This window comes from Micrasema longulum, unplaced genomic scaffold (assembly GCF_059751315.1).
Source record: "Micrasema longulum isolate JH-2025_06_02 unplaced genomic scaffold, ASM5975131v1 h1tg000982l, whole genome shotgun sequence".
NCBI classification, from domain to species: domain Eukaryota; kingdom Metazoa; phylum Arthropoda; class Insecta; order Trichoptera; family Brachycentridae; genus Micrasema; species Micrasema longulum.
In genome coordinates this window covers 1-54,374 of record NW_028278172.1, presented here as the reverse complement: position 1 = coordinate 54,374, position 54,374 = coordinate 1, and the positions used below count along the sequence as shown (strand labels likewise).

Genomic DNA, 54,374 nt, shown 5'->3' with positions numbered 1-54,374 from the left:
ATAATATTGTCCCCATTCAGGCTTAAGTCGGTAACTCTAAAAATGACAGTTTTGAGTTGAATATGCCATTCGAAGCGTAAACGGCTGGTGTTACCGACTCGAGGATCGTAGGTCGGACGTGCGAACCCCACTCTGCCCCAATTTGATTCCCATTTTCTCACAACTTGTTGAAAATGGTTGCAAAATTAAAAAAAACTCTGGTAAATCATAAATAAGGGCGTAAAATCTATATTTCCTAAAATTAAAAATTAGACTCGGGTTTTAATAGACGACAGTTTATGGATAATCGTTCCGTTTTGACACATTCGACAAATAAAAAAAAAACAGTTTTCATCGTCCCGCAAAAATAAAAACGACGTACGCGGTGTTACTTAAAGGACGCGATACTTATGCCTCTACAAACGACTTTAAAATAAAATAAAACAGCAGTTCGCTTTGTCGCATAGTAGACGTACACGTATAATAAATACAATTTAACACGGACATTTCGAGCTCGTCCAAATTTTTAAACTGCGATATGTAAACGGTACCAATGATCACCTTAACTTCACGTAACGGACGATCGAAATACGCCCCGTTCGGTTCGCAAAAGCAGTACCCTTTGCACCACTGGGTGTGGAAACTCAAACCTGTCGATGAGCTAGACTAAATATATCGCCTTTTAAAAAATATATTCTTTTGAATTCGTCAAAGTATCTTAAATAGTAAAATACATACATAAAATCATATCAAATATTATTTTTGATTAACGTAAAGAATATTATATATTTTATATATTCATATATATATATATATAAAGTTCTTTAATTTTTTTTTAAGGTCCATCTGTATGACGATGCGTGTGGTACTTTCAATTTGCGCTTTTTTTCCTTACAAAAAAAGCTAAGACGGGGTGGAGTTGTGTGGAATCTGAAAAAAAAAAATTTAATATTAATATTTCAATTTTATCTATTCTTACATAGTAAAACCCTCAGAGTAATAATGCGTAACCTAGAGAGACGCCCTATCACTATGTTTCATAGAACGCAAGCAATGTTGGTTTGTTGGCTAGCAACCAATTGGTGGCCATTTTGTTTTATTTGACAACATAAACATAACGATTCGATCGGATGCTTTTGTCGCTGTGCTTGGCTTTGCTTGTAAAATAACTTGGATATTTACGTTATAATAAATAAAAATCCACTATGGTGAATTGCAGTATGTTTGCTTGCAGCAGTTGGAGCGTCAAAGCTGTTAAAGGAGTCAGTTTTCACAAGTAATTGATTCCCAATATTTTCCCATGATTTACATTGATTTTTGGCATTTATTGTCCCGACACGTGTATTACGTTGCTTAAAAACTTTCCTTATATCAACATATTTACTTCATATACTACTTTTTCTAAATTTAGGAGATAAATTTGTGTTTAAATTTATTTCAATAGAGGGAAAACGTTTTTGAGAAGGGAATATGGAAGTCTAGGCATTTACAGGGCTTATGACCTGAGTGAATAGCAATAGGAATTAATTTTTTTTTATTAAAGGAATAACAATAACCGTTTTGTGGCAACAATTCGCGGACAGTGTATACTTGTAATGCCGTATTAAATAGACTTCGTGAACTCGGCAATAGTTATTCCCACATATCTGATATATTTAGTGTAGGGTATTGAAAGTGGTCATGTGAAAAGTCGGAATAATCGACGTGCGTGCATGAGAAGATGTATGAATGTGAAGGAAGCAAAGGAAGTGTGCCAGGACAGAGTGGTGTGGCGTTCTATCCTCTCTGCCTACCCCTCTGGGGAAATGGCGTGATGGTTAGTTAGTAGTTAGTTAGTTAGTTAGGGTATTGTTCCTATAGAACAAACCTTCTGAACTTTTTCAAAGATGGTGAATGGTAATTATATTTATTTATTCATGCATTTCATAATATGGACAGTTTTTTGTTCACTTTGCCCGGCTGTATGAAACAGTACTTATGATTTTCTTGTTGTATTACTGTAGAATGTTTTATTATTTAAAAAATATATATTTATAGATGACAACCATGAAGTTTCGCATACATAAATTGTCTATGTTTTTATGAATGTATGTATGTGTATGCGCATGGGTGTATGTACGTGTGTGTGTATGTACATGTGTATATATGTGTATATGAATCAAAATGTGTATCCGAATAAGTTTATATTTTGTTTGTCTGTGCTCTATATTAATTTGTTAACTATTATAATATATTAAAATGTAATTGCCTAGCTTGGAACGGGGTATGTACCCTTGTTAGCTGGGCAAAGTGAATATGGAATTGTATTTTGATAAAGAGTGTGAATAAATAAATAAATAAATATGCTGTATAATTTTTAGGTTTAATTTTTTTTTATAAATCTTGGGTATAAGGAAATGTATGTTTTTAAAAAAAAAAATATTGAGCCAAATTTTTTAGTATTATAAATTTTTGTAAAAGGCAGATTTGCCGTTTATGTTAATAAAATAAAATAAAAATAAAATAACCCGCTAAGCCTTTATCTAGAGGCTCGTCAGCAGGTGGGATGGATGGATTATGGAAGGAGGTAGTGAAAAGTACACCACGACACCCAGGCCCGCGGAGAAAGAAATCTTTCTCCGATATTTTTTCTTGCAACTGCGGGAGTCGAACCCGCGACGCCGGCTTCACAGTTGGCCGTCTTACCGACTGCGCCACGGCGAGGATCGAAACCCAATCTACCGCGACCTGATACCTTTTTTTTATTAATGAGTTATTTACATCTCATTAAAAATGACCCCTGGATTTGAAATATTTCTCTTGACAAAAAAAAAACAAGGAGGTAAAAGAGGAGAGGAAGAGAGGACTGTTATTATTATCTGCTTACCTCTACGCGGACTCGGGAACCGAAGACCTCTTCTTGTCCTTCTTCTTCTTCAAAAAGGACGGAGTCCTCAGCCCCTTCTTTTTCTTCTTGTCTTTCTTGGGGGACTCTTCGAGAGACATGTCCTTAGAGGGGGAGCCCTGCAACACGGGACACGACGATCCGTTAGAACGCTCTGACCGCGTCGGAATAGAAAAAGCGTTATGTGAAATAACTCGGGACTCGAGCGCGGTGGGCGAACGCGCCAACCGCTACACTACGAGGCAACTGATTTTCATTACGCCGATTGGCCATCGGGTAAGAAACACTCGTCCAAGATTCCGATGGTTTATGATGAATTCAATGTGGAAATTTTTGCCTTAGGTTTAATTTTCTCAAGTTGTATTTTATTTCAATCGTACGTGTACAATTATTAAGAAATGTAATAACATAAATAAATCAATTCTCCCGAGTGATTACGAAGATACACCACCGACCCTCTACCTTCAAGTTTTGGGTGGGTACATCGATATGCACCAAGGAGATACGTGCGCCACGGTACACATTTATTTATACTTTTACAATGTTTGTATTCTTTTTTTATACAGAATAATGTTGTAAATTAGCTATTTAACAAAGTTAACATAATAATAACAATAAAAAAACGTAATTAACATAATAAGATACAGATTACCTATAATGACAGTTTTAGTGACATCGACATATTACATTGTAAATACCATATTACAACAGAGATGAAGAACATTTAAGAGAAGGTAATATAGAAGTCTAGGCATCTACAGGGCTTATGACCTGTCAATGGCTGGTTTATAATGGCTGGTTGATAAATTACCTGGTCTGAATGAAGGTGAAATAATTCAATTAGATGAATCTCACCCGCATAAATAAAGGTTTCAGCTCTTTAACTTCACAAACATCAACAGATGGAAGAATTGAAGGAATACAGATGTTCAAATATAGGCAGAATGGTGAATGTTACACAGTGTGTAAAGTGGCCACTTAAACCAGCAATTGACAGGTCATAAGCCCTGTAGATGCCTAGACTTCTGTATTACCTTCTCTTAAATGTTCTTCATCTCTGTTGTAACATTGAATCAGTTCAACGTTGAGTTTGAAGAAAGATAGGCTGGAGATTGGGCTTATCCGGAGAGACAAATATACATACACTGAGTTAGAAACTAGCTTAAATATATCTGCTCTTCAAGATTGTCGAAATAAATTCCACCTTCTAGTCCTGTTTAAAATTCTCAACTCGCTCTTCGATGCGCCCGAACTACTGAGCTCGATAAAATGAAATATCCCAACTGAAAACCTCAGACAAAACTGACTCTTTCATACCGATGACCATAGAACTAACTGTGGTTTCCATTCCCCGGTGCCCAGAATTCTCAGGTCTGCCAACAAACATATATGTTCGGCATACTAAATGGTATACTCTGTTGATATATGTTAATATAAACAGCTCCCCAGGGAGTTGAATCCAGTCCTTGTCTACAAAAATTTGGACAAACTCAAAATATTGTTGACGTTTCAAATTTTAATCCTGCTTGACTTTAAACTTTGAATTTGATTTTTAATTTTATCTTTGAATTTTAACTTTTTAATATTAATTCTTAATTTTAACTTTTAATTTAGACTTTTTAATATGAATTCTTAATTTTAACTTTTAATTTAAACTTTTAACTTAATTTTAAATTAAACTTTTCATTTTAATTTTAACTTTTGATTTTAATTTTAACTTTTGATTTCAACTCTTAATTTATACTTATTCATATATACATCTAATTAATTATTGTTGGTTGTGAATTTTTACTAAGAAATATAAATGTTCACGGAAGCAGAGAGAGAGGGAGGGAAGTAGACTTGGAGCCATACAATGTCTTCTCCCTTTTATGTACTTTTTATTTAATATTTATATTTTTACTTTTTTAGAATTAAATTATTTTCCCCCTCTCCTCCTGCATTCATAATAAATTAGTGTGAAATCTGTAATTGGTCTTACCTTTTTAATTGTTATTTTGTACCTTGTTTTATATAAAGACTGTATGATTTCATTAATAAATAAATATAAACTAAAATAATCATAAAAAACATAACCAATTTATATAGACGAATAGACCAAATTTTATAAACAGTACACACATTTTACCTAATTGGCTTGATCCACTCATCGATGCGTGCGCAACCCACCTCCACTATCCATTTCTTAATAGCAATTTTATATTGCGAGAACTTACTAATTGTCCTTACGGATAATGGAAGTAGATTGTACACTTTAACCGAGTAGTGGGCCAATCCTCTTTGACCGAAAATTGTATTAATTTTTAATTGTTTTTGCAGTATCACTGTAGTCATTATGACATCATATCAGTGGCGAATGGTGATTTTATTTACAGGTAAGCTATAAAAAAAATTCATATATTTGTACCTACATAGGAGGTGCATAATATTTTATATATATAATATTTTTCTGCGGTTCTGTGTGATACAACAACTCTCATCCATAAAATCAACTCAAAAGATGTAACTTCGTGATATATTATTTTATATAGATATATTATCCATTATTTTAATGTATAATTCATTAAAAAATAAATAAAAAAATACCACTATGAATTCAGTCGATATTAGGAATCCAATTGAAATGTCAACTGGCCGCATTGTTCTAGTAATTAATAGTGCTAAAAACGGCCGCGTCGAGCGCCATATGTCCTGCAATATGACGCGTGAAAGTAATTATGGTCTTATGTCAAAAGTACCATCTCAAAGAAAAATAGTCCTTAAGAAACAATGTTTGAAATACTGTTTTCCAAATCAAGAATCTTCAAATAATTTGTGTAATCTGCAAGTTTAATCTTGGAGCCCGCACTGGGGTTAATACATTAAAAATATAGTATACTTATTTGTATGAAAAAATAAGCTGGAATAATCGGCTAGTTTCTTAGCTCACCGCAGGCGCTGGGCGCGCTTTATTAATATTAATATTTATATTAGGATTAAAATACAAACGATGGAAATGATTTTAAATAAATGTTAATTTTTTTTTTTTCTGTAAATAAAGTTACACCAAAACATTATTATAGTTGGTCAAATATAATGGTAAGCTGCGCATAATCGCTTCTATACACGTTTCGCCCCTGCGTCATAGTCACAACTTTGAAAAGCGCCCTTGAGGTATTATATTACAAAAATGGCGCTATATAAGTTATCCATAATAATAATAATCACCTCTTTACTGCTGTGAGAGAAAGTGCTGGCGTGGGCGTCGGAGTGGTCGCCATTGTGAGTATTTTCCCCTAAAAACATTTTAAATCAAATTAATTGTATTTCACAAAAAAAGGCAATATTTCTTCATACCGTCAAACTAAATAATGATCGTAACCAAACAGACTGTTCAAAGAAATAATTCAGTAGAAACGAGACGGACAATAGATGGACATGTTATTCCTACGCTAGCTACAACTTAGATCACCATTTCAAATCATCATTTTAGATGAATGTTCCACGTCGAACCTGCCAGGAATTGAACCCGTATCAGGCACATTTAAACCGACCATCTTTCCTTTTTTGGACAAACTCAAAATATTGATAAAAACAATTACAACAACAACAAACCATCACGCCGTTTCTCAGGGTAGGCAGAGGCGATAGAACGCCATATCACATATTGCATACAGACCTCGCTTCCGCTACATTCATGCACGCACATCGATTGTTCCAACTTTTGACATGTCTTTCTCGGTCTTCCCCGTTTTCTGCATCCATCAACATTCGCATAGTAGATCCTTTTAGCCGTTCTTTCGCTCTACACGTCCAAACCGACGCAGCACCCCTTTCTTGATTCTGTCGATAATGCACGTCTCAGGCTTGCACAGTTCACGGATCTCGACATTTGCGCACCTATCGTGCATTGTTTGACCACACATTCGCCTGAGCGATCGCATTTCGACAGCATTTAACTTACTTCCATCATCATTTTTCCAATCGCTCCGATACATTAGAGTCGGCACTAGAACTCCATTGTGATCTGCTAGTTTAGCCCCTTGTGATAAACAATTGAACGTAGTTATAGAGACAGCAGCCAGCCATAGAAAGGTGAAACTGAGATAATAGCCATTTTGTGAAAAGAGTGTATTATAAAATCTACACAATAGTTTGAATGTTTTTGACTTTAACAAACGATAAACAATGAATATATAAGTTTTTTTATATATTACAAACAAGAATCTTATTGTGTATTTAACCAGTTTAAAAGATTTTTAAAGTACCATAAGATTTTTCTAGTTTTCTGCAAATTGAGAAATGCCGTTTTTGTGATCGACACCTGGCTGTTTTTGGCAGAACACAGAATCGTCCTTACTGCACGCGATAACATCAATGTCTCATTTTTCCGAAATTGTGGACTGGCTGCTTTCTGCATAACTACGTTCAATTGTTTGCCAAAGTGGATGTCAGTGCACCGTCCTTTCCACCCCTAGTAAACATACTTCCCAGATACACAGATTCTCCTACCCGATTCAGAATATCTGCGTTTAAACTGATCTCGCATTTAGTTATATTTTCATCCCTTTCAAAAACAAACAATTACTGTTGACAATAACCAGGCAACGTCAAAACACAACTTCTGTATTAGTTTTTTAAATGGTTTTTCCACACCGGTTGAAATATCAATATCGTTGAAGGGCCCAGGGCCTTCGATCCCTCGCTAGTCTACAAAGATTTGGACATAAATTAGGGTTAGTAATGTGTTAGCGTACCTCTGTGCCGTGTAGTTAGTACCGCGTGCCGAGACGTGTTCCATCGCACGGCTGTCCCGCGCCAGAATTACAAACAACACGTGACAAGAAAGCCATGCAGCGAGCGTGTTTGAAGCACGTGCACATATATACAATCATCCATTGCTACAGTCTGTCATCCATGTTTTAGTCATGGTCAATAGAGTGGGACGATGATGTATGAAGTTTTTTATTTTTTTAGACACCAAAGTGAAAGGGGTCTAAAAAGTTGCATTTTGAACACATTGAACGTAAAAATTATTTTAAAAAATACTTCATACTTCTTTTGGCCCCCAACCGAGGTTTGAAGTTTATAACTGTCTGAACATTTTTTAATTATCTATATTGATAAAATTATTTTTTTGTTCTAATCGATTGATACAGTTCTGTGTGTGAAACAGAACCAGAGGTGGCGTAAAAGTCCCGAATAAGGAAATCGAGCGGAGATCAGTCCGCCTCGTTGCCAAGCGGTTGGCTCGTTCGCCTACTATTCTCGAGGTCCCGGGTTCGATTTCTGGCAGGATAGAATATTTCAGGGATGACATCTCATATATTATATATTATATACGAGATAAGTTGGTACCTAGGTACTTGTTTGTGATTAAATTCCAAAAATAAAAATAGCTAATATTCAAATATTGAATTTAAGTAGGTACTTGTTTATGGTTGAATTCCAAAACATAAAATAAATATGGCATTCTTTTTGCAAATGTCAAACTCTGGTTTACTCACAAACAGAGGGGTGTACTTATGTAAGATACGATTTAAAAAAACTATTGAATTTAATATTATTAGTGTTACCAAAAATCCAGTTAAAATAAATAAATGGGTAGAAATTATAAGGAATTTAAGGAAAGAATCTGATTGAGATCCACAAAAAACAAATGCTGCTTGTAAACATTCAAAAACAAACTTTTTTTATACACAAAAACAACATCTTTAAATTTTTTTGTAAATGCATTCTCCTCGAATGCAACCCTGGTAGATTGACGAATAACACATTTATGCTCTCTACTTCTTTTTTACACATTAGATTTAAGATTTTAATATCTACGAACACGCACAGTGTAAAGATCTATATTTCTCTGAAAACCGCATGTAAATCGATTAAGCCGTTTAGGTGGAGTTCGGTGACATCACACGTACAGAGGAATTATATATATAAAGATGATGAAGAAGATTGAATCGGGTTGTGGTCCTGTGGCTAGTGTCTCGGACTCACGGATCGGCGCAGAATGGTGAATGTTACACAGGGTGCAAAGTGCTCATTAAAGTAAATGTAAACATAATTACTCTTTTCCAAAACAAAAAAAATCTATCCCCGTTATTGTTATTGTTAACAGTATTTTTATGTAATTTGTAAGTTTGTGTAGAGTCGACGCCGAGCGATTCAACGGTTGGAGCGATGCTTCATCATCATGACTCATTAGTCAAATTTAAGACAGTCGGAGCAATAGTCAAGCGAAGCAGTATATTATGCGAGATATTTATGAGACAATCGGAGCAATTTGACAAAGACAAATGGTGACATAAATGCGACAATATTATCGGGCAAATCGAGGCTGAAGAGTGATTTTATAAGACAAGGAAAGCAATTGTCACGAGCATATTCGGCAGGACGATGGAGGAATCGGTCCGGGACAATTGCAACGAATGTATTCGACAGGGTAAGCAATCGGAATGGGATATATTCGACTGTGAAATCGATCAAACCGAGTATTTACGGAGACAATTGCCACGAGCATATTTGGGAGGGGAAGTGATAGGACCGAGATATTGGACGGTGGAAGCAATCAGACTGAGACGATTGACACGAGAATATCGGGAGGGGAAGCGATAGGATTGAGATATTTGACAAAGGAAAGACTCAGACTGAGACAATAATTGACAAGAGCATATTTGACAGAGGACAGAATGGGACTATTGGACAGAAATTGGATCGGAGACAAATGACAAGCATATGATTAAAACCGATTTCCCTATGAAGGGGAAGCTATCAGACCGGTATTTGACAGTGGAAGCGATCGGGCAAAGATAATTGCCTCAAGCATATTTGACAGTGAAAGCAATGGGCAGAGACAATAAACGGGAGTAATTGAAAATATTGAAATATTTGACGGGGAAGCGATTGGACAATGGTCAGTGTGGCGATTTGCCACGAGAAATTAAACTCGGCACCTTTGACGCACACGTGCTGCTGCTGCGGCACGGTGTACTGGCGCACGACGAGCGTCGAGTCGGCGTACACTCCCCGCGCCGGAACCGACAGCTCGGACAGCGCGACGCCCTGCACGCGGCTGTCGAACACCTCGTCGTCGGTAAACGGCGCGTCCGAATCCGTCACGTACTGGTTCACAACTGGCGCAAGAAATCGACAATAGCTAGCGATCTACCACACAACTTGATTCCCATTTTCCAGCCCGGTAAGTTGAAAATCATTATACTCATTCTCCTCGGAATTGGCGAACCGAATGTGGCGTATTTTGATCACCGGGAACAATGAAACGTAGCAGTGCAAACAACCTCAAAAATCGGCAGTTCACATCCTGCTGAGGATGCTCGAGGCCCTGGTTCGATTCTTGGGAAAGGTCGTTCTTCACTGGAATATTTCATGTTCCTGGCTGGCGGCTGAAGCGTAAGGCTGATCACTTTACCTCCGTGAGACGTATAATTAATATTCGCCGCATTTGTGTGTCAGACGTGGACAGGAGTAGGACGATAATATGCGGCCGGTCAGCGCTTCCGCCTACCACGCGTCTCAGGTTCGATTCCCGACACGGCCGATCTGTCGGGTCGCGGTCCAGTGGCTGGCGCCGCGGACTCGAGGATCAGAGGCCCGAGGTTCGAACCCCACTCCACCCCAACTTGAGTTATTAACAGCTCGTTGAAAGAAAATGGCCTCCAAAATTGAAATACTCGGATAAATTGTAAGAAAGAAAATATTTGTTTTTTAATTTTAATTTTTTTAAATTATATGGTATAGTCCTTAAAATAAGGCTTTATTAGAATGACAGTTGTCAGCAAAAGTGACAACATAACTTTGTAGTAACGTCTAAGAAGTGATTTATATTGACACACGAAAAATCATTAGTATCTGGCGTGTTCATTTATTTTTTTAATACAATGCTCGACATATAAATCAAAGTAAATGTATAAAATCAGCTTTAAAACTAAAATAAACCCAATTATTAACGACGTTCTTACGAGGTTACATCATTTTGCAAAAACGTTAGAGATGGACAAATTGATCAATGTAAATTGATGGAATAAAAAAATAATTCATTCGATAAGTATAAATGTCTTATTTTTTGGTGAATAATTGTCTTAAGCGCACTATAAAAGGCTTGTTTTTGCGTTTTTATATCAATTTTCGGAAACAGAGTTTCATGTTTGCATGAAAAAACGGATAAAATCGATTTGATCAGTGATCATTAATTTCCCATAAGTGACGTTAGTTTGACAGCTATCACTTTAATAAAGCTATATTATTTCAAGGACTATAGTGAAAAAGGACCACTAGAAGCCTTTTTTAGTAAAGCTTCGTAAACACTTATTAAAACATTAATTTATGCTTTGATACCACTCTCTGCAGTTAAAATCTGGAGTGCATAAAGTACTGTGGCAGTGTCAATATCAAAAGTGTGAACCCAACCAAAAACACTTGTGCGAGAAGGCGTAATCAACACACCGTGGACCGGGCAGTGCAGCGCCCATACCAAAAGTAAAATACCATGCAATTGTTAGTAAACTACACAATAATAAATCTACGGGAAACGGGGAACATTTTGAAACGTTTAATACAAGATGACGCCGGATAATTTTTTGTAATAAAATTCTATTGAATATTTTTTCAAATATCTGTACCTCAAAGCTGAAAGGCTGGGAGTCACATTTTTTGCAAAATTGAGTAATGAATTTATTTCAACAGAGAGGGAAAAAAAATTAAGAAGGGGATATGGAAGTCTAGGCATTAATAGGGCCTAAGACCTGTCATTGGCTGGTTTAAGTGGCCGCCTTACACACTGTGTAACATTCACCATTCTGACCATGTTCCGACATCCACATTTCGTCGACTCTTCCATCTGTCGACTTCTTGTGAAGTAAAAGAGCTGAAACCTTTATCACGCGGATGAGATTCGTCCGGCTGAACCAAATCACCTACTGGGCAACGCCTGAAAACAATTTTCCAATTTTTATGCTTCTTCTTTTACCAGGTAGTTAATTCAACAACACAATTCAGGAAAGGTTGAGGAAATGTGGATGTTGAAACATGGGCAGAATGGTGAATGTTACACAGTGTGTAAATTGGCCACATAAACCGCCCAATGACAGGTCATAGGCCCTGTAAATGCCTAGACTTCCATATCCCCTTTTCAAAAATGTTTTACCTCTCTGTTGAAATAAATTTATATGTGAACTCCCTAGGGAGGAAATCCAGCCCGTCCGCAAGCATTTGGACATACTCAAACATTGTTGAAATATGAATGTCATTTTGTTCGTATATTCAGTAGCTCAATCACAAATAACTATCGACGTGCTTAAAAACATGCTAAGCGTTTGAGCGATCACAATGAACAATAATGAACATGCTTAAGTTATCGCGGTCACAAGTAAACGCGTGTGTAATCTCTAAGTCAACACTCGTGTCTGTTTGTTTTATGTTTTCCTCGTAAATAAATACAGTTCACTGGCGAAAAATCGGTGTTTACTATAAAAAATAATACAATATATTGCATTTGCAAAATAGTAAGGAGTATCTAATACAAAAAAGTGAAAAATATATTACAAACAATTACTATGGCGACTGCTTTTCTTGACATTTGGCTCGCCAACCGCCGACTAAATGCAATAAATAGCGTGATAAATAATAAATAAATAAATAAAAATAGCAGTTTTGGAATATTTTCCATATTTACACCGGTGACATTCAAATATGTGATTGCGCAGCAGGATTATACGTCGCGAAACGTAAATATGTTGACATTGAATATTAGGTGTTCACGGATGTTGCATTGTGATCGCGAATACGATACACAACCATGGTGAGAAATGGTTATCGCGACGCTTATTAGCATGTCTGTGTCGGACATCGCCGCTCGTATGGCAAAAAAGGCAGAATACGGCGGCAGGTGCCGATCATTTAAAACATCGTCAAACATAGCGGCCCCCGTGTGCGCCCCATCATAGACGGGGGCGGTTTCTGCACGAGGAAAAATGTTCGACTGAGCGCCGAGAAATCCTTGGACCTCGATGGCAGCTGAAGCTTCGTGAATCGTGTGTATAAATCAAGACTAAGCGTGTTTTATTAGAATGACGCCCTCTTCGCCTTCGACTCCGCCGCCTGCCCTTCTTGGAGGATATCACCGCCGACCAGCCAGAGAAGTCTATCTCATCCGAGATAGTTGGACTACAGCAGCTACAGAGCCACCCCTACTTACAGTTCATCTATACACACGGCGAGGTGTCGTGCGTAACGTCGATAGTTATTTGTGATTGAGCTACTGATTCTATTAATGCTAAAAACATCGGAGTCCTCCGGTATACCACTACTGAAAAAGCTTGTTCTAGAACACCAGTACGCCTGTAGGGCAGTAATAATACGCTGCTGGTTTTAAAGAAGTGGATACCAAATAAACTCGAGTCCGTGCGAAAGTTACAAATCTGCTAAGGAGAGCTTATCTGTAGTAATACTGAAATAAGGCTTTCAATATTACTGCAGACAAATGACTATATTGAACCTTAAGGCTGTAGTCAGGTAAAACGAACGCAAAATTAGGAAATCATACGATTTTGCCATTTTAAAACTAAAGTTTTTTTTTTATTGCGAAATAATAAAAAATATAAAAAAAACATAAATTAGACAAAAACAATATTTTTTAAAGGTATTTCTGTTAAAAAATGTACTTAAAAGTTTTAAGTAACTAAAATATAATTACTTTTAGACCGGCAGATTACGCCATTTCAAATTTGGACTGAACTTAGGTATCTGGGATCTCAATAAAGACTAAGTATTGAACTAAAATTTGTTGCAATAATTTGAAGATCATAAATTTAACATAAAAGTGGCCGCGGCCAAATTTAATTTTTTTGTTTTTGAAAAAAAATACAAGCATTTTAAATCACATACATTTTTGTGACATTTTCCTTTATTTCTATGTAAAATTATGCCTTCGGTAATACTTAAAAATAACAAAATTTATTGAAAATTTGAAATATTTTACCGAAAACAATAAGAGCAGGTCTGAATGTCATAAAAAAGTGAATAATATAGTGTTTTAAATTAAATATTACAACCAGAATTATCTTATTTTTTAAAAAAAGATAGAAAGGTTGTATCTATTTATTTAACTTTTTGTACATAATGTTATTTGTACATTGGCGGGCTTATTGCCAAATGGCAATTTCTTCCAACCAACCAATAAAATAAAAGTGTTATTTTTATCATTCAAGTTACAGAACATATTCAATAGAAGAAAAAAAAGATTAAAAAGTTAAAAATATATAAAAATAGAAATAAACGTATTTGTTTATAAATTACCTTAAATCAAAACTATTACTCAATGGGAAAAAGGAAAAAAGCGGAAAGAGGAAAAAGGAAAGGAGGAGAGATTAAGGAAGAGAAAGGAGATGTTTCTTCAGACGTGATTTAAACAGAGATAACATCTTTGATGGTGGATGGGAGATGATTCCATATACAGTCATAATACAGTCTAAAACATTTCAATAATTTTATATTCTTTTAAAGCATTAACAAAGGCATAATTTTACATGGAAATAAAGGAAAATGTCACAAAAATGTATGCAATTTAAAATGCTTGTATTTCTTTTCAAAAACAAAAAAAACAAAAATTGTTTCGGCCACTTTCGTGTACAATTTATTATCTTCAAATTATTGTTCAATACTTAGTCTTTATTGAGATCCCAGATACCTAAGTTGAGTCTAAATTTGAAATGGCGTAATCTGTCGGTCTAAAAGTAATAATTATATTTTAGTTACATAGAACTTTTATGGACTTGGAAAAACAGGGATGAAAGTAAGCTGAATGCTGTCGAAATGCGATCTCTCAGGCGAATGTGTGGTAAAACTATGCACGATAGATGCACAAATGTTGAGATCCGTACATTGTGTAAGGCCGAGACAAGCATTATCGACAAAATCAAGAAAGGAGCTCTGCGCCGGTTCGGACACGTAGAACGAATGGACAGCGAGAGAACGGCTGAGAATATTTACAATGCGAATGTTGATGGATGCAGAAATAGAGGAAGACCGAGAAAGACATGGCATGAGCAAATCCAACAGATACTTAAAGATGGACATGTCAAAAGTCGGAATGATCGGCGCGCGTGCATGAGAAGATGTATGAATGTAGAGGAAGCGAGATCTGTATGCAAAGATAGAGTGTTGTGGCGTTCTATCCTCTCTGCCTACCCTTACGGAGAAACGGCGTGATGGTTTGTTTTGTTTGTTTGTTTGTAGAACTTTTAAGTATATTTTTTAACAGAAATACCTTTAAAAAATATTGTTTTTCATCTAATTTATGTTTTTTTATTTTCTTTCTCACGACCTTTATCATATTTTAGGCGGTTATTTTTAAATTTGGAAATAAATGGACACAAATTATGTTAGCACGCAATACAGCGCGCTAATAGCAGATTCGCAACTTTCGCACGGACGTGATGAAATAAATAGTTTGTCTGTTTATTCGACTGAGTTGTAAATACCTCTGAAGGAGTGATTCTCGGCCATTGCTCGTTCCATGTTCATCAAATCGGTGTTGACTAAAAATTAATGAAAAAGAAAACAAAAAAACAAAATAAATAATAAAACAAATCAAAAACATTCCAAAGTGCGGCGAAAATAAAATCGAAAAACATTCGCATGCGTAAAATACCAGCGTACTTTGATTGTATGCGTCGACAGTATTCTTTCTAAAACATGCACTAGATAAAATAAATTGATAGATTTTTCAACAGAGAGGAACAATTTCCCATTTCGAGAAGAAATATAGACGTCTGAACACGGGCAAAATGGTGGATGTTACACGGCGTGTACCGTACTTACTCGATCCATGTCAGCTCTCGAGACGGAGCATATGGCATGTGCAGGGATTTTCCAGGTCTATCTGTCACATGCGTCCTCACCGAGCCTGATGGGCATTAATAACAGGTAGAGGCGTAAGCAATATATGACCGACACTTTAAGACAGTCGTCGCTGCGTCTGCTGTATCATTTCGACTGTGTCGTAGAACAACAACAGATTTGCCGACGGTCAACTCGCGTGCGTCATCCCCGAGTCGAATGGACATTAATAACTGGGAGACCGAGCGTGGTTAAGGTTCTCGGAAGGTGTATACGACATACAATGTGGCATCCATATGCCCATTTCAACATTTTGTAAATCACCGCACACCCAGAATTCTTCAACATCTCGCTGTTTTACAAGTCGCTACTTTAACCAGGGAACAACAGGTCACAAGCTCTGTAAGCGCCCAAAAATTAATGTTTCAATCTCTGTTGTAAAATCTATCAATATCAATTGCCTAAGGGTGTTAAATCCGGTACAGTTCATTCAAATCTTTAATAAACCTCTGCCCCACGGGATCTATTTCACACAGAGATGTATTCTTCGATGGTCGGACAAGGACATCAACACCGTAACCATTCCACGTCGGCTCCCTAGTCGGAGCAAATGGTGCGCACAAAGTACGTCTGTCGGCTGCCAGCTCCTGTGTATCCTCCCAAGTCAGGTTCGCGTTCCGCCGATATACAGTGAGCGGCGAACGACCGGGACTTCGAGAACCCGATGCCCCGTAAAGTAGGCGAGCGTGGTTGAGGCTCTCGGGAGGCATCTGCAATGGCCCAGCAGACCGTATCGCCTCCGCTAAGTGACAGTCGTCTTGCTGCGTCCGTTCTCTTATTACTTCCGAGACACGTGTCTTAAAAACTCCTAAGTATTTGCTGTTTTGGGCCCTGGTGAGGCTAAGATTCCCACCCGTAGAGGATAATCAGCGTCACATAGGTGGCATTAACATTAGTTTACTAAACATTTGAACGCACTGTACTGTCTATTATCATCTGTCTATTGTCATTTTTTCACCTGTAAACCGCCCCATCTGCGGAGTACGAGACATCTCCGCAAGGATGATTGGGCCCGCAACTTGGCATATGATAGTTCAAAGACTTACCGTCGCTTAGAACGACCTCCGGTTGGCTCGGTTTCGGAGCGTGCTTCGTCTCTATTCTCAAAACTCGTGCTTCTGGAAGAAAAAAAGGGATATTTTTCAATCTGCTTTCGCCATCGGTGTGCGGGGCACTCGGTCGGTACGCCAAATGTAGCGTATCTCGATCACCTGTCCACGCGAAGGCGAGGTGATCAACCAATGAAATATTGCGATTCAAACTTCGATGAAACCCCGAAATTACATCGATCTATGTATTATTTTTTAAAGTCCGAAGTTGAATTGAATATTTTAGAACATTTTCATCCAATTCTATGTATTTTTTTTCCACAATTAATGTAGGAGAAATTTGCAATCCGCATTGAAAACTGACAGCTCAAAAGAGAGAAATTAATCTCTATCATTGTACCATCTTTTTTGTTAGAGGAATTTGTAATTTAAGCCGTAATTTTAAAGACAGTTTATTGTCAACAATATTTTGTACACAAGAACTGGATTCAACTCCCTGGGGAGCTGTTTATATTAACATATATCAACAGAGATTTTTATTTTTTATTATTTTTTTTTATTTTCTTTTATTCAGAAAACATACAGTACAGTTACAAAGTTTAATATTTTACACAATTAGACTTAATTCTAATGGACCAGTGAAGTTTCCATATTAAAAAGCAATTATATGTAAGGTTAATTATGAAAGCATAAAAAAGAGAAGGAAAAAGAAAACATAAAAGAAAGTTGTTTAAAAATTAAAATTTAAGTGAAAAAAATATATTTTAAGGTTTGTAGTTTGTAGTGAGTATTTACAAATGGAAATAATATTAAAAATGAAGAAAATTTGTAAGAGTAATTAAAAATTAAGAATGGAAAAAAAGAATGAAAAACATGCTCAGATGTAAAAATAAAATAAAATAGTAAAAACATTTTTTTAAAAAAGGAAAAACATAAACACATATTTATTTTAAGGGATTCAAAGAAACGATGAGAAGAATCTTTAAGTGAAATATAAGACAGTAAATTTAAATTTAGGTCAATTTAAAAACATCTTCAAAATTAATGAAACATTATAGTAAAAGCAGCAATATATTGATTTTATTAACATATATAATAAAGTAATTAAAGAGAGAAGAAATTAAAGAAAGAGAGAAGAAATTAGAGATGAAGAACATTTAAGAGAAGTTAAGAAGTCAAGGCATCTACAGGGCTTATGATCTGTCAATGGCTGGTTTAAGTGGCCACTTTACACACCGTGTAACATTCACCATTCAGCCCATATTTATTTATTAACGGACATTGTCCATGTATACAATTTATAAGGTTTAAATATTACAATAAAAGAATAGTTTAAAACATTTAAAAAAAAGAAAAAAAGCATTGACAAACATAAGGGACATCGAGATAAGATCTGGACTTTTTATTTAGTACTCGTTTAAATCCTTGTAAACTTCAACCAAAAAGTCCAGATCTTGTCTCGAGTTAACAATACAACAAAGACGGATTGGAGAATTAAGGCCATAGTTTGTTCTATGCTGATTGATGAACAGTACTTCATTGATTCTCAATCTACGAGTCGGAATATGAAATTTTACTTGTCCCAGTAATGATGGAACATCGATTATACCATTTAGTATGCCGAACATATATATGGAGTTAATATTAGTTCTACGTTTTTGTAGAACAGAAATATTGAACATTGACTCTATTTCGGCATAAGAATAATTATCTCTCTCTAGTCCAAACATCCACGCTATTTTTCGAAGCAAGCAATGTTGGACTGATTCAATGCGATTATATGCCTTCAATTCTTTCATCTGTTGATGTTTGTGAAGTTAAAGGGCTGAAACCTTTATTTATGCGGGTGAGATTAATCTAATTGAATTATTTCACCTACATACTAGGCGACGCCTGAAAATGTAATTTTTTAAATTTCTATACTTCTTCATGGACCAGGTGGATTTATCAACAATATTTTAAGTTTGTCCAAATTTTTGTAGACAAGAACTGGATTCAACTCCCTGGGAAGCTGTTTATATTAACATATTACAACGGAGATGAAGAACTATCTACAGGCATCTACCATTGTTATAGTTAATTATGAATGTATTTGATCCAATTCTATCAATACGTTTTTTCTTCAATTCTTTTCATGCGTCCTTCTCTAAATGAGTTCTCAGTCTGCTTTGAGACAGCGACGTGCGTACCTGTGCGTGATTCGTCTTCCGCTTCTGAAGGAGACATGATCTGCGCCCCGCTCAGCGCCTCCGATTCTGAATAGTCTGTGTCGTCTGCAAATAATAAATTATTTGAAATTAATAATATCAATGATAAATTCTAGAGGAATGATGTTTCGAGTGTGACCAAACGTTTGCAGACTGGTTGGATTTCCTCCCTAGGGAGTTGTTTAGATCTAAATTTGTTGCAACAGAGAGGGAAAACATTTTGGAAAAGGGAATATATAAGTTGAGCTCATACAGCACTGACTCCCTCCCATTCTTCAGAACAAGAGTAGTTTGATAGTTGATTCACAAATAAAAAAAATCACCGGACTTCCTCGTTGGCAGGCTGGAGTCGGCTGTCGACAGAGAGGTTGAATATTGAACAACGACGCGTACTCACACTCTCCGCGCGCCTTCCGCTCCACCGTGCGCTTGTACTCGTCGATCTCGGTGTCAGTGACGGCGCCGAACGGGTTGGTGGCGTACGGCGCTTTGTACACGGCCGCGTTGTGCTGGTGGCCGCGCTGGATGATCCCCTTGGACGCGGCGCCCATCAGCACCACGTGATCGCCTGTCCGCGTCGCGGACGCGTCCTGTACCTGGAACGAATACAACATCACATTAAAAAAAAAAAAAATTAAATATTTGCCTTTTTATGATTTACCCAAATATTTAATTTTGAGGGCCATTTTCAACAAGTTATAAAAAATTTATTATGAAAATAAAACTTTGTTATTAGTGTTAAATTTTTAAAATTCTTTTACAAGAACACTACTACAGTTTCGGGAGAGCAATCCTTCCATCGACGAGTGATATAAAACTAATATAGTAAACACAGAATATTGTTCACAATGTCATAGAATTTAAACAAAAATAAACAAATTAATCAGCGAAACATAGAGCAGGGATTGTTTATTTTTTTAAACTTGTTTTTTAAATTTTTTTTATTTATTCTTTATTTTTATTTTTTATTCCACTCATCTAAGGTGTTAGCATATAAATGGATAGTTATCTAAAGTACAGATATGAAAACATGATCAATCAATCAATCTCGGCATACAGACCTCGCTTCCTCTACATTCATACATCTCATGCACGCACGCTGATTATTCCTACTTTTGACATGTCCATCTCAAGTATTTGATGGACTCGATCGCGCCATGTCTTTCTCGGTCTTCCTCGTGTTCTGCATCCATCAACATTCGCATCGTAGATCCTTTTAGCCGTTCTTTCGCTCTCCATTCGCTCCGCATGTCCAAACCGACGCAGCACCCCTTCTTGATTCTGTCGATAATGCACGTCTTAGCCTTGCACAGTTCACGGACCTCGATATTTGTGCACCTATCATACATACCTAAAATTAGACAGCGGAGAGACTATATATCACTCCCTCTCACTTCTGATCAATGTATTTCATAATCCTAACGCTCCTATATACCTCCGTCAACGCTTATCAGTTTATGGTTAACCTCTTCGTTCTAATACTCAAGGCACTCTCTTAATACCCATCCACAATTCCTCTTTCTTCTCTAACTCATATAGTGTCCATGCGGCTGGGGTGTGGAGTCATCTCCCATCCATCATCAGAGATGAAACTACAGTATCTCTGTTTAATCCACGTCTGAAGAAAAATCTCTGTTCTCTTCCTTAAATATTTAGTACCTAGAATTTTTAATGTATTACCAAAAGAACTTAAATTTAACTCACATTGAACAAGAGCAAAGACTACTCGATCAAGAGTTTATATATGAATAGTAGCTTAGGTGTAAATATTTTAATTTTTCATATATTTTCTTGTATTCAAAAAATAAATTTATATATTATTATTTGTATAAACATGTTTATTCTGATCTTTCCGGCTGTTAATTTTTATCTGTTATTCATTGTTTTTATAAATGCAAATAATATTATTAAGTTAGTATAAATATAATCTTCACCAACAAGCTACGGAAAGTGGCTTGGTGGGATTTTAGTTTTAGTAAAAATATTTTTTATTTTTTTTCAAATTGTAAAAATGTATAATTTTACTATTAAAATAAAAATAAAAAAAACCTCTCATTGCCTTTTTCCTCTTTTTTCCTTTTCCCCATTAAGTAATAGTTTTGATTTAAGGCAATTTATAAACAAATACGTTTATTTCTATTTTTATATATATCTTTAGCTTTTTAATATTTTTTTCTATTGAATATGTTCTGTAACTTGAATTATAAAAATAAAACTTTTATTTAATTGGTTGGTTGGAAGAAATTGCCGTTTGGCAATAAGCCTGCCAATGTACAAATAACATTATGTACAAAAAGTTAAATGAATAAAATACATCCTTTTACCACACATTCGCCTGAGGGATCGCATTTCGACAGCATTCAACCTACTCTCATTGTTTTAATAGATATCAAATTATATTTTGGCTATGCCGTTTAACTCTCTAGAATTCGATGTGAATTTCTGTAATAATTGAAATAAATTACCTTGCTGGCTTCGTCCCACGTGATCCCCTCTAGAATGTGTGACTGCGGTCCGGCGCTGAGTTTATCTGCTCTTCTGTAGTCCTTGATCTATTTCAAACGAGTTGATATACAATGAACAATGAGCACATAGAAATCATGATGAATCTATAGTACTTAAAATATAGCTCGATTACAGCTGTCAAACTAATGTCATTTTATCAGTTTGTTCATGCAAACTTAAAACTCTGTTTCCGAAAATTGATATAAAAATGCAAAAACAAGCCTATTATAGTGTGTTTAAGACCAAGACCAAAAAAAAGACATTTATACTTTTTTTCATGAACAACATCATTTGAATTATTTTTTTATTCGATCAATTCACATTGATCAATTTGTCCCATCTCGAACATTTTTGCAAAATGATGTAACCTTGTAGGAACGTCGTTAATAATAATAAAAAAATAAAATACAAAAAAATTAAACAGAAGCATTTCAATCAACCCTCGTAAATAAATCCAGACCAGCTATGCAGTGGATTGCGTCGAGTTAGATGAACTGATAGATTCTCACCTGCTGCTGTAGCTGCTTGAACTCCTTGGGGTTCGTGTTCTTGGGCACGAACTGCAGGGCGCCCTCTATCCGCACGGGGGTGCCCGTCGCGTGCGCCGGGGAGCCGTCCGACACCCACTGCCGGCGACACAAAGCCACTGCGTTACCGCTGCGTCCGGCACTCACTCGAGCCTTCGCCGCCCCCCATACCGGAGATGAGATGTCGCGAGGGTCGCGTCGTTCGCTCGTAGCTTTAATTTGCTAACTTGAAGAGTGATTTTTTACAGCAAAGCTTCATCTACTGACTTTAGAGCGATTCTTTATAGAGGATAGCTTTGGCTCGCCAACTTTAGAGTGTTTTTTAGAGGATAGCCCGTTGATTAAACTTAAAAGTGATTTTTAGAGGGTAGCTTTAGTTAACTTACGAGTGAGAGTGATTTTAAAAGAAGACTTCTTTATAGAGAATAGCTTTGGTTCGCCAACTTTAGAGTGTTTTTTAGAAGATAGCCAGTTAATTAAACTCAAAGTTGATTTTTAGAGGGTAGCTTTAATTAACATACGAGTGTGAGTGATTTTAAAAGAAGATAGCTTTGGTTGCCTAACTTCAGAATGATTTTTATAGAGGATAAGCTTTAATTTAGCAAGTTTATAGTAAATTTTATCAAGTATGACTTCGATTCACAAAATTTAAAGTGACGTATATAAATGATAGCTTCTGTTTGCTGACTTTAGAGTATTTTTATTTTATTTATCATCTTAATAGAGGATTTTCTCAACAAAGCCATTTTATATTGGGAAAATAATCTCGCTTCACTATCAGCTTCCTCGTCTAATGACGCCCGGGACGCCGGTCTCACGGTCGATTGCCCCTTTAGGAATCGAACCGATGATCGTTTGAATGTTGGCTTAGTAAGATAATCACTTTATCGAAACATTTGTAGCGTAGATTGAATAAAGTGACCCATACACTATAGACATCTCAAATACAATATGGGAGGCTAAAAAATATTCAAGTGTGCTTGGAACGTCGTACAATATTATAAACATCTATCGTCCCGTTCATTACAAGGACGAGATTTCACAAATCAGGAATAATGTATTGAAAATATAATCAATATTTTAAATTATATGGTCCTACGGAATGATAGGTGTCATCCCTCGGTAACTACACGGACATGTGTATCTACCAGGGATTAGCGAACAGCCTCATGGCCGACACTGTTAGCCAAATGTCTGCAGTTAAAGACTGCCCGCAATCTGCAAGCTTCCGACATCACCGAGACCTGTGAAGATCTATTGTGGCGGGTCTATAAAGAGCCCGGCTACTGTGTGGAAGACGAGAGTTGCTTTTGCTGAATCTCCCCCTCCGAGCCCGGATGGGGGTGAGGTCTTTGACATCCTCGGGTTTAATCGGCGGTCGCCCGAGAATACGGCTTCCTTTATTTATTTATTGTGGATAACTTATATAGCGCCATTTTCGTAATAAAATACCTCAAGGGCGCTTTGCATGGTGATTCTATTGTTAAGTTAATTTAATTGAAGCTTTTAAATTTGTAATTTAATTAAAATAATTTATTTTGTTGTCACGTGCTACGGATTTATTCAAATGATTTAGAGAACAAGTGGGTTTTAAGTTTTTTCCGAAACATCACTTCACTTTCACAGCCTCGCACCTCCGCTGGGAGGTGCGAGGCTGTTTTCCATGCCATAGGGCCTGCGACCGCAAATGCGCGCTCACCAAATTTAGTGCGCTGTTTGCGTAGAGGTATAATAACTTTTCCTCTCGCCGTAAACGTAGCTGATCTAAGCGTGAGACGCCTGTCAGCTAGTTCATCTGGAATGCATAGTTCCCTTAGATATTCCGGAGCCGAGTTGTGCAGCGACTTATACATAAGCCAACAGAGTTTGTATTCGACCCTCTGTGGAAAACGTAGCCAGTGTAGTTCCCGAAGTAGTGGAGTGATATGACTGAACTTAGAGATTCCGAAAATAAGTCTCGCTGCGGCATTCAATACAGATTGTAGACGACACAGATTTATGACGTAAAACATCACATACACCTAGAAGCTTGGGAAAGGTTCATTCTAGTGCGACGTTTGATCAATCTGCAGTGCCCCGGGCGAGTTCTATAGTCCTTAAAAAGAGTGACAGCTGCCAAACTAATGCGACTGGTGGTGGGGAAGTACTGAGCACTGACCATGTACCGATCAAATCCATTTTATCAGTTTTTTCACGCAAACGTGAAACTCTGTTTCCGAAAATTGATATAAAAATGCAAAAACAAGCCTTTTATAGTGTGTTTTATTGATTATTTACCAAAAAATAAGACATTTATACTTTTTCCATGAACAACATCTAATGAATTATTTTTTTATTCGATCAATTTACATTGACCAATTTGTCCCATCTCTAACGTTTTTGCAAAATGATGTAATCTTGTAAGAACGTCGTTAATAATTAGGTTTATTTTAGTTTTAAAGCTTATTTTGTATAATTATGTTGATTTATATGTCAAGCATTGTATTAAAAAAATTAATTAACACGCCAGACACTAATGAATTTTCGTGTGTCAATATAAATCACTCCTTAGAAGTTACTACAAAGTTATGTCGTCACTTTTGCTGTCAGCTGTCATTCTAATCAAGCTATATTTCAAGTAACAACAGAGATGAAGAACATTTAAGAAAAGGTAATATAGAAGTCTAGGCATCTACAGGGCTTATGACCTGTCAATGGCTGGTTTAAGTGGCCACTTTACACACTGCGTAACATTCACCATTCTGCCTATATTTGAACATCTATATCCTGTAGATGCCTAGACTTCTATATTACCTTCTCTTAAATGTTCTTCATCTCTGTTGTAATATGTTAATATAAACAGCTCCCCGGGGAGTTGAATCCAGTCCTTGTCTACAAAAATTTGGACAAACTCAAAATATTGCTATATTTCAAGGACTATAGTGATAACACTCGCCCGATATCAGCCGAGATTTATTAGGTCGAAAGCGAACCTTCGCGAGTCCCTTCCGTCAGTTCTTCGCGCGGCGCTGACCGGGTACCTTTTGCCAGAGCGTTGCGCTCCGCTTCCCGGCCCGTGACCTGAGCACATTCGGGCGACCCGCAGTGGGGCTCGGGGCCTATCGGGCCTGTCTCGCCTCGCGGCTTTTGTTCGATTTGACTTTGTCGATGTTCGAATGTCCAGACATCCGAATCAATGTTATTGCACAATCAAGCGCCTGCATGCATTCCAAGGCTAATTTAGAATTGATCTCGACTGGGCTCAGTACTTTTAAAGCAGCCCGCCGTCTGAGTTAACCATAGGGACCATTGAAATATTAGTTTTCTGATTATCTCAAAATTAGTTACTTTGAGACGCCTGTTTAATGAACGGGACGATTTTAATTTTGTGTCGGTTGTAAAGTATCAAAGATTGTGGACATTTGCAACAAAATTGTCAAAAATTTTGATGCAAGAAAATTCAGCGCTTTCCATTATATCGTCTGTGTCCCAGCGGATGAAGAATACATTCCTGAGTGTGAAAAAGAACCAAAACACTAAACGAGTGTTTTAACTCAATGGCTGCTCTCAGGAAAAAATTCCGAGTAATAAAATCGAGTGGAGATAAATCTGCCTCATTTGTGAGGTCCTAGGTTCGATTCCTGATAGAGTGGACGTGAACATACCCCTGCCAGCAGCGTGATTCTAAACGCTCTCGCTGGGGTAGAGAACGCGCTGCTAGTGCGTAATTAGTATGTTAATTACGTGCTAGAAATGTGTTATTTACCCCCGCGAGAGCATTCAGAATACCAGCCCAAGAATCGAACCAACCTCAAATAGTGAAATATTGCAGCGTTAACCACCATTTAAAAAAAATATTTCACACCTCTCCTGCCAGGACTAATGCGCCAACTTATCCCAACTCGATTTCCTTATTTGGGATATTTATCATTTTAGGCATCGGGTTAAAAACGCTCGTTTTGGATTCTGGTTCTATTTCACAAACATAACTGTATTCTTCATCCGACTGGACTCGAAATAGCTTAAAAAATAGCGCTGAATTATTTTGAAAAATAATAATGTTTATAAAGGAAATAAGCTGGGAAAAACTAAAGAGGGAGAAATTTGTGTGCTAGAAAATATATGAAACATGCCGATGTAGAAGAAATGAAAAATAAATTAAAAGAATTTGACTCTTATCGACACGTACATAAAGGATAGAATGCCACGAATGAAAACATCGAAAGTTTTTTTTTTAACATACACAGAATTACATCAAAGATTTTTTTTTTAACAAATACATTAAAAAATCTTTTAAACATTCTTTTAAAAGATCTTTTTAACATTCCGTTCAGAGATGTTTTAAAATTTATATAACCTTATAAAGATGGTCTGACACAGAATTATTTAAACAATCCATTTAAACTATTATGCTTTCTTTATAAAAATACATTAAATTAATTAATTTATTATGTAAAAACATGCATACTTTAAAAACAAATCAAATTTAAAATAAAATAAATATGTAATTTATAAGTGGTGCAAACATGCGGGGAAAGAAAAAATGCGGGATTTGAGGTGAGGGAAAATGTCATTTGAGTTTAGAGGTAAAATTTATTTTATTTTAGGATTGCGTAAAAAACTGAAAAATTTGTGATGTGTTATTTTTGCGTTTCAAGTGCAGCTCATCAATTCCAAGCACAGAAAAATATTAATATATAACCTATTTTTATTAAATTTCGTTTTGTTATCTTTGTTTTTAAATTTGAATTTAACAGCTCATCAAATTTAATTTAACAGCTCGTCAAATTGAATTTGACAGCTTGTCAAATTGAATTTAACAGCTCGTCAAATTGAATTTAACAGCTCGTCAAATTGAAATTTAACAGATCGTAAAACTAAACAGTTTGTGAAATTAAATTTACCAGCTTTTCAGATCGACGATGCAAATGTGAAAATTCCTCAGCTAAGTGTGGCCAACTTTACAGAAGACCCAATCAAGGTTTTTTTTTAATTAATAAAAAAACAATTTTCAATTTTTATTTAAATTTAAATTTGTTGCAACAGAGAGGGAAAACATTTTTGAAAAGGGAATATGGGAGTCTAGGTATCTACAGGGCTTATGGCCCGTCATTGGCTGGTTTAAGTGGCCACTTTACCCACTGTGCAACATTCACCATTCTGCCTATGTTTGAACATCCACATTTTCTCAACTCTTCCCTCTGCTGACTTTTATTTAAATTATGTAGGAGTCACACCAACACAATACGTAAATTGGAGATTTTTTTCTCACCGTATTTTGCGGACGATAAGACGCGCCCCAAAATTTGTCTTTCAATTTTAGAAAAAAAAAAATGTTTTGGACGATAAGACGCATCGGACCTCAAGACGAGTGCATCGTATGGTCCGAAAAATACGGTAAAAAAAAATTAAATATTGGCTCTTTTGTTAGGTTTTAAGTTAAAATACATCAAAAATACCCGCTCGGCATTCATGTTTGAATGACGAGTGTTACAAGAAAGAAGTTTGACAGCTGAAATTACGATGTCGCATTCAATTGTCAATGTCGAGTGCTTTGGGGCACTCGAGAAAAAGTCGATTGGTTTTCAATCGACTGCATTCGTATGGGTGGTCCACGAATACTGCCACTCGTCAAATTACGAAAGTCGCATACGATTCTAAAGACGAACGAGTCCAGCATAAGGCCCCAGATCCATGATTCTGTAATGTCGTGAAGAACATGTGATACACGCACGCATACCGTGGCAAATTATGTATTCATTTTGAGAATATGTTAAGAAACGAGGCATGTTAAAACAAAGACGGCGTTCGACTGTGTTAGTTTCGGGTAATACGCGATAAATGTTGTTTCGGTACTTTTCTGAGACCGCAAGGACAGTTGGACATTTTTAAAGTTTCGTTTACATGCGGACAATACGATAGATACGACAATATTGTCTCGTCCTAGCTCCGGCAACGGCTTCGACAGCGCGGGACAGTACAAAAATACGACATTCTTTACAAGCGAACACGAACAATACTATTTATTTTATACCAAGATGTATTGGAATCGTTTAGGAACTAATTAAATAATAAAAAGGAATATTTATATGTTAAGTCTGTTCATTTTTACAAGAGTTATCAAATAAACTAACCAGCAGCATGGAGAACAACCTATTTCACACTATCATCCTTATCTAAAGAACACACATAACAATATGTATGATATGTGTGCCCTACTTCAAGATTTAACAAAACAACAAACAAACCATCACGCCGTTTCCCCGTAAGGGTAGGCAGAGAGGATAGAACGCCACAACACTCTATCTTTGCATACAGATCTCGCTTCCTCTACATTCGTACATCTTCTCATGCACGCGCGCCGATTATTCCGACTTTTGACATGTCCATCTTTAAGTATTTGTTGGATTCGGTCATGCCATGTCTTTCTCGGTCTTCCTCTATTTCTGCATCCATCAACATTCGCATTGTAAATATTCTCAGCCGTTCTCTCGCCGTCCATTCGTTCTACGTGTCCAAACCGGCGCAGAGCTCCTTTCTCGATTTTGTCGATAATGCTCGTCTCAGCCTTACATAATGTACGGATCTCAACATTTGTGCATCTATCGTACATAGTTTTACCGCACATTCGCCTGAGAGATCGCATTTCGACAGCATTCAGCTTACTTTCATCCCTGTTTTTCCAAGTCCATACTTCGCTCCCATACATCAGGGATGCGACCAGGACTCCGTTGTGAACTGCCAATTTTGCCTCTTGTGACGAGCATTTATTTGCCGAGGTCGATTTAAGTGCAGATTTAAATAAAAAAAATAATAAAAAAAGAGCGCAGTAAAATTACAGTGGATTGACATTAATTAGATTCGTTAATTGTCATGCCTATTTGAATTTGATAATACAGTGGTGCCTCGCATAACGAACGCCTCGCACAGCGAACGCTGCACACAACGAACTTCCTTTTCGTTCATTTCACGATTCATACAACGAACTTCGCTTCACACAACGAAGTCGCCCACTTCACACGATCACTGCCGATTTATTGCATCCTTCCGCGCAGGCAGTCGTTAGTCACCGAGCAGTACGCTTAACTTACGCACGTGTCGCAGCAATCGTTGAAGAGGATGTAGAGGAGCTTATTGAGGAACACAAAGAAGAGCTGACAACTGAAGAGCTCCAAACACTTCTGGCCCAACAACAGGACAATGCTCAAAGGGAAGCGTCATCTGACAACGAGGAGCAACAATCAAACAATCAACCGATTCCAACTGCTGACATCAAGAACATCCTGGTCAAATGGAAAGCAGTTCAGGAGTTTACCGATGCCCACTATCCGGATTCCGCTGAAGCAAACAGGATCAACGACCTGTACTACGATACTCTTGTCCGTTATTTCCGGCAGATGTTGAAGAAAAGAGAGAAACAAACGACTTTGGACAGGTTTTTCACTGCACCATCGGCCAAAAAGCGGAAAATGGATGAAGATGGGCAAGATTCGATTATTTCTTAAAATTAAAAAATGTGTGTTTTTTTCATCATGTTTTTAGATGTATCTAAATAAAAATAATAACAAAAAAATTATCTTTTTTTATGTCATCTTACCATATTTTACGCTGCAGAACGAATTATTTTTTTTAACATGTATTGTTATGGGAAAACGCGTTTCACATAACGAACTTTTCGCATAACGAACTTGCTCCTGGAACGAATTAAGTTCGTTGTGTGAGGCACCGCTGTATTTACATTTTATTTATTTTTTTGTACGGCCAAAACACTTCATTATATGATTACTCAAATTTTCAATAGGATTCCCAAGCGGATCGTAAAAGAAAATGTTGACAAAACTTTTAAGAAAAAAATAATCAAATGGCTAAAATAAAACAAGACTTTATATTGATTATTATTTTATGTTGACAATCATCTATTTCAATTTTGTGTAAAAAATACGTGTGGTTTTAGTTCTTCATAATGTTTATATTACTGTTTTTTTATAGCTGAATGCTGTCGAAATGCGATCTCTCAGGCGAACGTGCGGTAAAACTATGCACGATAGATGCACAAATGTTGAGATCCGTACATTATGTAAGGCCGAGACGAGCATTATCGACAAAATCGAGAAAGGAGCTCTGCGCCGGTCCGGACACGTAGAACGAATGGACGGCGAGAGAACGGCTGAGAATATTTACAATGCGAATGTTGACGGATGCAGAAATAGAGGAAGACCGAGAGAGACATGGCATGACCGAATCCAACAAATACTTAAAGATGGACATGTCAAAAGTCGGAATGATCGGCGCGCGTGCATGAGAAGATGTATGAATGTAGAGGAAGCGAGATATGTATGCAAAGATAGAGTGTTGTGGCGTTCTATCCTCTCTGCCTACCCTTACGGGGAAACGGCGTGATGTTTTGTTTGTTTGTTTAAATTTATATAATTTCCGTAACGTTTTTCTTTGTAAGGGAAAAAATAAGATACCGGCTAACGAGCCGGTTTCGCGATTTAGTGGGTATCATTATTTTTCCTTTCATGTTCTCTGTTCACGTTTACCTTCTTAAATAAAAAGTTAAACTTCCCTATTGTTGCCAGAAGTTACTCTCTGAGTGCTGGTGGATTTTTACAAGCTGGCGCGTGCGCTATACTTACACATACGCATCGTATAGTATCCGTGAATAAGCCCACGGTATGACATCGCACGGCATACGCATTATGAAAATAATCTCTCACGCTCAGACGCGCTTATGAGCACGACATAGACAACTATTGCTTTATTAGTTGCTAATGATATGGTTGTACAATATACACGGGATAGTAAAAATTAAATAAAAAAACTAAATAGTAAAAATATAATAATATGTACGATTTGTAGTTATGGACTAAAAACACTGCTTTATAAATATGTAGGTATTTTCATTTAATCGAATCATGAATAGGTCGATTACGTAGTGATGGTGCTTTTGCAAAATTTACACAATGTACAGAATACTGGTTTTAAAAATCTTGATGTTATATATTTGAATCGAGTTGTGGTCCCGTGGCTAGTGTTTCGGACTTGCGGCTCAGAGGTCCGTGGTTCGAATCCCACTCTACCCCAACTTGATTCCCGTTTTCTAATAGTGAGTTATGTACAACTCGTTGAAAATGGCCCTCAAAATTTAATATTTGGGTAAATCATAAAAAATATATATTGTTATATTAAATGTTATTAAAAATCTCTTTTGGATTAGAGTGGAAAAAAAACAATTACTCAAGAAAATATATATTTACGAGTATTTATTTTTAAATGTTTTTTATTTAATATTTTGTGTTCCTCATACTAATAATTAATACAATGTAATTAAAATACACAGTTCAAATAATGTCGGAGAAAATATTTATACAAACTTATTGACAAACAATAAATCATGTTTTTTATATACTTAAAACAATCTATTTTTATTTTCAAATTTAAATTGCCCCATGTTCTTGGAAGAACTATAATGAGTAAAATACAACATTTAAAAAAAATATTTGAAAAATATAAAATAATGAATCAAAGTAGTTTATTAAATTAATATTACATTTTCTTGACCCATTGTAATTTTTTTTCATATACACAACCTTCTAATCCAACACCGAATTTTAAAGAAAGATAGCGCATTTGGTTAAAATTAAACATTTTTTTTAATCAACATCCTGTAGATTTTAAATGCGTTAGTGTGAGTTTTCTGAACGCGCCAGCTTAAGTTAAACCACCAGCATATTTCATTGTAATTAATGGGTAAATTACTGATTTATTTTAAATAATAAATTATTCTGGTTTTAGTTCTGTACCTTTGCAGTCGACAACATCATTTTCATTACTCTATCCATCGCCGTATCGGATTCATACGAGGCCAATTGTGGAGAGTGCAGTCTTTGTTTTAACACGCCTCAAATGTGTCCATCCATTTGTTCCACACTAACTTACCTCGATTTGTCAGTGAAAGATAATAACAAACGCTATCATAATCGGTACGTATGGAGACGGCTCGCTTAATTTTTCTACTATCTCTATCTACCAAGGCATTGCGGAGCCGGCTCCGTCGAAATGTCCACGCGTGTTTTCAGCAGGATACGGCTATGAAAGATTCGCAATCGCATCGTGTCTTCCAAACGTTGAATGATCCGTTTTCCAGTTCTAAACTCAAATCACCACTTTGCGGCTAAGCGTTTCGACTCGATCAAGACGGTGAGAGAAAATTTGCAGAGGGATCTGAAAGCCATTCCGAAATCGGCCGACAAAAAGGGTGCTGAAAAAACATTGGCGTATGTGTATGGCCTCTAAACTTTTAAGAAAATACAATAATTTATCTAAATTTGAGATTGATTTTTTTAATAAATTCTGGGTCAAAAAAGGGGTTTCACTGTATATCTTTCCTAACTAACTAACTAACTAACCATCACGCCATTTCCCCAGAGGGGTAGGCAGAGAGGATAGAACGCCACACCACTCTGTCCTGGCACATTTCCTTTGCTTCCTTCACATTCATACATCTTCTCATGCACGCACGTCGATTATTCCGACTTTTCACATGACCACTTTCAAGAATTTGTTGTACTTGATCATGCCATGTCTTTCTCGGCCTTCCTCGACTTCTACAACCAGACACATTCGCATCATAAATCTTTTTAGCCGTTCTTTCATCATTCATTCGCTCCACATGACCGAACCATCGCAAAAGACCTTTCTTAATTTTGTCGATAATGCTTAACTCAGCCTTGCATTCTGCTCTAATTTCGACATTAGGGCACCTATCATACATTGTTTTTCCGCACCTTAGGGCACCTATCATATATCTTTCCAATAGCGCTTAACAGGCTGATAGCTCTAGAGTTTTCGCAATCTAACCTAGAGCCTTTTCCCTTGTACAGAGGCATAACAACAGCCCTTCTGCAATCAGGGGGAGTGTATTCCTCCTCTAACGCAGGTTAAAAAACTTCCATGGCATCACCCAAAAAAGATAAGTATTGTTTTATTTCAAACGAAAAGTAGTGGGGCGATCCACCACCTCGCCGGCCGAAGATAAGTTATCCTTTTCTTGGTCGGTACTGCGCGGAACGTATCCCCCGGTGTATAAAGAAGGCTCGGCGTATTTTTTAATTAAAATTTGTTGCAACAGAGAGGGAAAAAAAATCTTTTACAGAATATTTTCTTTTCTCCTTCTTATATTACACAAAAATATTATACCCGTCTATTTATTATAGGAGCAAAAATTCATTAACATTTCTTGTCTACCTACGAACAGGCCGTGCCCTTGTGGGATTTTTGTTTACTATTTTTACTGTTAATATGTATTTCATTGCTATGTAATTATGCTTTATTTTTTTAATACTCTGTTTTACCTCTTGTGTATATTGTAAAAAAAAGCAAAAAAATAAAAAAACATTTTTAAGAAGGGAATATAAGAGTCTAGGCATTTAGAGGGCTTATGACCTATCATTGGCTGGTTTAAAGGCCACTTTACACACTGTGAACATTCACCATTCTGCCTATGTTTGAACATCCACATTTCCTCGATTCTTCCATCTGTCGACTTTTGTGAAGTAAAAGAGCCTTAAACCTTGGCAAACAAGTGTTTGTCGCAGGAGGCAAAACCAGCAGTTCACAATGGAGTTCTGAAGCGAAGAATGGAATTGAAAAAATAATGACGAAAGTAGGTTAAATGCAGCCGAAATGCGGCGAACTTCCTCAGGCGAATGTGTGGTAAAACGATGTATGACAGGTGCACTAATGTCGAGATCCGTGAATTATGCAAGGCAACATTTCCTCAACTTCTACAAAAATTTAAAAATTGTTTTCAGGCGTTGCCTAATAGGTGAATCGGTTCAGCCGGATGAATGATAGAGGTTTCAGCTACTTTACTTCACAAAAGTCGACAGATAGGAGTCGAGGAAATGTGGATGTTCAAACATGGGCAGAATGGTGAATGTTACACAGTGTGTAGAGGGGCCACTTAAATCGGCCGATGACAGGTCGTAAGCCCTGTAAATGCCTAGGCTCCCATATTCCCTTCTCAAAAATGTTTTCACTTTCTTGCAACAAATTTAAATATGAACAACACCTTAGGGAGAAAATCCAGCCAGTCTGCAAGCATTTGGACGTACTCGAAAAAGTTGTATTTTTTTAATTGATAATTGATTTTTCAACTGTGATGGAGATTTGTACATGTGTTCGCTTCTAGTGTCCTCAAGGGGGGGGTGTGTGGCAAAACAATAAAACAGGCGTGGATGAAATGAAAGAGAATAGGGAAGAAGAAGGTGATAGACGATTATTAAGTTTGGGAGTTTCTTTACCTCGTCGGCATTAGCACCAACCCACTGAAAGGGAAAATAAACAAAAATGTAGCCACACATTAGTAGTATTAACAAAACACAGCAGACAATGATTCCGTACCTTTTTACAAAACGGACTGAACTTTTAAATAATCAATGAAGGGATCATTGGAAAATGTGAATGAAATGAAAAATCTGAGCATTCACAGGGTTTATGACCCGTCATTGGCAGGTTGAGGCGATCATTTAACCTACAGTCCTTAAAATTTAGCTTGATTAGAATGACAGTTGTCAGCAAAAGTGACGACATAACTTTGTAGTGATGTCTAAAGAGTGATTTATATTGACACACGAAAAATCATTAGTATCTGGCGTGTTAACTTATGTTTTTAATACAATGCTTGACACATAAATCAACAAAAATATATAAAATCAGCTTCAAAACTAAAAAAAACTGAAATAAACCTATATAAATTTATTGCAACATAGAGGGAAAAAGTTTTTGAGAAGGGAATATGAGATTCTAGGCATTTACAGGGCTTATGACCTGTCATTGGCTGGTTTAAGTGGCCACTTTACACAGTGTAACATTCATAAATCATTAATTCAAAAGTCAACAGATGGAATAGTTTTGGAAATGTGGATGTTCAAACATAGGCAGAATGATGAATGTTACACGGTATGTAAAGTGGTCACTTAAACCAGCCAATGACAGGTCATACGCCCAGTAAATGCCTAGACTACCATATTTTCCCTCTCTGCTGCAATAAATTTAAATATGAACAACTCCCTAGGGAGAAAATCCGGGGAGTCTGCAAGGATTTGAACATGCTCAAAACATTGTTAAAATAAACCTAATTATTAACGACATTCTTACAAAGTTACGTCGTTTTGCAAAAATGTTAGAGATGGGACAAATTGATCAATGTAATTTGATTGAATAAAAAAATAATTCGTTTGATGTTGTTCATGAAAAAAGTATAAATGTCTCATTTTTTGGTGAATAATGGTCTTAAGCACACTATAATAGGCTTGTTTTTGCGTTTTTATATCAATTTTCGGAAACAGAGTGCATAAAACCTTGTAAGAACGTCGTTAATAATTAGGTTTATTTTGGTTTTAAAGCCGTTTTTTTCTTTATATTGATTTATATGTCGAGCATTGTATTAAAAATTTCATTAACACGCCAGATACGAGTGATTTTTCGTGTGTCAATATAAATCACTACCAAGTTATGTCGTCACTATTGCCGACAACTGTCATTCTAATCAAGCTATATTTAAAGGATAATAGACATACGAGATTTTGAAGATACAGTGCGGGAAATCATCTATTAAATGGCATTAAAGCAGAAAAACATGAAAATTGAAAAAAATTAAAATTCTTAATGTTTCAAAGTGTTAATATTTTATGTATGTTGAATTTTTCATGCACATAAAAGCCATCACCACAAAAATATCAAAAACCAAATTAATTTGTAAGATCTAAATTTGTTGCAACACAGAATATAGAAAACGAGGCATTTATTTTAAATACGACTTATAACACGCGAAAGTGTTTTAAGGTAAAAACATTTTTTAAAAGTATATTGTTAAGTGTCCTCGGCACGGGAAAAAAATATGAATAAATAAATAAATAAATTTGTGAAAAAGTGGCAATTATTTGTGAAACAGAACGTGGCGCGAAATATGTCGAGGTGTGTAAAAAGTTTTCTGTATCGTTTAAAGGAGTCCTGACGAAGATACGATACGTCTCAAAACCGGTAGACAGAGAACAGCCGGTAAGTGGCTATATACAATTATTTTACTACTACTACCATCATGCCGTTTCACCGTAGGGGTGGGCAGAGAGAACGGACCGCCACACACGTCTATCCTGGCATACATTCCTAGCTTCTTCCACATTCATACATGCCCTTTGGTTCTGTCTGCTTTTGACGTGACCAGACTTAAGATTTTGGCTTATCTGATCGTGCCACGTCTTCCTCGGTCGTCCTCGTCGCACGTTACCGTTCGTTTTCGCCATATATACTTGTTTGCCCATTCTTTCGTCGTCCATTCGTTCTACGTGACCGAACCATCTCGGAGAACCTTTCTTAATCTTATCAATTATACTTGACTCAGATTTACACTCGCCTGATTTCATCATTCGTATCCCTGTCATACATTGATTTCCCACACATTCGTCTGAGAGATCACATTTCAACTGCATTCAGTGAACTTTCATCCTTCCTCTGCCAGTTCCATGTTTCACTTCAAAACATAAGTGTCGGGACTAAAACTCCGTTGTGCACTGCCAGTTTAGCTTCGATTGACATATTTTTATCAGCATTTACTGTGCTTAGGGCGCCGTTTATTTTGCTACCCGCATTCACTCTCCTTTCAACATCTTTTTCTACTCTTCCATCTCTTGAAAACATGCTTCCCAGATACACAAATTCTTCTACGCATTCCAGACATTCGTTGTTTACATTTATTATGCATGACTGCAGTCAGTAACCTCGCTTCCCCTTTCAAATACCATCACTTTTGACTTACTTTCGTTCATCGCCAGTTCGCTCTCCAGGCATACATCATACATTCTAGAGACTATTTGTTGCAAATCATCCTTGCGGCTTGCTAACAGAACTGCATCATCAGCAAACAACAAGCAGCTTACTGAAAAATTATCAATTATTAATTATTTAATAACATTTAACCAATATTTCTAATTTTTTTTCCCTCGATAGCTGAAAACACGCGTGGACAGGTCGACGGAGCCGGCTCCATAATACCTCGGTAGATAAAGATAGCAGAAAGGTTAAGCATATCTCGATACATATTCGTGAAGATAAAGCGTTTGTAATCGCCTCTTCAGTTTTTATCGGAGTCCAGTTCGAATAGCGAAACGAAAAGAGGTTGAAATCAAAAATTAACAATAATTGGATGGGGTTTTAAATATATAATACATGTATTTAAATATTTATTCATAAAGAAAGCATATTAAATTTAAATATAATTTTAAAACTCCTATAGAAAAACATGTTAAGATGTCGAATGTAAAAAGGCTAAGTGAATGAAGAGCCGTTAACTGAATTTCAAAGGCGATACAAAAATTGTATTTTTATAAAAAATTATTTCTTACGCGCGGTAAATATTAGAGCAATGAATTGTACGGCTGAGTTTCTTCAAAATGTACAAAAAAAAAATCTACACGTATTTATAGTACTTAAAATGTAACATGATTAGAATGACAGTTGTCAGAAAAAGTGACCACATATCTTTGTAGTGACGTCTAAGGAGTGCTTTATATCGACACACGAAAAATCATTCGTATTTGGTGTGTTAATTTATTTTTTTAAATACAATACTTGACGTATAAATCAACATAAATACATAAAATCAGCTTTAAAACTAAAACAAACCTAATTATTAACAACGTACTTACAAGGTTACATCATTTTGCGTGCAAAAATGTTAGAGATGGGACAAATTGATCAATGTAAATTGATATAATAAAAAAAAAAATATTTGACGTTGTTCATGAAGAAAGTATAAATGTCTCATTTTTTGGTGAATAAAGAAGTTACTACGCTTGTGACATCACAAGTTCAAATCTGTGAGTTTTCCTGACATTTATGAGGCAAACCCCGTATCTATCGAAAGATACTAAACGTCAACAAACATGGCTACCTGGAAACCGGAAATCTATCAAAACGCACAGCAACGCTGTAATTAATTGTTTACTGTTCATCTAAACCTGTGATGTTTCCTTGATAGTCCTTAAAATTTAGCTTGATTAAAATGACAGCTGTCAAACTAATGTCACCAGTGATGGGAAATCAATGATCATGTACCGATCAAATCGATTTTATCAGTTTTTTCATGCAAACATGAAACTCTGTTTCCGAAAATTGATATAAAAAACGCAAAAACAAGCCTATTATAGTCTGTTTAAGACAATTATTCACCAAAAAATGAGGTATTTATACTTTTTTCATGAACAAAATCAAATGAATTATTTTTTTATTCCATCAATTTACGTTGATCAATTTGTCCATCTCTAAGGTTTTTGCAAAATGATGTAACCTTGTAAGAACGTCGTTAATAATTAGGATTATTTTTATAAAGTTTATATTTGAAGCGCTAAATTTGTGGTTATTCATTATAATAAAATAAATAAAACAACTTTGTTTTTAAAAACAGTTGTTTTATTTATTATTATATATTTAAGTGGTTAACCACTAAATTTTATTTTTCACCGACCGGTTTCAAAGCAAACAAGCTTCTTTGACAAAGAAACAAAGTAGGTTTATTTTTGTTTTCTTTTAGTTTTAAAGCTAATTTTATATATCAATATTAATTAATTACATTAATCAATTTGTCTCATCTGTAACATTTTTGCAAAATGATGTAACCTTGTAAGAACGTCGTTAATAATTAGGGTTATTTTAGTTTTAAATATGATTTTAAATAATTATGTTGATTTACATGTCAAGCATTGTATTAAAAAAATTAATTAACACGCTAGATACAAATGATTTTTCGTGTGTCAATATAAATAACTCCTTAGACGTTACTACAAAGTCATGTCGTCACTTTTTCTGACAACTGTCATTCTATTCATGTTACATTTTAAGGACCATAATGTCAAATTTTTCCGCGTTAATCCGTTGTTTTTATGCATGAATATGTCACGCAAACGCCGATTGTCAATTGTCGCACGACGTCTGAAGGCGTGGGCTCATACGACACGGCTTAACATTTAAAGATTATTCTTAGTGGGCATACATGAACCGAATTCGACTATGGTGGCTCATCTTAACACTTAGCCTTTCAACTGGACAATCTATATGATATAATATATATGTGTATATCGTAGCCTCCATTGCGCATACAATTTTTAAAACTTGCGTTTTTCGAGGGAAATAAAAATCTGTTTGTTTTAATCTATGATATTGGCGAGTTTGCCGTTCGAGTTTGCGGTCTCGAGTTACTTTCTCAAATACGGGTAAACGCCGTATTAAACAATTACGGCGGTTGGTGCCGGTGTGGGATCGCCCGGTTGGGTCGACACCAGATGACAGTAGGCGCCGCGATTCTACGAGCAGACACACTTTTACACTTTGTTATATTCTATTACCGTATATGCGAGCAGCGTATTGTGTGTGTGAAATTATTCCAAAGTTAGTTTTCGTTTTGTTTTCAAGATAAATAAAAAGGTATGATTATATTTTTTATTTTATTATTATTTAAATTAAAATAATATTAAAATATTTGTAGATTACGCTATGATTCTGCAAGAAAGGAAGCAACAATCAAAGCAAATGAAATTGGATGCTTTTTTTTAAAAAATGTGAGAATTTAATTTAGCACCGATTCTGTGTTCTCACCGGGAATCGAACCCGGAACCTTCCGTGCGCGAGTCAAGCGTTTGACCACTACACCACGGAGGCCGCCGACAATTGACACGGAACCTAACCTTAGATCTTCAATTATATTTGTGTTCATTTAACGCCGGTGTAAAACGACGTTTACCTAAAAACCAGACGAGCGTTCGATTAGTGAAAATGGTCGATTATAATGAAAATATAAGATATAATTATTATTCATTGTGGGCGGGCAAGCCTTTGCTGATGCGCCTACATCTCGTGTACAGCTTTTTGTCCAAGTGCTTCTTCTTTCAAAAAAGCATCCAAACGGTTTTTGAACCAGTCGGCCGAAAAGGACAGCTAAACTTGGCAATTTATTTCAGTCCGAAACTACCCGTCTGGACAGGAAGTTTATCTCGGGATTGGGGACGATAGAGCTTCCAGTTAAGACCCTGTAAATTTGTGTAAGGATTTAATTTATAAAAGTTTTTATTAAGATGTAAGTCCTAGTGCTTTTAATCTACCGTTGTAGGGCATCCTTTTGAGTAACGTGGGGATTTTAGTAGCAAATCTTTGGACTTTTTTCAGTAGCATATCTAGTGAAATAGAGACTCCACACTAGTATCTGTACTAGAGTCTGACATAGGTCTCCGTACATAAAAAAAAAATAAAAAAAATGTATGCAAACATTCGCACGTTAGCGCTGCAAAAATTAATACACGACGCCGTTTGTTACGAGCGAATGCGCGAAAGATATTATTGAATTTTAACCAAGATGCATTGGAACCGTTTAAGGACCGACTGAATATTCAAAATGTCAAGCAAATCGCTATCGTCAGAAGATAATGCGGCCGCACGCGGACGCCTGGTTTGCAAATTGCTGTTTTACGTGGACAATTAAAGGTCGAGTCTAGGACAAAACAATATTAAATTCAAATTTATTTCAACAGAGAGGGAAAACGTTTTTGAGAAGGGAATATGGAAGTCCAGGCATTTATAGGGCTTATGACCTGTCATTGGCTGGTTTAAGTAGCCACTGTAAATAAATTTAAATATGAACAACTCCCTAGGGAGAAAATCCAGCCAGTCTGCAAGCATTTGGACATACTCAAACATTGTTGAATTACTACCTGGTAAAAGAAGAAGTATAAAAATTGGAAAATTGTTTCCAGGCGTTGCCTAGTGGGTGATTCGGTTCAGCCGGATGAATCTCACCAACATAATAAAGGTTTCAGCTCCTTTACTTCACAAAAGTCAACAGATGTAAGAGTTGAGGAAACGTGGATGTTGAAACATGGGCAGAATGGTGAATGTTACACAGTGTGTAAAGTGGCCACTTAAACCAGCCAATGACAGGTCATAAGCCCTGTAAATGCCTGGACTTCCATATTCCCTTCTCAAAAACGTTTTCCCTCTCTGTTGAAATAAATTTAAATATGAACAACTCCCTAGGGAGGAAATCCAGCCAGTCTGCAAGCATTTGGACATAATCAAACATTGTTGAATATTAAATTCATTTAAATTATTCAATTCAATTATATATCTACTTGATAAATAACGCTGGCTGATGCAGCAAACTTCAGTCATCATCACCAAAGTACTTTCGAAACGACCCAAATTTTTACCGGCCACGGAGCTATGAGAAGTTATCTACATAGGTTTAAATTAAGGAATGATGACTATTGTCCACGCGATGATATTTCTTCACAGAGTATCGAACATCTGTTATTTCAGTGGCCATTTTTCAGTTTGCAACGCCATAATCTTGAAGCAGAATGCAGGAAAGATGGAATATCCTCAACAGATATCCACACTGTAGTTAAAAGTAGTTATCGCGCGCCATTGTTCTTGGACTTTGCAACAATGGTAATTGGACTCATAAAGGCAATAAACCAAAATCAGTGATCGAACGTCCCATTTCCAAGACAAACAAAAATGATTTTTTCCGAGTACCTTAGCCTCGTACATGACACGTAAGGCTACTAAATACAGGGGTCCAAATATATTTAAAAAAAAAAACTTGATAAAAAAAGCCTTCTCATATATAACACCAAATATGCTACTGAAAATGTGCAAAACCTATATCAGACATACTCTCGAATAAGGGTTTTAGATATGGAATCTCTATTTTGTAACTGCAATTCTTGGTAACAAAGGTCTACGATGTATGCAAGAGAAGCGATTTGCTGATGAATGTCGATAAATCGAATGTGATGGTTTTTGAAAGAAATGAAAGTATGACTAAATGTGAAATCACTGTGAATGGACTTATACTAAAACAAGTAGAGGAATTTGTGTATCTGGGAAGTATGTTTACTAGGGATGGAAGGAGGGTGAGTGCCGGGAACAGAGTGAACGGTGCACTTAAATCGACCTTGGCAAATAAATGGTTGTCACAAGAGGCAAAATTGGCAGTTCACAACGGAGTCCCGGTCCCATCCCTGATGTATGGGAGCGAAGTATGGACTTGGAAAAACAGGGATGAAAGTAAGCTGAATGCTGTCGAAATGCGATCTCTCAGGCGAATGTGTGGTAAAACTATGTACGATAGCTGCACAAATGTTGAGATCCGTACATTATGTAAGGCTGAGACAAGCATTATCGACAAAATCAAGAAAGGAGCTCTGCGCTGGTTTGGACATGTAGAACGAATGGACAGCGAGAGAACGGCTAAGAATATTTACAATGCGAATGTTGATGGATGCAGAAATAGAGGAAGACCGAGAAAGACATGGCATGACCAAATCCAACAAATACTTAAAGATGGACATGTCAAAAGTCGGAATAATCGGCGCGCGTGCATGAGAAGATGTATGAATGTAGAGGAAGCGAGATCTGTGTGCAAAGATAGAGTGTTGTGGCGTTCTATCCTCTCTGCCTACCCTTACGGGGAAACGGCGTGATGGTTTGTTTGTTTGTTTATATAAACTTGTTGGAAAGAGTCCAAAGACGAGCTGTAAAGTTGTCGCCGAGCCTAAAACGGCTTCCATACGCGGAGACTGGAAACTCTCCGTCTAACAGCGCTGCGGGGACGGCTGCGGGGTGACCCGATAGACATACGAGATACTCGACAGTCACTATAGCTGCCCGAATTTGGATACCACGTTCAAGCTTAAACAGGATGCTCGTCTTCGAGGCCACAGTCTCAGGCTGGAGAGAATGAGATTCAATCTAAATCCAAGGAAGCATTGCCCGAGCAATAGGGTTGTTGATGGTTGGAATAAGCTGCCACGGGAGCTGGTCTCCACGTGTAGTCTCGATGGGTTCAAAAATGGACTAGATTTGTTTGCGAAAAGTTAAAATGCGCCAACTAACTTTAGTTTGAATAGATTTAAGCATATCAGCTTTAGCTGCTCGCTTAAAATTAATAATAATAATAAATTGTCTACACGTAAATGGCCTTTTACTGTGGGTAACTTATACAGCGCCATTTCAACAATGGAAACGATGATATACAAATATATTACGAATTAAAATTAATCATTCAAACAGTAATTCATAATTGCACCGTTTTAAAAAACACGAATACAATATTTATTTTAAAAATTAGCACATTTTATTTTGAAGGCAAATTATTTTATTTTTCAAACGAATACTAATTTATATAAGTTGAAAGCTGTTTCGGCTTAAAATTAATTAATCAATAAAAGACATACTCAGCCAATGACGTATGAATGGATAGACACATTACAAGCGCGTAATATTTTAGTGTATTTTGACGTTTTAAAATACGCGACCCCCAGGACCTTGATTGGAGATTAAAATTAAGTTGTGCCCATTTTTTGCCAAATTTGAAAATGGACAATTTTTTTTTTTTTTAAATGGTAAGTCATTCGAAAGAAAATTTTCTGCCCTATGAGATATTGCGTTTGCTTTTACGTTACATATATTATTTTATTAGATTACAAGCCTTCAAAATGGAACGTCGAGTAGACGAAAGTGAGCATTTTCAACACCTATTTCTGTTCGCGTTCAATCGAGGTAATAAAGCAGCCAAAGCTGCTCGTAATATTTGCGCAGTGTACAGTGCGGATGCTATGAATTACTGACCTCTCGTAATGTAATGCAGGACCAAGAACCTGCTCTAAAATTATTGTTTCCAAAGAAAGTGGTGCCGTTATCCAGCAGCCAAGATTCTCCCGAGACTCCTTCTCTCGAAGCTTAGCCGTCGTGATCGCCTAATTTCATTAACTGATCAACTAATTTTAGAAAAAGAGATATATAATTTATTTATTTTTTTAATAAAAAAAGAGAAATATTTGAGTTCTACATATTTACTCAAATATTTAAATTTTCAAACCATTTCCTAAAAGTATTAAATAACTTGTGCTGGAAAAATGGAAATCGAGTTGCGGTAGAGTGGGATTTGAACCTCGGACCTTTGGTCCGTGAGTCCGCAATACTACCAAGGGACCACGACCCGGCTGTGTGCAACTTCTGTGTAACTCGTTACCATAGCTACGACACTGGCCATCGGCGTTATTAATTACGTGCTTTAAAATTGTCAAAAAAATGTAGTAAAAAAACATTATTTATTTCTATTCAAATTTTCGACAGCAATGCAATATTTCTTAATTATGAATATGGCTAGTAAGGGAATAACGTGTCTATTTATCATACGTCAGTGACAACAGTGAACTTTAATATTCAAACAAAACAGAAAAAACGCCTTCATCTCTGTTGAGATAGTAATTTATCTGTATATTTTATATAAAATTTAAAATATTTTATTTCATGCAAACACATATTATAATTATTCTTAAAATTAAATTGATTACGTTATTGCACAAGAACATAAGACGAGACTTCAATGTATCAATTGAAGCGTAAGACGGATCATCTTACCTTCATGTGTACCAGATGGCGTACCTGTGTATCTTTAATTTTTGCCACTGGATTGCAGTATCCGAAGCGTAAAACTGATTGTCTTAGCTCCATGCAAAATAAATAACTAATTTATTTATTTTAGTTTTAAAACGTACACAGGTGCTTTTTTTCAGGTCCCGACTAGCTAGAAAATTCCCGTGTTCAGGCGGGACCTTATTTAAAACATTTCAACATGACTGGTGCTTGAATCCAGAGCCCCGTGCATACGGCACTACGTTTAATAATTGATGCAAACAATTAAATACGGTCTACGCATTCGCCCGCCATGCGAGAGGTCTTTTCGATTCCCGACGTGGCTGGCGTGAAATATCGATTTAAAAAGATGTTTCTGCAATAGAATATTCTATTTCATAGTCTTTGGACTGGCAACTGAAGCGTGAGACTGATCATCGTGAACACCGTTTGTTTATTTTTTTTGTAATTTACGTGTCATACTAAAAATATTAATAATAATTGTGAAAAAAAATAAACAAATTTCTGTAAAACGTCACTTCCACAAGAATTGTTATCAGAATTGGAAAAATTAATGTAAATACATTTATTGAATTTATATTTTTAAAAATGTATTTATAAAAAAATAAAAAAAAATTTTAAATCTCACACGGTCTTGTTAGTGGTTAGTGCCTTTGTCTGCTATGCTCGAGTCCCTGGTTCGATTAATTTCATCTATCATCTTTCACTTGTGTGAAAAATTATCGAGATGCGCCGACGCAGTGCCATATGCACCAGCGACGATGATGATGTTTGAAATCTCGTCTTATATCCAAATTCAAGTAAAATATACTACCATTTATTTCAAATGCACTAATAAATATTTTTCTGCATTTTTGAGCTGGTTATAGTAAATAATAATTATTTCAGCAAAAGCGAAAATGGCGACCAGACAATTAATTAGAATAGTCTAACTTATCGATAACAATGGCATTCTATCCTCTGTCTCTACGCAATATCTTCCTAAATAATGTTCTGTAAAATTACATATTACGTACATGAAGTAATGCTATTCGATTGCGGGAATATCTAGTGTAATATAAATGTGTTTGGAATGTATGAGTGTGTATCGTAAAGTTGTTTGTAATGTACAGGTTTATATCGTAAACTTGTTTGTAATGTACGGGTGTATATTCTAAAGTCATTTGTAATGTAAAGGTCGTTTGAATATTTTATTATTTTTTTTAATAATATTTTAATGACAAACCCAAATACAGTAAAACCTTTATTTTACGTTCCTCAATTTCATGTTTTCCCACTTTTTAGGCCGAAATGTTTAGATCACATTTTTTCCATACATTCTCATTCAAATAACCCCAGTTTTACGTTGAAATTTTTTCAAAACTCATTTGATCTGTCATAAAAAAAAATGGTGAATAATATGAACGTAAATAAAAAAATGGGTAAATTGTTGTATGAAACTAAATTCAAAGTAGGTGCAGTGTAATTGACCATTTTGTTTAAGTGTCTAATTTTGACATTTTACTAAATAATGACACGCAGTTGACGCATGTTTAGGGAGAATAAAGTCTTTACATCAATAAATTACAATGCAGAAATTTAAAAATTTGGTAATAGAAATATTATTTGAAGTTATAAACATACATAATTTGGAAAGAAGATCGTTTAAACAGTATCATAAAAGTGTGAAACACTTTTGCCGCGATGTAAATGACAGTTGAAATTCTGTGGTGCCATACTGAAAAAAGTGATACCATGTAAATAAAATTTCCCAATATTTAGGGAAAATGTTTGTATGCACTTTATGAAAATTGAAATTTTTATTTTTGTGTATCTACATAAAATTATTTAAAGATGTTTTTTTTTTAAATTCAATAAAAAAATAAAACATTGTAGTACTGCTTGAAAAAAAACAAAATATTTTTAACTAAATCATTGGTAAATATGAATAATACCCCGATTATGACAGTTCTTAGAATTTTTCTGCAGTTTTTCATTTCCTCACTCTTCCTCAGTTTCACACTTTTCTTTGCTGCTCCCTTGAAAAACGTAAAACGGGGGTTTTGCTGTATTTTAATTTTAGGGGTCATTTTCAACAAATTGTAAATAATTCGCTTTTAGAAAATGGGATTTTAAATTGTGGCAGAGCGGGAATCGAACTTCGGACGTCCGTTCCTCGAGTTCGCAACACCAGCCAAGGGACAACAGCCCGGTTGGTTGACCGTCTCTTCCCGGTGATGTTTAGCCAGTACACATTGCGTCTAAGAACTTCAACATCTTCATAAATATAATTAATACCGTGTTGAAATTCTCTGTATTCCTCCGTTATACATTTACGCATCGGTGAAAATAATTTATAATTAAATAAAAAAATACTCGTTGAACACAGAAATGGCATCAAACATCAGAAATCGGAGATAAATCACTAATACGACACAGTACCGAATATACGATTGTTCCACACGCTCTTTACGTCACGCAGGCCAGTAGCCAGTACTACTGCCAGGTACCGGTAGCTCTCTGAACTTCGTTAAGGGTGGTCCACTCGCTCGTGCCGCGATCGTCAGCTAACGGTTTTTTCAGTTTCTAGCAATTAGATGTAATATATTATCACTTTTGACTTCAACTATAAATAATTGAAGCAATGAGGAATTCCACTGTTTTCTAATTTTTTTTTTCTATTAGCGTACTATTTAACAAAGCAAAAGTTTTTTTTTTTTTTTTGTGCATTATTTACAAAGATATGATTTTTAAAGTTACATTTGTCAAATACCGCGCCAAATGACTAATCAGTGTGTCACTTTTCAGTAGTGACGTCATGAAACGGTTGGCGTTCTTACTTTCACTGACCTGACAAGAATCTACGGAATATTGCTTTGATTACTTCATTTGGTTGATCGTAATTCGCTCATTTCTATGTTATGGTTGTTTTTACGAACGTTTCGATTTAGAAAAACCTAGAAAGTTGACATAATCTCTGGCTGAAATGTCAAATTATACAAATTATACTCTTTTTTTTCTATGGTCAAAACGATGCGGGGCTTCTAAACAAAAACTGGAAATACTACACGTAGATATAAGGAGTGACGTCATTATTTACGATTCTAAAATAAATACTATTTTTTTAAATTTTTTATTTATTTTTGCGTGCGTTTTTGAGATATTTCATCCTACTACAAAATTTTGAAATATTCACGTGTAAACGAAAACATTTTTAAAATTGAATTCCGGGTTGGGCTGGAATTCCTCATTGCTTACGAGTACTCTATTATTTTTGCATGTGTATTGACTACACAGTACCGGAACGCGAGGATGTTTTTGGCACAGTAAGGGTGTATAATTTAAGGTCGTTTGTAATGTACGGGTGTGTAAAATAATGTACCGGTGTATAATATATATAAGTTTATGACACATACGGCTATAGTTTATAAAATAATTATAATAATAAAACATTAAAAATAATAGATTAAAACAATCTAATCGTATTTATAATTATCTATGGTAACGCAATATCAATTTTAGTATCGTTAATAAGGTCAGGCTGGGAATAAATTCCATATAATAATTTATGGGTACAATTGTACGGGTTAGTTTTATGATTACATTTTGTAATGATAGGTTAAATGTAAATTGAAATTAATGCCAACCAATGACTACCGAAGAAATAATATCCCTGTTAAAAATGTAAAATTTACATAGCGCTGTCCTAGCTCTTGTATGTTCAATAGAACTAGGGTAGCGATAGGTTAAGCAGATGTGTATAGTACGGTTAGGTTAGAATTATCATCAAAAAGATCTACGAAAAATTGATGTTAGATTAGATTAGTTCCTCAGCGAATTTGCTTCAAATCCTTGTCAGATGTGTTTGGTCAGTATGGCTGTCTTAGATTAGAAATTTGCGGTACGCAGTAGTTGGTAAATAATAAAATAGCACAACCTCGAGGCGCAATAACGCCTCGAGTATAATAGCATGTCTTACTTGGCCTCGGTTTAGTGCAATGTCAAGTATAACACGACCAGCTCGCCTTGGCTTAGTGCAATATCAAGTATAGCACGACCTACTTGGCCTTGGCTTAGTACAATGTCGAGTATAGCACGACCTACTCGGTCTTGGCTTAGTGCCAAGTCAAGTATAGCACAACCTAGCGTGACCTACTCGGCCTCGGCTTAGTGCAACGTCATGTGTAGCGTGACCTACTCGGCTTAGTGCCAAGTCAAGTATAGCACAACGTAGCGTGACCTACTCGGCCTCGGCTTAGTGCAGTGTCATGTGTAGCGTGACCTACTCGGCCTCGGCTTAGTGCAGTGTTAAGTATAACACGACCAGCTCGCCTTGGCTTAGTGCAATATCAAGTATAGCACGACCTACTCGGTCTTGGCTTAGTGCCAAGTCAAGTATAGCACAACCTAAAGGCGTGATGACGTCATGTAATGTCAGGTTTAATTTGACATACTTGACCTTGGCTTAGTGCAATATCAAATATAGCACAACCTACTTGGCCGGGGCTTAGTACAATGTCAAGTATAGCACGACCTACTCCGCCTTGGCTTAGTGCCAAGTCAAGTTTAACACAACCTAAGGGTATAATGACGTCATGTAATGTCAGGTTTAATGCGACCTACTTGACCTTGGCTTAGTGCATAGTCAAATATGTATAACACGACCTGCCAGGACTTGACTTGGTGCAATGTAAAGTATAGCAAAAGCTGATGCCGCTTGACCTTTGTACCATTTTAAGTGAATTTAATCTCAGTCGTGCACATCGGCATCATCTAATGACACTCTTGTAATATTGGGTCAGGTTATCTCGAGGTGTAAAAAGGCACAACTCTGAGGTGTAGAAATGTCGCAAGATGTAAAGCGTAGTGGCGTCATGTTTTGTCGGATAAAGCGCGACTTCGAGGTGTAAAAATGCTGCGTCATGTCATATAAGGGAGGCGGAGCAGCGCCGTGGAATGTGAGATATCGCCGGTATACTGATAAATCCTCCGAGGTTTAGTTTCAAAGTCAGCGTGTATATAAATCCATTAAAATTATTTAAATTTGTTTTAACAGAAAGGGAAAAGATTTTTGAGAAGGGAATATGGGAGTCTAAGCATTTAAGTTTAAGGCTGGTTTAAGTGGCCACTGTGTAACATTCAGCATTCTGCCTATGTTTGAACATCCACATTCACCTTTATCATGCGGGTGAGATTCATCCGGCTGAACCAAATCACCTACTAGGCAACGCCTGAAACAATTTTTCAATTTTTTATACTTCTTTTTTTACCGGGTAGAGTTAATTCAACAATGTTTTGAGTATGTCCGAATGCTTGCAGACTGGCATTCATCCACGTTTCCTCGACTCGTCCATCTGTCGACTTTTGTGAACAAGCAAATGTGGATGTTCAAACGTAGGCAGAATGGTGAATGTCACGCAGCGTGTTAAGTGGCCACTTAAACCGGCCAACGACGGGTCGTGAGCCCTGTAAATGCCTAGACTCCCATATTCCTTTCTCAAAAATGTTTTCACTCTCTGTTTGCAACAAATTTTGATATGAACAACTCCCTAGGGAGAAAATCCAGCCAGTCTGCAAGCATTTGGACCACTAAAACTACTTTAGAAAAAATGTTTTCTGGCAAAAACCAATGGCCACTTAAATCAGCCAATGACAGGTTATTAGCCCTGTAAATACCTTGATTACCATATTCCCTTCTCGAAAATGTTTTCCCCTTTCTGTTGCAATAAATTGCCATCTAAATAACGCGTAGTTCTATTTAGCATTGTTGAAGTGAGACGATTTCATGAGTGTGTATCATGTTCAAAATATGAATAAGAAAGACTGGAAAAGATTATTTTTTCTTGGCATAGGCCATTCTGCATTTAAATGGTTTTATCAGTACACCGATGACATGGGGCGTAGAGTAATGTCAGATAAAGGGGCGTCGGGTAATGTCAGACAGGGGGGCGTAGGGTAATGTCAGATAGGGGGGCGTCGGGTAATGTCAGTTAGGGGGGCGCCGCGTGACGATGGGCGCAGGGGCCGGGCACGCCGCGCCCTACTCGGCCTCCACCTTGAGGTATTCTACCTTGGTGATCCGCTTGGGGTCCGTGGTGCCCGTCTCGAGCACCTCCACCTTCTGGTACACGTTGGGCGAGTTGAGCCAGCGCGTGCGGTCGCCCGACTTGCGCCCGCCCTCCATCTTCTTCCATAGCCTGCGGACAACGAGACGGGGTTGTTAAATTGTTTAATTCATAGTGGAAATAGAAAATAAATTGTGGAATGTGAAAGTCTAAGGATTAATGAGATTTATGAGCTGTCTTGGGCTGGTTTAACACATTGTAGTCGGGCGCTTCGAACAATAGACTCTAGCCTATAGCGGGTGTTTTTCGCGATTAGCGCAAAAATATATCGCTTTCTTAAAATTGACACAATTTCTAAACCAAATAATATTTTCGATCGAAATTTTCAAAGAAATCATATTTGACATTTGATCATCAAAAATAAATAAATTTAGGTAAAAAGTGGTCAATAATTGGTTTTACTTTGCATAATCGGTCGGAACTATCTATGATTTCTTCATTGTTAGAAAAATGCCACGCTTTCCATATCTGCCGAAACCTGTCTCTGGACATCGTTTTAGCAAAATAAGGAGTTTCGGTTGTTGGTTCAGTAGACCAGTACTCGTCCCTTATATCCTTTCGAACTTGTCCCATCAAAATAATCAGCCCCAAAAACTTTTTCATTTCTTTCAAAGTAATATTTTTCCACTTTCCCGATTTTTTATATAATTTGTAATTATGTGAGTTTTGATGGTAATATCTATTAGATTCGTTTATAAAATATTCAAACAAATCATCACCGATAAATAACTCTATCGCATCACTTACAGTTTGAGGACAATGGACATTTGAATTCAAACCGCGGCGGCCTAAAAACGATTCCAGAACTGGAGGATTATCAAACGATGACCACTCGTCCACATCCTCATCTGAGCTCGTCTCCGAATCAGAATCACTTTCAATAGTGCGACGGTGAAACGTTCTAGGTCTTGGTATTTGTTCATCATCACTCGGTTCTTTGTCTGACAACTCTTCAATGTCATCATTCCATGAACAATTAGATAAATTGTCGGCATACACTTCATCGTCACTATCATTGGCTTGTAAAGACATTTTTGTAGGGGTAACGTCCTATACAATGCTAATATATTCAAATAAGAAAATACCAAACAGTAAACAAAACAGTGCGAGCGGTATGAAAAATAGTCCAATACGTGAAATGACTCAAACTAAACTGGAGATTGAGATCGCATAAAACTCTAGATTTCTGGCGACGCCTTTACAAGTGGCACACTAGCCAATCCGGACAAGGCATCTCAAATAACGTCGACAGACTGTCGCCTAGCACCCCAGGTAGCAAATCACCCTTCAAGGCGTTTTATTTCACGCTGATAACAAACCCGTTTAATGCCGTTTCCCGCCAACAACCGACAGTCGACAAAAACGGCATTTGCCGTGTCCCGCGGTTGACCGACAGTCCGCGAAAAACGGCAAATGCCGTGTCCCGACGACAATGTGTTAAGACATTCGCGTACACTTTTTTCTCATAGGATTCATTCATAAAAGATTCATCAATAAAAGCCCAAAAAGCCTTACTAAGAGTAGCCACTAAAAAGCCTCACCAATACTCTACAGACAGACTTTTTACAGAATTTCCAGTACTAGACATAAGACAAATATACATAAAGACAATTTTAAGACATTTCCATCAAAATCCCGACAGACATAATGACGGACAACAAATTTACGACACTAGGCAAAGACAAAAGACAATACTTCTGCTCCCAAAGAAAAAAACAAATTACGGACAAAGGCATTATACGTTTCTGGCGCCTAAGCTAGACAACTTTTTAAGCAAGGACATATTGGCGAACAAAATGAAAAACAATATTTTCAAAGCTAGAGTCCATAAATGCATTGCTAAAAAGACTAGACAGGAAGCTGAGGAATATGTTTCATATATAAGAATGTAATTGTAGTTTCTTGAAAATCCTTTTTCGTTTTATTGATGTAGATATGTTTTAATTTTTGATTTTTTTATTTCTTTTAAATTTTTACACAATTGACGTGAAATTATGTACAATTATGTATAAATAAATAATAAACTGACACTCCGGAACGTGCCTGTGGGCCAGTGGAGTGGCTATATCCATAAAAAAAATATATATATTGAATGTACCTACCTATTGTATAGACATTTGTGTTAACTATGTATTTGTATTGTATTTTATATTGGATTAAATAAATAAATAAAATAAATAAAATAAAATAAAATAAATATAAACACATATATGACAGGGGAGAATCGTTCAAATAAGCGATTATGCACAGCTTACCCATTATATTAGACTTTTGATAATAATGTTTTATGATAAATATGTTTATGGGATAAAATAATTGTAATCTTTATAAACAGGGTGTTCTTTAAATCTTGTCGCATTCGAAACCATGATGATCAGTATGGACAAAAAGACATATTGGCATATTTAAAAAAACAAATGGTTGCTTACTTCTGCAGGGGAGAAGCGAGGGGAGCTCGGTTGCCGGGGTATCAGACTCCCCCCCCCTCGTTTCTCCCCTGCAGAAGTAAGCAACCATTTGCTTTTTTTGATAATTTTTTTTCAAAAATTTTATTTGTTTTAAAAAAATATTTGAATGTGCCAATATGTCTTCTTGCTCATACTGATCATCGTGGTTTCGGATGTGACAGGGTTTAAAGAACACCCTGTATATGTGTATATATGTGTATGTGTGTATGTATATGTATCAAAATGTGTATACGAGTAAGTTTATATTTGATTTGTCTGTGCTCTCTATTAATTTGTTAACTATTATAGTATATTAAAATGTAATTGCCTAGCTTGCAACGGGGTATGTACCCTTGTTAGCTGGGCAACGATTCAATGATTTAGAGAACAAGTGGGTTTTAAGTTTTTTCCGAAACATCACTTCACTCTCACAGCCTCGCACCTCTGCTGGGAGAGCATTCCATGCCATAAGGGCCTGCGACAGCAAATGCGCGTTCACTAAATTTAGTGCGCTGTTTGCGTAGAGGTATAACAACTTTTCCTTTCGACGTAGATGTATATTTTTTACATTTTTTTTGCACCACAACAGGCCAAAAGCCCTAATTACAGTGGTGAATTACATCACAGAGCACCCAGGCTTGAGAAAAATCACATTTTAATTTTTGTGTTCTCACCGGGAATCGAACCCGGAACCTCCCGTGCGTGAGTCAAGCGTCTTGACCACTACACCACGGAGGCCGCCTGAGGTAGTAGGATGTAGCTGATCTAAGCGTGAGACGCCCGTCAGCTAGTTCATCTGGAATGCAGAGTTCCCGTAGATATTCCGGAGCAGAGTTGCGCAGTGATTTATACATAAGCCGACAGAATTTGTATTCGATCCTCTGTGGAAAACGTAGCCAGTGTAGTTCCCGAAGTAGTGGAGTGATATGACTGAACTTAGAGATTCCGAAAATAAGTCTCGCTGCGGCATTCAATACAGATTGTAGGCGAGTCATTTTGTTCATTGGTAGACCTGCGTAGATACCATTACAATAATCGACTCTAGACACTACAAACGCATTTATTAATTGACGGGCGGCATCAACCGGCAAATTTTTGCGTATGCATTTAATTTGTCTCAGCTGGTAGAAGCATGAACTTATATTACTTTTTAAATGTATGTGATTTCTCTAACGTTTTTGGATAATAATGAAGACAGCAGCGATTTTATGTATTTATTCCCGAAGCAACTCATACAGTGGTCTCTGTCCCTCGATGCCCTCGATGCAATCCAGTTATGGATCTTCATCTTAAATATAGACG

General features: G+C 36.4%; 1 protein-coding gene and 1 long non-coding RNA gene across 2 annotated transcripts; one reads left to right on the top strand and one right to left on the bottom strand.

The window, feature by feature from the left end:
• Positions 1–770: 770 nt before the first annotated feature.
• On the bottom strand, positions 771–51,657 carry LOC148277770 (uncharacterized). Its single transcript, XM_088232407.1, has 13 exons — positions 51,422–51,657; positions 50,571–50,697; positions 34,333–34,356; positions 22,028–22,144; positions 21,479–21,565; positions 19,411–19,609; positions 18,996–19,079; positions 16,804–16,875; positions 15,340–15,396; positions 9,796–9,975; positions 6,071–6,138; positions 2,846–2,982; positions 771–909 (listed from the first exon to the last, which is right to left on the bottom strand). Exons 1-12 carry the CDS (start codon positions 51,655–51,657, stop codon positions 2,848–2,850), a joined length of 1,386 nt encoding a protein of 461 aa, XP_088088533.1. The 3' UTR covers positions 771–909; positions 2,846–2,847.
• LOC148277771 (uncharacterized) lies at positions 47,209–49,080 on the top strand. Its single transcript, XR_015823369.1, has 2 exons — positions 47,209–48,800; positions 48,843–49,080. It is a non-coding gene; the product is annotated as an uncharacterized LOC148277771 (long non-coding RNA).
• Positions 51,658–54,374: the final 2,717 nt, after the last annotated feature.

Excerpts from the sequence above, each read along its gene's own strand:
- LOC148277770 (XM_088232407.1), bottom strand. The coding sequence starts at position 51,657 with ATGTCTTTACAAGCCAATGATAGTGACGATGAAGTGTATGCCGACAAT. Across the intron at positions 34,357-50,570 it reads ACCCCAAGCGGATCACCAAG|TGGGTTGGTGCTAATGCCGA; the intron begins GTAGAATACCTC and ends TTTCCCTTTCAG. Across the intron at positions 9,976-15,339 it reads CGAGAATCACTCCTTCAGAG|TTGTGAACCAGTACGTGACG; the intron begins GTATTTACAACT and ends TTCTTGCGCCAG.